This window comes from Chenopodium quinoa, unplaced genomic scaffold (genome assembly GCF_001683475.1).
Source record: "Chenopodium quinoa cultivar QQ74 unplaced genomic scaffold, ASM168347v1, whole genome shotgun sequence".
Lineage (NCBI taxonomy): Eukaryota > Viridiplantae > Streptophyta > Magnoliopsida > Caryophyllales > Amaranthaceae > Chenopodium > Chenopodium quinoa.
In genome coordinates this window covers 5,049,003-5,121,091 of record NW_018745650.1, presented here as the reverse complement: position 1 = coordinate 5,121,091, position 72,089 = coordinate 5,049,003, and the positions used below count along the sequence as shown (strand labels likewise).

General features: G+C 35.3%; 3 protein-coding genes across 7 annotated transcripts; all 3 read right to left on the bottom strand.

Moving 5' to 3' along the window:
- Positions 1-33,280: 33,280 nt before the first annotated feature.
- LOC110716830 (transcription factor bHLH35-like) lies at positions 33,281-39,377 on the bottom strand. The gene is made up of 5 exons (XM_021895475.1): positions 38,875-39,377; positions 38,537-38,705; positions 37,915-38,172; positions 37,365-37,535; positions 33,281-33,503 (listed from the first exon to the last, which is right to left on the bottom strand). The coding sequence occupies exons 1-5, from the start codon at positions 38,955-38,957 to the stop codon at positions 33,435-33,437; spliced, it is 750 nt and encodes a 249-aa protein (XP_021751167.1). The 5' UTR covers positions 38,958-39,377; the 3' UTR covers positions 33,281-33,434.
- Positions 39,378-41,264: 1,887 nt separating this feature from the next.
- LOC110716796 (phosphoribosylaminoimidazole carboxylase, chloroplastic-like) lies at positions 41,265-51,395 on the bottom strand. 5 transcript variants are annotated; one of them, XM_021895427.1, is made up of 18 exons: positions 50,661-51,394; positions 50,286-50,438; positions 49,816-50,023; positions 48,974-49,207; positions 48,770-48,881; positions 48,432-48,494; positions 48,183-48,321; positions 47,202-47,257; positions 46,115-46,188; positions 45,826-45,973; positions 45,499-45,672; positions 45,317-45,404; positions 45,113-45,217; positions 43,154-43,257; positions 42,939-43,056; positions 42,724-42,818; positions 42,229-42,335; positions 41,265-42,031 (listed from the first exon to the last, which is right to left on the bottom strand). In XM_021895427.1, exons 3-18 carry the CDS (start codon positions 49,998-50,000, stop codon positions 41,938-41,940), a joined length of 1,896 nt encoding a protein of 631 aa, XP_021751119.1. In that variant the 5' UTR covers positions 50,001-50,023; positions 50,286-50,438; positions 50,661-51,394; the 3' UTR covers positions 41,265-41,937. The 5 variants fall into 5 exon arrangements, with proteins under 5 accessions (XP_021751119.1, XP_021751120.1, XP_021751121.1 ...); XM_021895428.1 differs by having other exon boundaries at positions 50,286-50,428; XM_021895429.1 differs by having other exon boundaries at positions 43,154-43,251; positions 50,286-51,395.
- Positions 51,396-63,359: 11,964 nt separating this feature from the next.
- On the bottom strand, positions 63,360-66,638 carry LOC110716972 (BTB/POZ domain-containing protein At5g48130-like). Its single transcript, XM_021895621.1, has 4 exons — positions 65,917-66,638; positions 65,727-65,796; positions 64,434-65,624; positions 63,360-64,263 (listed from the first exon to the last, which is right to left on the bottom strand). Exons 1-4 carry the CDS (start codon positions 66,009-66,011, stop codon positions 63,568-63,570), a joined length of 2,052 nt encoding a protein of 683 aa, XP_021751313.1. The 5' UTR covers positions 66,012-66,638; the 3' UTR covers positions 63,360-63,567.
- Positions 66,639-72,089: the final 5,451 nt, after the last annotated feature.

The window sequence follows — 72,089 nt, the reverse complement described above, 5'->3', positions numbered from 1 at the left end:
CTACTTCCTTTACTCATTGATACTCCTCAAACTTATGTGTAGAATTACAAACTTTCTAACAACTTACACAACCTAGGGCATAAAATAACAATACTTACAAACTTACACCAAAATAATGTGTAATGTATCAAACTAACTAACAAATTCGCACCAACTATTAGTGTAAAATTCATCCTTGCTAATAAACTTACTCATCCTAGTGTGTAAGATAATCAAACTTATCAACAAAATCAGTGTAAAATTGATGAAAAAGCACTTAAAATGCCAAAAATTAAGGAAAAAGTGCGTAATTCTACCGCTCTACCCTCCCTTAAAGAAAACGAGTTACACCCCTGTAACTCCACTTAATTCACTCTTGATAAACTTATGGTATATCTCCTTTACTCTATCTTTGGTTAGATCATAAACCTTTCATTATGTCTCTTTCCTTGTTGTGAATACCAAAAGTATTAACAATATCTTACTCATCATACTAAAATAAAATAGTTTCCACTTAAACCATCATTCACCATTCCATTAGTAAAAGTAATAAGCACTTTGCTATTTAAAACCATGATTTGTCTAGCTTTCTCATAGATCAAACTTGATTAAACTCAATAGTTTCATGTTGCAACCCATGACTTTAGTTTAGAATATGTTCTTTCACAATGACTTATGAAAATGTCTTGTTCCTTACCAAGGTCCAATGATAAGGCTAAGTTGTTCATCACTTTACCAATTCTACGCAAACTCATATATTTCTATATACTTTGGCTCATCTTTGCTTTCTTACCAAAAGTCATCCTTTGTTTCATGGGTTACACTTTCAATAATACTTGTCCCTTGTTTAACTTGCACCACTCAAATCCATTCTTGGATACTTTTCACTTGCTTCTCTATAACTTTACTCGTTTAAGTCCTTAAAACGGTCATCTCACTTATGTTCCTCGACATAGTGAATTTTCATGGTTCGTTCTGCACAAAACCTTAAAATGTTGCCATGCCAATGCTGGCTTGTATGGTAACTTTGTGTTTGTTTTCACTCCAAGCTATCTTTACATTCTTTCTAAAATTGAATACACATGCTCTCTACATGACCTCCAATGTCAAATATTCCTTTTTGTTTGTCCATTTACCACTTGGTGGATGTTGTAATTGTCCTCAATGTATTACCAAAGTTCTCCTGTATACCTTCCAAGATCTTGAAAGAAACTAGGAATCTCTAACTTGGAATCTCTACCTAACATGATATTTTTAGGAACTCCATGTAGTCTCATAAAGAATTAATGTAAGCCTTCGCAAGTTGTTCCATCCTCCAAGTCTCCTTCATTGGTTTTTAAACATCATAGATTTAGACAATCTATCCACCACAATCCAAATGATATCACTTTCATTCTAAACCATCAATACACCTTTACCAAATCCTTATACAATTTGTCCTTTCCTGGATAGGGTGTATTATGCCTTTCTTTCATTAGTTTTCCTTTCAACCTTTTACTCTTACAAAGTATATTCAAGCTTTTATCTCTATGAATATTAAAATTATCAATCATCCTCTTACGAATTCGATCAAAATTTGCATTCTTTACTTGATGTTCCTTCATCTCCTCGAATATTGTTGGTCGCAAACTCTAGTTGCACAACATGTTCTGTACTTATCCTTTTCCAACAATTTCGAGGATGTTAACCTCCTTATTTCCCATTCACTTTGTAAAATATCACCAATATATCCATCCTCTACATTGATTCCCTTTCAATAATATTGAATGTCCTATCCATGGTCCTTTATCAACTCTAATTATTTCTTTTATTACATATTCAAATCCTTATGTGTGAGCGTATACTTTAAACTCTACATTTCACTTAACATCATCGTGTTTTCATACAAAATTATTTCACATTTATTACTCCCCCACGAACTTCCAATTACTCTCCGTCAAGGCATTCACTTGTTAATAATCATTGAAAACCTTCACAGACTTTGTACACCACCTTGTCCAACTTAATAACCTCAATAAAAAAATATAACATAGTCCATAACTCACAACTTCTATCCTTGTTACACCAACAATTACCTCTATAGTTTGGCACAAGGTGTCCTGAAATGGTTATTCCTTAACCACAACTCACTCTTAGAAATGGCATATAGTCGCTTCTCTCTCAACATCAACAAGCTTATTCTCCGTTGTCTTTTCCTTCTTGTTCTTAGAATTCACCAAAATAACTTCTGAAACACTCGGCTCTTGTGTCCATAGAAAACATAGGTGCTTTATTAACCCAAAAAGGCAAAATGAAAACTCAAAAGGTCCAAATCTTGTCATACATTCCAATTCTGGAATGCCCTCTTCCGAATGTTCTTACTTAGTAGTTTCTATCTTCAAGTCTAACCTCACAAATATTGTTGCTCCCTATGTTTGATCAAACAAATCATCACTCCAACTCAAAAGATAGTTACTCTTCATTATCACCTTGATCAATCCTCCATAGGCACTTTACAAACACCTTTGTTTTTCCTCTTTAACAATTTACATGCGCTCCCCAAGGCGATGTAACCTTCTTTCAATGACCTTTCAATTGTACCATTTACCACTTTTAAGTAATACAACATTACTCCATTCTACATACACACAATAGTGTCCTTATCTTACCTCAAACTTCACTTAACCTTTATATCCTTCCCTTACCTTTCTCCAGCCTACATTTCTCCTCCAATCAACCAACACCTTTCCTTTAGTATTCCTGAAATAACTCTTTTGTAATTCACGATAAATTTAGTCTCAACTCTATTGATGTAGATAATCCATGCCCAAAATTATATCAAGGTCTCCCAAATCAACTCCATAAATCTTTTCATAAATTCCACTTCTTTATGACATTTTCATATCCATAGCTCAATAATCTCAATACCTTTAAGTATACTATTTCTTCGTAGTTTAAAATCCTTAACTTTTAAGAGTTACTCAAGCTACATTCATACTCCTCCCACTTCCAATAAAATTCCCTCAAAGCATCTTTAGCCATCTTGTTGCCCTTTCACCTACCTTCTTTCTTGTTTTGATTCCTTATCTTCAATTTCAGTCTCCCTATCCTTTCAGCAATATATGAATTGATTACCCTTTCATACAAATCAATCAAAGTCCCAAGGGCTTTGTATGTCTTGACAATTGTCGTTGAAACTCATAGCTCATTACACTTCAAATTACCCTCTTAAACTTCTAAGCAATATCATTTCTTGAAAACTTAGAGCTTACTAACTTGGAGTATTACTCTAGGATAGCCAATACTTCCATTTTAATACTATAAAATCCCACTACCTTTTCCTCCTATTTGTAGAAAGACTAATAAAACTTATCTCGGGTTTGTTATCTCAAACGTCTCTCAAATAAGATTGGGTGTAACTCACTACTTATTTGTTATGTGACATGGTTGTATCAACTTCTCCCTCTACTGGCTAGACAACAAATCATTCACTCAAAATTCTCAAGACACAAATTGCCTTTAAACAACTTGCATAGCTCTTTAACTCAACCCTCGAAAACTTTGGGGATCGATCTCCCTTTGGTATACAGGTGGTTTTCACTTCTTTACACTACCTTGTTACACATTTTCACCACGTGATTATTAGTGATTATATCATTTTTGGCAAACTATTAAGCCTGCTTTACTACCGTATTTAAAGCATTTTCATTATTGGAATTATTCTTGTCCCCATACTTTCTTGATGATAAAACTGGTTTCTATATATAGGTTAGGTCAAAACACTTAGCTTCTTCTTTTTCTATTTAACTAACACCAACCAATAAACTCGATCAAGAAACAATTAATAAATAATTCAAATTAAGGTTTGAGGTAAAATACTTATATCCTCATTATCAATTATTCGAATGCATATAATATTGGTTGATAAACAACCATAGTTCATATTATTAAACAAATCATTAAAAATAAAAATATCCCCATGGATTGCTTCTCGAAAGGAAGGAAGGAAGAAATGAGTAGCAATTTGGAAAAACAATAAGGTTTTTAAACAACTTTAAAGAGTAGGTGAATAAACATAAGAATTCTCCAAGATGGTAGCATTGCTACATATAATGACCCTTGAAGTAAATAATCATTCTCATAGCTCAAGGTTAAATAATCAATACTCATAACTCCAAAATAATATATGTGTCAATATTCTCAAGGTCCAACAGAACAAAAGTCCTTAATATTACAACAAAATCATAAGTTCTCAATAATCCAAACTCATAAAAAAAAATACACTCAATTCTCCATTCAAAATAAATAGCCTTAATCATAGGAAATGATAAGTCACTTAGTTTACAATGTCAAACTCCAATTGATTCGAATTGGTTGTCCCTTAATTCATATAATAACTTTCATCTTTACTCATATTTATACAATTCCTATCCTCATCTCTCACGAGCTCTTGCTCAATCTCGACCTCAACACAACTTGTGCTCAAAAATTAAATATATAACTGAAAAATGGATAAAATCTCAAATTTTCTCATTTACAAGCTCTTTAACCATTAACATTAATCTCTTTATTCTTATACCTTGGTGTCTCAATAGACAAGTGAACAAAACTCAAGTACTCATTCTTAATAACTAGGCAAGGTGTCACAATAGCAAACTATCCCAAAACACAAAACTCACGACTATGTGATGATGGGTATCCCATTATTACCTCCAAAATACACCTCAAATAAGAACAATGAAGCCAACAATCCTAACATAGGCAATTGAATTCTCATGATTCTTAACATTCCTCAAAACACTCATCAAAGAAACTCACTAGGTTTAGCTTTAGAGAATCCTGCAAGAGAACGGGCTTAACCACCAATAGAAAACCCTTCCCGAAACAATATAATACAGTTCTTGCTGAAAATTAAGTTCGGTGTTCAATCATATAATCTTGATAAATCACATAGTTTAAATCACATGTTGCATGCTTTCGTCAATAAACATTTAGTCATACAACATGCTTGAACACCTAAAAAAAAAATATGCACATAGGAAAGAAAATTAAATTCTACCCTATATATATGCTCTTTCTTCTCCTACCCAATCTCACCTCATGCTTTCAAAAGCGATTAACACATATTTACATACCTTAATTTCTTCGCATTCCTGCACAAATAACAACAAATTTTATTTTTTTTTCAAAAAAATCTTTTATTAATCGGTCAAATTAAAATAATTTTCAGACATCTTGAAAAAAAATTTCGAACTCTTTTAAAGAAACTAGATTTTGAAATTCATTAAAATAAAATAGATACTTTCAGTTTCTTAAATTAAAACAAAACAAATGCAAATTCTTTTTAAACAAATAAAATAAATAAAATAAAATATTTTTAACACTTTACAAATAAGATTCGAACTCATGTCCTAATTAAATCGAAAACTTTTCTAAAACCTTTCAAAGTAAATAAAATATACACTTGGCCAAGTTTTAAAACTTAGGTACCTTAAAACAATTTATTTATTTATTTATTTATTTATTTTTTGGCTTTAGTGATAATTAAAATCTAACAAAAGCTCTAATATACCACTTTGTAATACCCTGGAAATTTCCTTCTTTTAAAATACTCTTTTTCTCTATAATAAAACATAAAACTTAGGAAATAACCAAAATATTACCTCCACCGTGATAACGCCTAAGGCTTTTCAAAGTCACACAGCAGAAGACTAACTTGCTCGCCATATAACACAAGTCAACTTACCTTTGACTCATGTCTCTATTTTATTTATTAATAAATAGCTTTGGATTATGCATCGAACGGGTTTCCTTCCAAAAAATAGCCCATTAAAATATTGAGCTTCCAATTATGGAGCTATCCCAATTGGCACCTACTATGTCACACCTGTGACGGAATTCCAGCACCTTAATAATAAATAAAGTACAACGTACTGTACCCCTGTATAAGCTATGATCAAATATAAAATCACATAACTCCCCCCATATGTTCATATTCAAGGTGTATACGTTCCAAAAATTTTGGTGCGTATCATCTTACGCTTTACGTGATTTACCAATTTAACTTGTGATAACTCCAACCAATCAATCAAGAATAAACATAATAATTATTAACACATACTTCCATTTCATTCTTGAATTAATTAGTGAGCACATACTATTTATTTTAATTAAGGTTCCTTACCTAGTTTCGTGCACAAAATTGCACTATTACTACTTTTGCATAAGATGCACTAATAAATTTTCTTGATTCAATCTCAACTTATACGAGTGAGTAAATAAATAAACTAACTTCTTGACTCGACCTCAACTTATGTGGGTGAATAAATAAATAAACTAACTTCTTGACTTGACCTCAACTTATGTGGGTGAATAAATAAATAAACTAACTTTCTTGACTCAACTCCAATAATATATGGGTGAAAATAAAATCATGAATCATGCTCAATAAATATAATTTTAGCTCTTTTCAGTAAACATAAACTCTGCTTATTAAATACATGCCTTCTTGATAATGAATAATAAATAACATAATATGATTCAATTATTTTCAACTTGTATCAAACTCATAATAATTATTCCAACATATTCACATGCTCACATATAAGACATGGATAAATAATCAATCATTCCAAGTATCACAACAACAACTTAACATGATACTAATCTCATACTCGATTACCAATTCAACTTCCTAACATGGTACTACGCATAATTAACACATCATACGCGCATACGTACCTTAAATCGTCTTTCCAACTAGCTACAATGCTAGATATCACTCAAACTTAAAGCCTTCTACAATACCAAGTACATAACTCAATTAATCCCTTGATTACACAAATTTCCAGCAACTTTTAAACACTTTAATTCCTCTCTAATAAGATGAAATTTTGATTTAAAACCTTTAAAACTCTTTTTTTAAGTGGGTAACCAAAACAACAAAGTAAAAACTTATTCATAGTGTTTATATAAAAATTACAGAATACTTTTTAAGATTAAAACCCTTCGAACAACTCTAAAAAAATTCCATTAAACCATTCAAATACTTCTCTTTATATGGGTAATCAAACCCTTTTTATAAAAACCCAAAAGTAGTGCTTAAATAAAAATTTCAGCAATATTATTTAAATAAAAACTTATTAAAATTTCATAAAATTACAATCTTTAGGGCTAATTATTGATTATAAACAATGGGTATACGAAACCCCAATTTGATTTTAAGTTAGAACCCTAAAAATTAAACCTTTGATACTACTCAAATCCTAACTTTTTTGATATGAATTCAAACCCTAACTTTAAAATTATAAAATTAGAAATTAAAACAACATGAAATTTGAAATTTATACTCTTTAGTTGTCAAAACATGAATATACAATTTACTAATCATAATTTGACTATCAAAATCAATACCCAAAATATATATAATTATATAAATAATTTAAGAAAAATTGGCATTATTAATCCCAATTTGGGCCGTTTACTATAATTAATCTCAACTATTGATATTTCTGAATAATCCGAACTTTAGGGGTATTGACTTTTATCAGGCCTAACCGATTACCAAACCTGTTATAACTGGTCATTTGCCACGTGTCAGCACCTCATTAGCTAAAAGAAAGAAAGAAAAAAAAAGAAAAAAGAAATAATCAAAAAATAAACACCCCTCCTTAGCCACCTGACCCTCCCTAGCCCACCACCTCCTTTCTCCCAAAACTACCCGTACCCTACCTAACCTCGCCACTGGTTCGAACCCCCAACTATTCGTACTGTCATTCCATTCCCCACCCAACCAATCTGAAAACTCTATCCACAAAATACCACCATCCAACCCGATCGAACTCCCTCTCACTTACCCAATTCGAAAGAGAAATGGAGGGGTAAGGGTGAGAAAGATGATTTCGGTGGCTAGTGCACTGTTTCGTGAAATTGGGGCAGTGAAATTGTGAAATCGTTGTGGTTCATGGTTGCTGGGTACATGGGTGTGTCGGGCTGGGCGCGCGGTGACGTTTCGTGGTTGTTGATTGGGTGGGTGTGTTAGGCTGGTGGCTCTGTTCTGCGGCTGCCACGATGTGAGTTGAGGGTGTTGTAGTGCTTGGGGAGAGAGGTGATTGGCTGCGTGGGTTTGTGAGGTGGTGCGTTGTTGCTGAATGACAGCGAGTGAGTGGTGGCGATTTGTGGTGGCAAAATGGTGGCAAGGTGAGGTGGGATTGTGTGGTTGTGTGGGCTGGTGTGTGAGAGTGGGGTCGCCGGCAGGTGGTGGGAGGCGGGTGTGGGCTAGGTTCTTTGTCGGTAAAGGGGCTATGCTAGCTGGGAAGGAGGAGGGGAAGGGGAAAGGGTGGTTTCATTTTATTTTTTTTTAATTTATTTTTTTGTTTTACCATTTAATGTGTGACATGTGGCAATTTAAAAAAAAAATTACCTTTCTTTCAGATCACCGGTCATTAATTTAGACCTGATATAAGTCAATACCCCCTAAAATTCATATTATTCAAAAATAATTGATAGTTGGGATTAATTAAAGTAAATGACCCAATGTTGAGATTAATAATACCAATTTTTCCTAAATTAAAACAATTAAAACAATCATATCATATAACTAATATATAAAGCAAAATATTTAGTCAGGCCACGAGACAGCGACACTTGACGTTTTAATTTTTCGCCAAGTGTCACGCCACATAGGCAAAAATTAAATATTATTATGACATGCAATATTATCTATTTTTGTAGAAAATAAAAAAGATGATTTTTCTATAGGATAAAAAATTTGGATAGATTTAGACAGATTATGTAGGATAAAATAGTTAGTTTAGAGTTTTATTTTCAATAAAATTTGGATAGATTTTTAAGATAAAATTGTTGATTTAGAGTTTTATTTTCGATAAAATACCAATATTTTATATGTACAAATTAAATTATCACTTAATCTTAAAAATATTAAATTATTAAGTGACAAGACGTATAGAAAACGCGTTGATGTCGTAAACCTGCCAAAACTACTAATGGTTATATATATATATATATATATATATATATATATATATATATATATATATATAGTTCACGACAATGATTTAATTTTGATACCTATCACAAATTTGCAATCTATATTTTTGCCAAAGAAGAGTCTTCTCGACAACTTTTATATTTATGATATGGTTAAATAATAATTTATCGAACAAACTGAGAAGACTTATATGTATTGTATATTATATAGTGTATAGGTAGTGTATGTATATATGAATGGATAATTTGTGTAACATAGCTCATATTTTAAATAGATAGTTTCAAGCTAAGAGACTAAGTATTTGGCATGCATAGATAGGTCACAATCGATTTCTTCCAATGGCAATGATTTATCAAATAGTATTACAAATCGTCCAAAGATTCTAGAATGACAAATAGGGGAATGTCAACTATATATATATCTTGCTCATATATATATATATATATATATATATATATATATATATATATATATATATATATATATATATATATATATATATATATATATATATATAAATGTGGATATGTACATAGGTTAGGTTTCATGACGCCAAGCTTTTTAACGGAAGAGAGAAGGTTCTCGGCATTACATCATTCACATCAACTCGACATTAGGATTATTTGATAAATTACATCGAACTACTTTACAAATATAATTATCGTGTGATCATTAATTCATGAGTATCAAAATGAAATAACATATATAGAAATATCTTACATAAAAATTACACCATTTTTTTTCTTTCATACAGAGTATAGTTCTATAGCATATACAAAGTATATTGGTTTTATATAAATATAATTGCCTTTTATAGAATATGATGATTTGTACCAATAATTCGTGTTAATATTTAATGCATCCAAAATTAAGGATGATGAGTGTTTAGATGTTCTCAAGCAATTTTTTAAATAAAAAAAATAATAATAATAAAAAAAATTGATCTCAAGAAAACTACTAATGTTAAGCCTCCTATGCACATCTATGTAGTGCACCATTCAATAAACTATCCAGACATCGTACGGGCACAACACTAGTTATACTAAAATTTTAAAACAATTAAAAGAGGAGAGATGGAGAACAACCACCGTAAATAGTGGACGGCGGCTAGGCGGCGGCTGGACGGCATGTGGCTGGTGTGTCGCCGACAGTGACGCAACAGTGAGGGAGGTGGCAGCAAGATGGGGCAAGCATGGAAGGCCTGCCATGCGTGAAGTAGTTTCACGCATGAAACCCCCAAAAAAATACAAGAAAAGGAAAAAATAAGAAAAGGAGAAAAGAAAAGAAAAATTTGGAAAAAGAAAGAAAGAATACTTACTCCAAGAATTCTGATTTTTGAGGCTCTTTGTAAGGGAAAAATTTGGGGTTTTGGGGGATATTTATAGAGTAGAGAATAGAGGGTAAGTTTGGGCTTTGTAATTAGTGGGGCTTTAGTTATGAAATATTTGACCCACAAAGATTCAAATAAAGGAATTGGACTTAGTTAAATAACATAGAGTAAGTCCAATAGGAGTATGTAAAGATTGTTTACATACTATTATTTAAACGAGTCCAGATAATTAATAAACGTTTAGTCCAAAATAAATTTTACTTTTAGAAAACTTTATATTTAAATACTTTAGCCCTTCAAAATATTTAATTAAATAAATGAGGCCTTTAAAAATATATTTTATAATTACTTCAATTTATTTATAAAATACATAAAAATACGGGGTATTACAACTTTACGGGCCGGAGAAATCTCTTCTGACACTTGAAATTCCTCGAAAAACCGTTTCCAACGGAATTTCCTTCGAAAAAGGTCTTTTTTCTGACTAATAGGTTTCCGACAACCGTTTTCGACGGAATTTCCGTCGGAAATGGGTTTTTCGATGGAATACAGGGTATTTTCGTTCCATCGGAAATCGGTTGTTTTCTTGTAGTGTTTGACTCATAATTCAAAATATTAAGTATTACTACATAGCTTTAGATAATGCATTGAATGAGTTTCCTTGTCTTACCTATCCCTTAATAATAAGGGACCATCACTTGGAAGCTAACCAAGTGAGTACCAACTAGTGTCACCTTGTGACAGAATTCCAGTGTATAATAATAATAATAATAAAAAGTACAGCGTCATGTAATCCTGTTAGAAGCCATGGATAAATAAAGGTCATAACTCCCCCTATATGTTCATACTCAAGGTGTATACGTTCCAGAAGTTTTGGTGCGTATCCTTTTACAATTTACGTGATTTACCATTTTAACATATGATGACTCCAAACAAACAATCAAGAATACAACATAACAATCATCAACACATACTTCAATAATTTAACTCTTGCATTAATTAGTGAGCACATACAATTTATTTTAGGAAAATTTGATTCTATTAATCCCACATTTAACCGGTTCGCTGCTAATGATTCCACCTTTTAATTATTATCTAATAATCCCACCTTTGGGGGGTATTCTCTTCAAATGGTCTCTTATGACCGGTAACTTGTTGTTTGGGTAAGTGTTTATTTTTATTTTTATTTCTTTTTTTTTTGTAAAAAATTCCTTGGCCACCAGGAGGTAAGAAAAAATATTAATTTTTATTATTTTTGTTTTCAAAACGATAAGGAAGAAGGAAAGGGAAAAACAATTGCTTTTTAAATTTTTTTTTAAAAGAAATATAAAAAATATTTTTTTAAAAAAAAAAAAAATCCTTGGCCACCAGGTGGTAAGTAAAAAAATTAATTTTTTTATTTTTGTTTTCAAAACGATAAGGAAGAAGGAAAGGGAAAAAAAATTACGTTTTAAATTTTCTTTTTTAGGAAATATAAAAAAATATATTTTTTTAAAAGAAATATAAAAAAATATATTTTTTTTAAACAAAAAAAAATCCTTGACCACCAGCAAGTAAGAAAAAAAAAATTAATTTTTTTATTTTTATTTTTCAAAACGATAAGGAAGAAGGAAAGGGAAAAAAATTACTTTTTAAATTTTTTTAAAAGAAATATAAAAAATATTTCGACGTATCACAAAGTGACACGTGGCATATTAACCCATTACACCGGTCACCAACAGGTTAGGGACCATTAGAAGAGAATACCCCCTAAAAATAATCAAAAGGTGGGATTATTAGCAGCGAACCGGCCAAAGGTGGGATTATTAGAATAAAATTTTCCTTTATTTTATATAAGATTTCTTGCCTAGTTTTGTGCCCCGCTTTGCACGATTACTACCTTGTTGCATAAAATGCACTACTAAACTTCCTTAACTCGATCTCAACTTATGTGAGTAATAAACTAGCTCCCTTGACTCAACTCAAATAATATATAAGTGAGAATAAAAATCATGCATATATCATGCTCAATAAATATAATTTTAGCTCTTTTAAACATATATAAGCCTTGCTTAATAATTTCATGCTTCCTTGATACTTGAAAATTAAACATACTATCATGATTCATACATAATTCAACCTGTATCATGCCTCAAATAACATGTTCACATGCTTGCGTATAAATTCATCATCAATCATCAACAATTTCAAGCATTTAATCAATCAAACATGCATGCTACTAATTCATCACTTGATACATACTTTAAAGTACTAGCATGATACTACGCATACACAATTAGTTTTAAGTGCATACGTACCTTGAATAATGCCTAAACTCGGCGACACTCGCTATAAGTCACCTATCTCGAAACATCCTACAATTAAAAATACATAAACACAATTAATCCACTACTCACACAAATTTCCAGCAACTATTAAATGATTTAAACCTCACTAATTAACCCAATTTAATGGTTTAAAAGCCTTAAAACCTTTTCTTTAAGTGGGTACTTAAAACTCCTTCAAATAGACTTAGTTTTGATGACTTAAATAAAATTCCAACATACTTATTTATATAAAAAGAAATATCACAAATAAACCAGAAAATCATATTTTAAATCATTGAAAACCTTTTCCCTTTTATGGATAATCAAATCCTAACATGATAATTAAAACGTAGTGTGTATAATAAATTTCAAGCATTAATTAAGGGCTAAAACTCATTAAAAACATGTTCCAATCATTAATTTACCAACCACAACAATCTAAGATCAAACCCTAACCAAAAACATCAAATTTCCAAATCTAGGGTTTGTAAATTGGGGGTTTTTACTCAAATCAAAATCTGAAAATTACTACAATAATTTGAGAACATCAATTATCCAAAAACAACATCAAATTATAATTAAAATCATGCTTCATAATTAAATCAACAAGCTTTAAAATTAAAGTAGGAGGAAGAGTTTTTTTTTTTTTTCCTTTGTTACTATAAATCGGAAAAAGTAGAGGAGAGAGAATGGACGGCCGCGGGTGTGGTTGACGGCTGCTGTTGGTTGCCGGTGGTCGACGGTGGCTGCCGGTGGTGGTCGCCAGTGGCGTATGGAAGGGGAGAGAGAGAGGCGTCAGAAAGAGAGGAAAAAAAAAAGATAAAGAGGAGAAAAACCTTGGGGTTTTTATGAAATCTAACAATTTAATTTTGAATGGGAAAACTTTAAGCTTTTGGGGTATTTATATCCTTTTTTAAAATCTAAATCATTTATTTACACAATTGTCATTACTAAATCATATTCCCATACAAAAACTCACTTAGGGCTAGTTTGTTGGGCCTTTAAAATCCTCTTTATTCCTAACCAACTAGTCCATTACTTTAATCCTTTCCAACCCAATTTATAATTCTTAGTTGCCCTAATTAATGGCTTATATTGATTATACACACTTGTTTGATAATTAAATAATTAATTCCATTAAAATAAAATGAATCATTTTAATTTATAAATAAAATATATAATTTATATACATTAAATAATATAAAAATATGGGGTATTATAAGTGTTCACCAATAAACCATTGCGTGAGAAGGAAAAACTTCAAGATAAACCTGCTGATGATCAAAATTTGGTTCATACTAATAATGCGGAACCTGAAACTAGCCCTATGGATGAAGGTGAATGAGTGGCGTTTGGCTAGCAAGGTCACTCGCAAAAGAGCCTAAATTTTGGATGGAAGCGGGAGCTTCGATAGGAGGGTGAGGGGGCAAAAAAATAGAACAAAATTCCTAGAAGCTTGAAAGTAGGGGGAAAGTCAGAGGAGACTGAGGTTCTGGGGTCAAAAAAGGAAAGATCCCAATGTAGAAGGAGAGATTGATGGTGAAGGTAGAGCAAAAAAACTTATTGTTGTGGATAGCGTGGTTGCTTCGGTGGTGGGTATCGTGAACCAACCATGCCAACCCCAATGAGTATATTAAGTCTCAACTATAAAGGGTTGGGCAACCCCTCTGTAGTTTCTTGCCTCCGAGATTTAATACGGAGTGAGGCCCCATTTGTGATTTTTATGTCAAAGACAAAATTGAGTAACTTCGAGTTTATTCATGTTCGTGAGTCTATTAGGGAGTTTGAAGGTCTAGCAATGGATAGGTTAGTTTTGCTGTTTTGGTGAATGTTGCTTCTAGTGATGATTTTGTTCCTATGCAGAGGCTTAGACAGGGAGACCCTATTTCCCCTATTTGTTTATCTTGGTGGTGGAAGCTCTTTCGGGTCTTATGAGAAAGGCTTTGGAGAGCAATGCTATTCATGTGTATGAGAGAGCCTCGGGGCAGTTGGTGAATTTTGACAAAACAAATGTGTCTTTTAGTGGGGGTGTGGAGGTGTCGAGAAGACATGAGGTTGCCTTGGAGCTTGGGGTGAATATTATTGATATCCATTATCATTATTTGGGTTTGTCGATTATTGTGGGGAGGTCAAATAAAGTGTTAACTCAGGGTGTGAAGGAGAAACTATGGAAGAAGTTGCAAGGGTGGAAGGGTATGTGTCTTTCAAAAGCGGGTAGGGAGGTCTTGATAAAGGCGATGTCCCAATGTATCCCTACCTACGTTATGAGTGTTTTTAGACTTCCTTCTTCCTTTTGTGATGAATTTCGCTCTCTAATTTCTTACTTTTGGTGGGGGCAAAAAAAGGGGGAGAGAAAGATTCATTGGCTTACGTGGAGTAAGATTTGTCGATCTAAGGCAAAGGGTGGCTAGGGATTCTGCGACTTAAAAATGTTAAATTGGGCACTCCTTGGCAAACAAGCTTGGCGTCTTGCAACTCAAGTTGACTGTCTTCTTCATAGGGTTCTTAATGCACGGTACTTCCCAAATTGTTCATTCTGAGAAGCAAATTTAGGCTCTAATCCAAGTTATGCTTGGAGAGGCATTTATGATGCTCAATGGGTCTTGAATAGAGGGTCTAAATGGAGGATAGGAGATGGGTGGAAGATTCGTATTCGGGCGGATAGATGGATTCCAAGTACCCAACTCATAAAGTGATCTTTCCATGTGTTGCGGGGTTGGAGGATATGCGAGTGTGTAATTTGCTCTCTAACAATAAGATAGAATGGAATGTGAGTAGAGTAAATGAACTCTTATTGCCTTTTGAGAGCGAGTGAGTCTTAGCTATTCAATTCTACTGAGTGTACATACGAAATCCAAGTGATGCTCTTTGTTGGGATGCTGAGAAGAATGGGCACTACTCACTCAGGTCAGCGTATAGATTAATTCATGGGGATGATTTGAATGAGGGTTATAGTTTATATTATGCTAAAATGCGTAACGTGTGGAATATATTGTGGAGTGAATCTATTTTGCTGAGATTTAAGACCTTCTTTTAGAGAGCGTGCCATGAGACGCTTCCTAAGGTTGAGCAAAACTATCTGAAAATCCGATGATCCGATCCGCATTCGATCTGAAAATTATGGATATCTGATCCGAATTTGATTTTGGATCGGATATCTGATCCGAAAAATCGGATATCGGATATTCAAATTTTGGATTTCGGATATCCGATATCCGAAAAAATCACTTAATTTTTTACGCAATCTTTTTTAGTGAAGACTTACTCTAAATACTCCACAAAGGCCCAAATGGCCCAAATCAACTAACCCTAATCATTCCCTCAAAAACTCCCCCCACCGCCCCCTCTCTCTTATCTAATTCTCTATCTTCTCTCTCCTCTCTTTCCTCTTAGAATCTCAGTGACTATTCTTTTTTAAGATCTCCCTCAGTTCATCTCCATCAACATCTGCAACTAGCCAGCCACCAACGACTTGTTTATTTTCTGATGTGGATTTAAACCCCTTAACTGAATAAAGAATCTAAAATCACACAAGTAACACAAGCCCTTCGAATTTCCTAAGAAAAATCGAACAACTTAAGAACAACGAATCGGATATGACTTTGAAAACGACCACTCCTGGAACGAGTTCAATGCCTAATCAAACTACCTAGCACTACAAGAAAACAGCTTAATTCCGACGGAAATATCCCGTCGGAACCATTGAAAAATCCGTCGGAATCGGCCTTTCCGACGGAATTTCGTCGGAAGCTGTCTGTCGTAATGACCCTTGTCGGAAAATGGACGTTTTCCGATGAAAATTCCGTCGGAAGCCACCTTTCCGACGGAATAATGTCTGTAGGAGCTGATTTTGACTTAAATTGAAAGTCCGTCGCAACATTCCGACAAACTTATTTCCGTCGTAAATGGGAAGGCTTCCGACGGACTTTTCCCTCAGAATATCTTACCTTCCGACGGATTTTGTTCATCAGAAAAGTGGGTCTTCCGACGGAATTGTTTGTCGGAAATTAATTCCTTCCGACGGATTTTTCCATCGGAATTGCTTATGTTCCGACGAAGAAATCCGTCAGAAGGAATTCATTTCTGACAAACAGTTCCGTCGGAAGGATCCTGTTTAATAAGCAATAATTTAATTATTTAATTTGATTTTGCTCACCTATATCCTGCACCTAATTTGTGTTAATTTTGAATTGACGATTTAAATATGAAAATATTTTCATATATATATTAACAATAATATTAATGTATATATTTTAATTTGTGCAACTATACAACATAATTTAAAACTAAATACATGTCCAATTATGTACACAAATTCTAAGCTACAGTACCTATCCCTGCACCGCCGCTACCTGGGTCGTCGTTCGTGGGGTCTCGACGCTGATGTGGAATGTTGGAACATGAGTCGTTGTTGGAGAATCGACGCATAATCTCTTCATACCTCTCTTGGTTTCTCCTTTCTATTTCGGCCAATCGAGTCTCCATCTCGACTTCCATTTCACTCCGCATAGCTTGCACCCTCTCCTCCAACCTCTGCTCCACCCTCTGGTCCATCTGATCTTGCATCTGGGAAAGAAAGGAAGGCGTGTACTGCTGGGAAGACTTGGAACTCTTCCGGCTGCCGTAATACAGCTCCGCACCTTGGCCAAGTCCCTTCACATGACCCTTCTTGTTTCGACCACCTACAGTTTCCCAGTACAACTCATTTGGACTCTTATGAATCCCTTAGGTGCTTGCTTCTTCAACTTTCTTCTGGTAGGCCTCCTACAACATAGACATATGAAAAGTTGCACAAATTAAATATGTAAGTTAAAATCAAAATTCTTTGCCTATTTTCTACATTTCTTAACAAATGAATCATTTCTTTGTCATACCATGTTTATTATAGACAGTTTTAGATGTATATGCCTTGAAATCGCAAAAAAAAACCAAGTCTCTAAGGTTTGGGAGCGAATTGGACCAAAACTAGAACCAATAGACCCCTATATGACCTATACTTTGCCTATTTTCTACATTTCTAACCAAATGAACCATTTCTTTGTCATAGCATGTCTATTATAGGTAGTTTTAGACGTATATGCCTTGAAATCACAAAAAAAGCCAAGTCTCTAAGGTTTGGGAGCGAATACGACCAAAATTCAACCTATTGAGGCCTATATGACCTATCCTTTGCCTATTTTCTACATTTCTTAACAAATGAATCATTTCTTTGTCATAACATGTCTATTATAGGTAGTTGGGGTTGTATATGCCTTGAAATCGCAAAAAAAACCAAGTCTCTAAGTTTTGGGACCCTAAAAGACCAAAATTCAACCAATTCACCCCTAAATGACCATTCCCTTGCCTATTTTCTAAAGTTCTCACCTAATGAACCATTTCTTTCTCATAACATGCATATTATAGGTAATTGGGGTTGTATATGCCTTGACATCGCAAAAAAAACCAAGTCTCTAAGGTTTGGGAGCGAATTAGACCAAAATCCAACCAATAGACCCCTAAATCACCTATCACTTGCCTATTTTCTATATTTCTCACCAAATGAACCATTTCTTTGTCATAACATGCATATTATATGTAGTTTTAGGTGCACATGCCTTGAAATCACAAAAAAAGCCAAGTCTCTAAGGTTTGGGACCCTAAAAGACCGAAATTCAACCAATTCACCCCTAAATGACCATTCCCTTACCTATTTTCTAAAGTTCTCACCTAATGAACCATTTCTTTCTCATAACATGCATATTATAGATAATTTTAGGTGCACATGCGTTCAAATCACAAAAACAACCTATTTTCTAAGTTTTTTCTTATAACATGCATATAACAGTTGTAGGTGTTATTGAACTTAATACCGCAATAAGCTGTGCTTTGGCGTTGGCTGGTACCGTGCCTTTCCCAGGCACTTCCTTAAAGTGTGTCTTCATAAACAGCTCATGAGTTGTTGGGAGCTGCCCTTTATTCTTCGCCGCCTTTGATTATACATGCAGAAAATGATGAACTTTAAATGTTAGAGCACCTGTACAAAAGAATAAACCCGACCCTCCAATTTTAAAGGAATATTCAACAAACTTACCATTCGTTTAGCATGTTGTACAGCTGACATCGAACCTTGATAGTGGGTAGCTTCAACCGGACTTTCCATTGACCCACTCCTTCTGTTCTTCTTGTTTTGGGACGACCTTGCCTTGAAAGTTGGATCGGCGGCAACAATATCCATCATCTTCTTGTGGACGTCCTCAATGAGCCAGGCTGGCCTTGCGCCTCTCAAACGTGTGCTTCACATCCTCGGTCAACTGAGGTGCCCACGTGAATTCCTTCTACAATTGATAAACGTTATGTCATATTTCCAAATTCTGTTCAACATTTTCAAAAAACATGTTTTCAATTAAGCTTATAATAGCTTACGCAGAATAGGTTCAACCAATGTTCCTTGGTTGCTGCATCCACCTCACTGTAATTCCTCCAAGGCTGTCGATAGTACCCGGTTATCGACCCGGATACCGCAGTCCTGACCTTGTTGTCGTCAAACCTACATGCAATGAGGAAACCACAAAGTTAGATGATCATGAACTACAAGTATTGAAAAACTTGTTACAGGTAATAAATAGGTTTTTTTCTTTAAAAAATATTCAAATCCCAATGCACAAAATGTATGTACGTACCAGAGCACAGTAGGGTCTAATACCGGCAACCGTGAATGCTCCTGAGACTGACCTCGTGATGAGCTGGAAGTCGGCTCCTGAGTAGAAGTCGGCTCCTGAGTACTATCCAAATTATAAGCATCCTCCATGTCATCATCGGAATCGTCGGTCTGCATTCTCCGTTTACCTATGTCTTTACCGCCCGCCATGATCACCTGCAATTGTTGATAATAACATTACAGCATATTATAAGTTACAAGGGACTCGGGCAATGCAATAACATTTCAGCGTAAAAGTAATGATCAATTTATTAAAAGACCAATTCATTTGTCTATTTTACAATAATAAGCAAATTCAAAGAAGGAGAGTAACAAATTCCCCAATTCATTTATGTCATCACTACTACTATCACTACTGGAATCATCGCTACTATCATCTAATAATACATCGATATCATCATCCTCGTCACTATCACTGGAGTTGATGCTAGATTCATCATCTTCATCGCTCGAGATAATAAAGCCATCGTCATCTTCCTCATCATCATCATCTTGGATATAGTCTGGAATATCATTCGGTGGGCAAAGTGTTGCATGTAATTGTGGGGATGGTACCTGCAAGAACTCTAAGTCCACCGGAGCATCAACCACTAATCTTGCTTGTGTTTTAAAAACAGCCCACCATTGTATTTGATCTCGTTTCAGGCTTGGGTATGATGCGTAGTACACTTGAGTCACTTGGTAAGACAAAACAAAGGGATCGTACTTGGGGTATTTCTTAGTATGATTCACTTCTACAAGCTTGTACTGTTCATGTATGTTCATTCCCCTACCACAATCCATCCAACTACACTTAAACAAAATAGTCTTGTACTCTTTTTTGGGACCAGTGTAGACCAGTTCTATAATGACGTCTAAAATGTCGTAGTACTCTCCACCATCCTCACTTGATACACACACCCCGTAATTCATCGTAGATTTGTGCTTGCCATGGGCATATGTATGGAAATTAAAGCCACCGACAAAAATCTGCTTCCAAGTTCGAACACGCTTGAAAGGGCGCATGCACAACGCTCGCAGCAAATCCGAGTTTTGTTCCTCCTCAATAACCTATAAACGTTTTAAATATAACCGTCACACTTCCCTAAATGAGTAAATTAAATAGCAACGAATAGTTAATCATAATTATCCTACGTTTAGACAGTGGACATCACCTTGCGATGAAACCAATCAGGGAATTCAGCTTCGCATTTCTCCATTACTTCTTCTCTACACAGATAAGGTCGAGTACTAAGGACATAGTCCTCAAACTTCCTACGAGGCCAAAATTAATGTAAATAAACATTGTAATCATTCTAGATGATCATATCATCCAACTACACTTCATTACTAAACTATGTTATACCTTTCGTATTCACCAAGAATGCCGGTGTTTCGTAACACGAACAGATGAGCACAATCCAGTTCTTTTTCATCCAAAAACTGAGTTTTGCCCTCAGTTGACAAACGACCGCTATCCTCCTTGAACAACTCTGGAATTTCAGCGTCGTCCACTGTGGAGTCCACGTCGGCATTCACATTTCGACCGAGATCTCGTGTTTTAGTGTCAACCGTGGCCTGGAAGTAGTTACTGCAGAAGTTTGCTATCTCTTCAGTGAGATAAGCATTGCAAATAGATCCTTCAACTCGAGCCTTGTTTCCAATTTTTCGTTTCAAATGGTTGAGAAACCTGTAATCATATTTATGTAAATATATAAACACGACATTACATTGAATTTGATGTAAGAAATAGGATGTGCATGGGTCTTTGATTTACCTTTCGAACGGGTACATCCATCTATATTGCACAGGACCACATAACTTCCCTTCATATGGAAAATGAATGGGTAAATGCTCCATAGAGTTAAAGAATGCAGGGGGAAAAACCTTCTCAAGCTTGCACAGTATCTCAGCTATGTTATTCTCCAATCGCTCCATGTCACTAACCGTTGTTGTATAGCAACACAAATCGCGAAAGAATTGGCTGATCTCTGTTATTGCGTTCCAGACATGGCAAGGGAGCAATTCCCGCAGAGCAGTAGGCAACAACCTCTCCATGAACACGTGACAGTCATGGCTTTTCATTCCGTGGAGCTTACATGCTTGCAAATCGACACATCTGCTCAAATTAGAGGTGTAACCATCAGGAAATCGCAGCTGTTTAACCCACTCACACAAAACTTTTCTCTGAGCCTTTTCAAGAGCAAATGGAGCCATTGGCATGAACTCTTTTCCCCTATCATCTTGCTGAAGATGAAGCTGCGGACGTTTACAATATTTGGCAATGTCATTTCGAGCGGATGGCGTGTCACACGTCTTCTTTTTCACAGCCATTACAATGTGAAACAACTGATCAAAGAAGTTCTTTTCAATGTGCATGACATCTAGGTTGTGACGAACAAGCAGATGCTTCCAATATGGAAGCTCCCACAGTATGCTTTGCTTGAACCACCCCTTCTTTTCTTTTTTGAGGCGTTGAAGTGACTCGGGCCCACCTGTAGCCTTTGGAAGGTCTTTTACACATTCCCACAGCTCCTCTCCTGACATAATGTGTGGAGGGGCACCCTTTTCGACTTTGTTTCTGCAGAACGTAGTTCTACTATTCCGAAAAGGGTGATTCGTCGAAAGGAACTGGCGGTGGCAATCAAACCAAGACACCTTACAACCATTTTCTAGCCAAAATGCTTTGCTTTTGTCCATGCAATATGGACAAGCTTTCTTACCAGATGTGGCCCAACCGGACAACATACCGTAAGCCGGGAAGTCACTAACGGTCCATAGGATGGCTGCTCGAAGATTGAAATTTTGTTTCATGGAAATATCGTACGTATGTGCACTAACTTCCCACAACTGTTTCAACTCCTCAATCAACGGTTGTATGTACACATCCAAGTTACCCTTAGGATTTTTAGGACCAGGAACGAGCAACGAAAGGAACATAAATTGTCTTTTCATACACATTGAGGGGGGCAGGTTGTAAGGGGTCAAAATGACAGGCCAACAAGAATATTGTCCCCCAAACTTGCCATGACGAGTGAAACCATCTGTACACAAACCAAGCCGAACATTACGAGGCTCGGAGGCAAACTCTGGAAAGCAGTTGTCCAAGTGTTTCCAAGCTTCACTATCACTAGGGTGTGCCATAGTGCCTTGCACTCGAGGATTTTTCGAATGCCATGTCATTTCCTCCAAAATAGTCTTGGTTGTAAACAGCCTTTGCAGCCTGGGTGTGATCGGGAAATAAAATAAAACGTTCAAAGGCACTAGGCTACCCTTGGAAGTCTGCTTGTAGCGATCGCTGCCACACACCCTACATGTAGACAGCTGGGCATCATCCTTCCAAAACAACATACATCCTTTAGGACAAGCGTGAATCCTTTCATGAGGCATTTCCAAGCCCTTCACAATCTTTTTCACCTCATAGAATGTGTCGAACATTTGATTGTTGTTAGGAATTGCTTCATTGAGAAGTGAAACAAACCCATCGACACATCTGTGCGGAAGATTATACTCGCACTTTAGACTTGTGATTCTAGCGGCCATCTCCAACACAGACAACGAACTACCTTCGTATAATGGCCTTTCAGAAGCCTTCAACAAATCCAGAAAATGCTTAGCTTGGGCATTAGGCTCCTCTTCTGATGAAACACTAGCCTCTTCGGAATGCACATGATCCTGACTTTGACCAAACGCATCGAAAACCATTTCACGATATTCGTTGGACTTTCTTGCAGGAACTGTCGGAAACCCTTCCCCGTGACACATCCACTCATAGTAATTAGGTACAAAACCCGCGCGAAACAAATGAAGTTTAACAGTATCTGGGTCCCAAAGCCGTTTGTTCTTACATTTAGCACATGGACACCTAACTTCATTCGGGTTACTACTTTCGGGATTATCTTTGACATATTGCATGAATTCATCAACCCCTTTCTCGAACTCTGGATTAACATATGGCTCGACCTTCCTTTCATACATCCAGCTACGTTCTGTTCGATTCATGATTACAACTTCTACACAACTCACGCATATTAGTCACAAAGCGTACTTCCTAACCATTATCCATCAATCATTCATGAAAATGCAAATGAGATATAAAATGCTTCCAAAGGGTCCTTATCACTCCAACCTAACCCATCCTTGTACAATTAATCCCACTAGTGAATGTAAGCCAGGTTTTCAATTCTACGGAAAATCCGTCAGCATTTCTCTACAGTTCTCCAAGTACACGATGTAGGCAATTAAACACACCTACATATGTACCCAGAGAACACTGTAGAGAAATGAAAAGACACGATTTTACGTAGAATCAAAAACAAGGCTTACATTCACCACCTAAGTGAGAATAAACGTACAAGGACAGTCCCAACCGGGGACTATTCAAGACATACTCCTATTGTGTACGCCTTGAACGGGTATCTAGGCAAATGATTATGCAAATGATTCATTTATTATATATATATAAAGTGAAGGTCACATGCATTATACTAAATAGAGATTTATTATAATTAAACTAAGCATACACTAACAAACACTACATTAAACTAAATACACTAACAAACACTGCATTAAACTAAACTAATGGTGAAATAAACATAACTAAAATAAAATAAACTAAACTAACACACATTATCATAATGAACTAAACAAAAATATGTTAACATGTTATAATACAACAATTAAAAACTAAACTTAAATAAACTAAATTAAACTAACATGTCATAACATAAACACATTCATTTCAAATATTTCAACATATTAAAATATAAATAGAACTGATTGTATACACTACACAGAAAACAATAATAAACTAACATATATCTAAATACATTTATCAACTAACATGCCAAGTATAAATTAAACTTATAATTTTTGGTTTTATATAGTCTCTAACATGTAGATCTGCAGTAATTATTGCCAAACAACCAAGAAAATCTACAAATCCTAAAAAAAAATGCAAATTAAACAATTAGGAACTAAGTTTGTGCTGCCTATGTATATTAATAAACTTTAAATGCTATAAACATATAATGAAAAAAACAAAAACAAAAACAAAAACAAGAAACACAACCTGCTGCCGGGTGGTTGGGCGTCGCGGTGGTTGCAGACTGGCGGCGGCCTGGTGTCGTGGTTGAGGGGGTGGTGGCTGTTTAATTAGCAAAAAAAAATTATAAACACACCACCAAAAAACCACCAAAAACCCCAAAACAGTAAATTAAGAGAAAGCAAATAATTGGCTAACCACTTACCAAGGCGGCGGTTTGGGTGAATTCCGGTCAAGACTTGGTGTTTATGGTGAAATCCGGCGCACCTATGGTGATTTCCGGCAAACCCTACGATGGTGGTGGTGGTTGATAGGGTTTCCGCGATTTTAAAAATAAAAAAAATATATATATACTGATAAGCCTTACCTGCACCGGCGGCGAACAGGGGCGGCTGGTGGCGGAGCCGGAGGCGACGTCTCCTTCTCTCTTTCTCCTTCTCTCTTTCTCTTTCTCCCTTTCTCTCTCTTCCTCTTTCTCCCTTTCTTTCTCTTGTTTTTTGTTGCTGGTTTCTGTCGCAAATACGCAGAATATTCAAGGTTTTTTTTTTTAATTTGCTGAAGGCTTCCGACGGAATTAATTTCGTCGGAATTAACCTGTTCCGACGGAATATTCCGACGGAAATATTTTTCCGTCAGAACAGGTTAATTCCGACGAAATTAAAATCCGTCAGAAGGATACCTACGAATTTTTCCGTCGGAAAGTTCCAGTTCCGACGGATTTTTCCTACAAATCCAAATTCCGCCGGAAAGTTTGAAATTATCGAGGGGATTGAAGTCCGTCGGAAACATTCCGTCGGAATTTAACCTTTTTCTAGTAGTGTAGACCACTCCTGGAACTAAGTATTTTATGAACAAAACTTAGACTACTCCTAGAACTAAGAATTGAACGTTCTAATTATCAAAACAACTCCTTGAATTGAAAACTAGCAAAAGAATTTGTAAGCAATTAAGCAAAACAAACAATAAGATTGTATTAAATTTTTTGGTTGTGTGTTTTTCTTCAAAACCCACGAAAATAAGCTTTTATAGGCCTCAAAGAGGTCTCCTAGTCCTCCTAAAAGTAGGAGATCTAACCTAGATAGGATTCTAATAATCCTACACAAGATAGAATTTCAATCCCATCAAAGATAAGATTGCTAGGTAGTTTATTCCTAACCAAATTCTAACTAACTAAAAACTTTCCTAATAACCTTAGGAAGTTTATAGCCACTAAATAACTGAAAATAAAACTAAACTAAGTATAAAAAATCATCATTTCATATTGTCGCCGTTCAACCACCACACGCGCCGCCTCTTGCCTCACGTGCCGGCTCAGGTTGTAGCTGGGTTCAAGGCGGTTCCGGGAAGGTGGCGCGTGGCCCTTGGAGTGGCGCGTGTCCTCCGTATTGTCGTTGGAAGTAAATCGCTCCATTTCTTCTTCCTTGATGATCAAGCTTCCTTCTTTCCCAATTGATCTATTGAACCTTTCCTTATTTATTTCCTTGCTTAGGCAGCCTATAATGGAGCTATTTGGACATTCTAAAAGTGTCTTGGACCCTTCAAAGGAATTAGCCTCTTAATTCACATCATCTTCCCCCTCTACCCTCCTCAAGCCACACCGCCATCAACATCCGCAACCACGACAACTTCCCTCAAGTTGCAGCACCAGATCAGCCCATCATCGCATATCACCACCATCGACAGCGCTCGCTCTCAAATCCCACTCCCTCACTCTCACGGCCGCTCCACACCTCCACCAGCGGCGGCTTCTCTTCTCAGTGATAATTATTTTTAAAAAAATTTGTTCTGTAATTTGTGACAATGTGTAAAATTTCTTTGTTTTGAAATTGGTGAAATTAGTTGTTGGATTTTAAAAATTTCTAGTCTATTTGATCTTCTCATTTTAGCTCAATTTCAATATACAAGGGCTCTGTTTATCAATTTTCCTTAACAAAAAGTTAATTTGGCCATTAAATGAATTTTTAAACAATAATTTGAAAAAGTCGGATATTGGATATCCGAGCTATCCAATCTGAAATTTTTGGATTTCCGGATATCCGATATCCGAAGCTTTCGGATCGGATATCGGATATCAGATATCCTAATTTTCGGATACGAATATCCGATTCGAAAGTGGATTTCGGATCCGTGCTAACCCCTAGTGCCGCTTCCTACCAAGAAGGGGCTGCATATTCATATTTCTAGTATTGATGAGAGTTGTGGCATTTGTGGGTATGCGAGTGAAGATGTTGCTCATGCAGTGCTACACTATCCGACAGCTGCTAGTATATGGGAAGCAAGTGGCTTTGGGTGGGTGACTGATGGTACTTGGTGTTCTTTCGCTGACTGGGTTGTGCAGGTGTTCAAATCATTGGATGAGGAGGTCCGCATGTGGGTTACGTTCCTTTGTTCGGCTATTTGGGGAGTACGAAACAAGGGTCTCTTAATGATTGGAGTGTGATCCTTACTGGGATTATAGTGGCTGCAAGAGATGTTACAGGGAAGGCCCTCTGGTGTGCATCTGTGAAGATTCCAAGTATGCTTGATCCTACATGTGCTGAAGCTAAGGCTGTTCTTGTTGGGTTGCAGTTGGCTGCAGAGTTTGGTCTCCCTGACGTGGTGCTAGAAAGTGACTGTGAGCTTGTCATCAAGGCTATCAGTAAAGGAGATATTGGCAGCAGCTCTTTGCATCTGATTTTAGAGGATTTTTCTCATTTTGCTTGTTCTTTTAGTAGTATTAATTGGGGTTAGGTGCGTAGAGGGGGTAGGAAAGTTTAGTTGGATGATTTTCCTACTAATATTTTTGCTTTATTGTCAAATGATCTGGTTTTAAGTAATGAGTAATTTGTTTTCTTTTGGGACTTCCTTTCAGAAAAATAAAAAATAAATAAATAAAAAATAAATAAATAAATAATGATTAATATTTAATAATAATAATAATAACAACAACAACAACAACAACAAATAATAATAATAATAATAATAATAATAATAATCTCATTTTGCTTCTTAGTCTTTTTAATAGGACTGTGGAGACTGACCTTTTGCGTAACCCGAGTGAGATCGTTGTCCCCAAACTCATGAAGAAATTGGAAGATATATATTTCACGAAGGTCACTGCATCTGTAGAATCCACTTTCTCCTTAACTCCGCGTTAAGTTGCACTATATATGGAAGTCCCAACAGGGAGATCACACTTCGGCCTGGTTGCGAGCGGTCGCGATATCAGGTTTGGGTCAGACTATGAGTGGTAGGACTTACCGTTGTGTTCTTTGCTACCGGTTGGGTGTTCCCTTGTTCTCCGTTTCGACACCTTGTTCTGCTTGCTCGAGGGTTTTTGATGGGGATATTTATGGGGATCATGCAGTGTCTTGTGCTGGGATGGTGACGCGGGTATTAAACATCAGCACAACGTTGTTCGTGATACGCTTGTTGATATTTGTTTCCGCTCTGGGATTTCTGCAAGGAAGGAGGTCAACGTTGGATTGACTGGAGGGAACGACGAGGCTCTTCGACCAGCGGATGTGTTGCTTTACTCCTGGGATAGAGGCCTAGATGTATGTGTTGACTTGACGGGGTCTTCTCCATTGACACAATCTGGGTTGTCTGACTTCGTTCCTGGTCGTGCTGTGTCGGCTGCGGCTCAGCGGAAGCGAGACAAGTATGGGGCGCGTTGCAGGGCTATTGGCTATGGTTTTCTTCCTTTCTCCTTTTCTTCATTGGGGGAATTAGAGAAGGATGTTGTTGCGTTGCTGAAGCGGGTTCAGGCGTTCGCTAGGACTCAAGATATTGGTGCTCGTGCGGCTGCTCACATCTTCAATAGGATTGGGTTCGCTATAGCTAGAGGGGTGGGGGCCCAGATTGTATCTCGGCTCCCCAGCACTCCCTCCGTTTTTTTTAAATGCATCATTTGTGATGTGCGGAGTTTTTGGAGAGTAATATAATATTGTGAGTAAATGAATTATTTATTACAGTAAAAGTTAAATGGGGACCATGAAAGAGAAAGTATATGAGAGACAGTAAATATTTTTATTATTTAAGCGGGAACCATGGACAAGGGAGAAATGATAAAATAATTTAAGTGGGGGTGTAAAGTAAGAGAGAAATAATAAAATACCTCCTCTGTTCTTTTTTACTTGACCTGTTTCTTTTATCACGTTTGCCAATGCAAAACTTTAACGATCAATAACTTTAATTCTCTATAAGTAAAAATTATAAAAGTTATATATTATGATAGTATTTATTGAGACGGATTCAAAAAGATCCCACATGAATATGTTTTTCCTTACATATTATTCAGAAAAGATGGTCAAAGAAGGGGTGGTGGATAGTGCAAAAGTCAAAACGGGTCAAGTAAAAAAGAACGGAAGAAGTATAATATAAAGTTACCAAATATAGAAGTGATGCATAAAAAAAAATAAAAAAAAAAAGGGAAGTGATGCATTTAAAAATAAAAAAAAGGAGAAAGTAATAACTACTTTGCTCTGTTTTGTTGAAATATGCTCTGCTCTGCTCTACTAACACCTGCTCTCTGTTGAAATCTGCTCTGCTGTGCCCAGAAGCTCAAAAGAACAAAGCCTAATACTTTCTCCGTTCTAATAATATTGCAACAAGGATGAAATTACCAGGGGTGGAATCAAGGGGGGTTAGGATAGGCCACCACTACCCCCTTAATTCTGTTTTAAAATTAAATTCCTACACTAAATGTTAACGTAATATACTTAGCCTAGTTGGTTTAGTTGAAATAAGGAATTGTCTAATATGTGGTTGTAAGTTCAAATCATATTAGCTACACTCTTAATTATTTTTTTAATTCCTGCATTCTTTGTTTTCTCCATTTTAGTATTTTAAGTAGTCCCAAATTGTATTAAGTTAACATATTTTGCCCATACTTTATTCTTAAGTCATATAACTCTTATGTATTTAGGGTGACATAATAGTGCTTACTTATTAATATATTACTATATGTTACAAAAAAAAAATCATAGTGCTTACTTATTAATATATTACTATATGTTACCAAAATAAAAATAAAAATAAAAATAAAAATAAAAAATCATAGTCTTACAATAAACTCAATCAATCTTGGCCCCCCTAATGCAAATTTTCTGGTTACGCCACTAGAAATTACGCATCTCAAGCACATTTTATATGTTAAATACCTATAATTGTATAAGAGTAAAAATTATAAAAAGTTGATATTGTGAAAGTATATTATGAGACGAATCTAAAAAGATTGCACATGACTATATTGTATATAGCATATTATATGGTCAAACAAGAGTGATGAATAATGCAAACGTCTGATTGTTGCAATAATATTGGAACGGAGGAAGTAGTAATTTTAGTGTTTGTATATTGAGAGTAAAAATGTATGGTATTTATAAAATACCCAAAAGCATGACATGGAGGTGCCACATTACTTATCAAGTGGACGATGAATGTCTACATGGACAAGTGTAGTTTTCCACATGCCTTGTGGTGATGGATCGGTAAGGATATATACTAGCATGATAGAATGCTCAATACTCTTAATCGTGGTCTCAAGGTAGGTTTGGTATAATACTAGTACTAGTAAAAAGCCGTATAACATCTTGTGGAACTAGCTATCAAATGTGGGTGGTGCATCTGCTGCAAAGCTGGTGTGCTCGAAAGTAGGATGGCATGAAAATATCCAATTTTCCCCTAAAAGTGAGCGCATATGCAAAGCTGTACTCAATTGAAATGAAAGTAGGATGTTGATAAGATAGAAACAAAGCAAGTTATGTGAAAAGCGTATAAAGTTAAACTGTGTCATTTATTTTAGAATAGAGGAAGTAATACTCTTACTAATGCATGTCATAAACTACCATAATGTTTTACCTGCTTTGATGCTTTAATCACTCGGTTTTGGTGGGCTAAGAATGGGAATAAAGGGATGCATTGGGTTAGTAGAAATATCATTCAACTCCCTAAGAGTATGGGAGGTCTGGGAATTAGAGGTTGTTCAGATCTTAATGATGCTCTCCTCTTTAAACAAGCAACCAGGATACATCTCAACCCTCAACTTCTACTGGCAAGAGCTCACAATGGCTTTCGACAGGGTGGTGTTTGTTTCATGGCTAATTCCCATATAAGAGGAGGGAACCTTTCGATGGGAAGGTCAAGTCTTCAAAAAGCTACTCAATCGTTCAAGGAGGGTTTTGCTTGGAAGGTTGGAAATGGTAATAGTATTAGGGCCATAAGTATGCCATGGGTAAATGGAGAAATTCCGGTGGTTAAGTCATGTCAAACCCTGACAGCGGCTGCGAGTTGGAAAGTGAGTGATTTTATTGACAGGGATACTAGGTTTTGGAATGCAGGGAGGATTAGGGAATGTTTTGACTGGGAAAGTGCAAAAGCGATTCTATCAATGGAGCTTCCGCACTCAACTAAGGAGGATTTCCTTTATTGGAAATACCACCCGTCAGGGAGGTACACAGTTAAAACATGATACTACTATCTATCAAAGAACTTGGGGTTAGAGAGATCTTCTTTCTTGGAAAGGGATCAGGAATTTGTTAAGTTGATTTGGAGATTGGAGATTCAGCCAAAGTGGAAACTTTTCCTATGGAGGCTGTTTCATGATGGAATTTCAGTCAAAGTTAATCTGGCTAGAAGAGGAATGCAAGTAGATGCTCTCTGTGATCACTGTGGGGTGAACCTGGAGGATAGCCAACACCTCTTTAGGTTATGTAATCTGGCAAAGGCTGTGTAGGAGCACACCCCCTTAGCTATATGCCCTGACTTACCTGAATTCAACTCCTTGAGAAGATGGATTCAGCACTATATCCTGCTCTTCAATAGCGAGGATGGTAAGCAGAGTAACCGTTGTGCTTTGTTCATAGCAACCTTATGGGGGCTATGGAAGACTAGGAATGCTCGACACTTTGAGGAAACTATGGGAACAATAGGTTCAGTGATGGAAGTTATTAACCAAGCCATGCAAGACCATGAAATGTTTAAACTCAAAACGAGCTCTACAAATGAAGGGGATATCTCAGATAGAGGAAACCAGGACATCCCCCCGAGTTTTAACCACGTGCATCTGGGAAAGGAAAAGTGTAGCTACGATGATTTCATTGTGGAAGCTGATGGCTCATGGGATAAGACGTCGAGGAGAGCAGGAATTGGGTGGGCAGTTAAGACTAACCAATTAGGCTACGCCTTGGAGGAAGGTGGTAAACATGGAGCAGCAGCCTCAGCCATTCAGTGCGAGGCTTGGGCTTGTCTCGAAGCAATGAAATGGGCTCGGGCTAAAGGTAGACATGGAATCCTTCTCTTATCTGACTCTACTGGCCTTCTGGACAATTTACGGGTGAGCTCTGGCAATGAAATTTCTATTTCTTGGTTACTTAAAAATTTAAGGGAAGTGGGGGCATCCTTCCAAAGATGCACAATTCTAAAAGTTAAGCGAGATCAGGTTAGGAGAGCGAATGACATTGCCTGGAAATGTCGGGTTAACATGTTTAACTAGTTGCATTTTGTTTTCTTCCTTTGCTATTGTCAAAAAAAAAAGAGAGTTATTACTTTCCAAATCAAGATTATGAATGTTAAATTCTGTAGTTATCTATATGTAAACAATTTTTAGAAAAAAATGGACACTTTCATTTATCACAAATTCTCCAAAAAGGTGGGTGTACGTTAATTATTGTAAGACGAGTTAAAGTTATCTTAAAAGTATTTAAAATTACCATTTATACTAAAAAAATTATTATTTTTTTATTAATAAATTTTATCTTACAAAAAACTTATAATGTATTAGATTAATTATATTAGCTTTTACAGTAGGTAATCATGAATCTATAAGAAATTACACATTCAAATTAAAGTCAAACCAACGACAAATTAAAAGTTATCTGTAAGGGGTTAAAGTTACCATAAAAATAGTTAAAGTCACCACCAAACTGACCGTCTTACAACAAAATTAACGTACATCTGCTTTACACAAGACATATTGTTCATTTAATTTGTTACAATTGTATTTTAGATTTTCATTAAATCGGATATTAAAAAAAAACCCTGATGTTATGGGATAAAATAGGAGATAATTGATGCAACTTCCCAATAACCTTTCTTTCCAAGAAATTAAATAGTAATAGAAGAAGCAGTAGTAGTTGTTGATAATTTTATTATTTTATTAATTATTATTTTATTAATTATTATTATATTTATTATTATTAAAATATTAATTAATAATAATCAATTGATTAATCATCAACAGCAATATAATTTTCAATGCAGTTTAACTCATTTCATTTCAAAACGTTTCTGTTCGGTTTAATTCAATCCAATTCATTTCTATTTAATTTAATTCAAAAAAAAATAAAAAAGTCCTTTGTATTGGTTCATATTATAACTTGTGTAAGTCCAAAAATGTCCACTAATTTTACAAGTGGACATTTTTGTACTTATACAAGGTTTACAAGAACAACTTCAAATTAACTAAATCTTACATTTTTCTCCACCAAAACAAACGATAAAAAATTAAATTTGCAAGAACTCAACCCTCATTTTACATCTATTATTAAAATTCTAAGGTAGATCATTCGCTATGACTTGAATATTATTAATTCAAAGAGCTCTTTATGTAAAAAACAAATTTCTACAATTAGTCTTGTTTATGTATTTTAAAGTTTTTATTGCATTTACACTATCTTTGAAGAAGCATCTTTTCAGGATTTTTTTCTTTTTTACTTCTTGTTTGGGGGTTCAATTTCACTTTAAAGTTGGGGTGCTAATAAACTTAATTTTGGTATCATACCAGGAATATCGTTGAGCATTAGACGGGGGAGTATACTTTTAGTGTCTTAGACAATTAAATTGGCGTACACGTCACGCGCATGTTAATACATATAAATAATTGTTTTATCATGGGATCGTTTAGTCATTAGTCAAAAGCCACGTGTATATATATATATATTCAATTTGTGCTATAAAAACAAATGAACAACCAATCTCGAGAGTGGAAGCATCAAATATTTTTTGTTTCTTTTTTCTCCAGTAATTTCCCAAACTCAAAAGAAAGGAGAAATTTGTTTTGATACAAGCCAAGTATTACAAGAAGAAAAACCAGCCACCTAAACAATAAGATTTAAGAACTGTGACGTGCGCTAGACGTGGGTTGACGATATCACAGTCTCAATCTTTATTCTCAAGTGATCCTTTTCCAGCTCATCTGCCTGAGAGACACAAAATCAATATTAGGTGTAGGTGAACGTAGATATAAGATACTCTTAATCTAACACTCCATTCATTCGATCGGATCTATTTGTCATTAATCATGTTAGTTGACAGTGTAATTTGAAATAGTAATGTGACAAAAATATATAAAGTGCTAATCATTTGAAGGAACGTCTAACTATAATTTCAGTACTAGTGAGGAACTTTCGTGTTAAATGGAGCAAATAAAACGAGACGAATGATGTTACTACTCATAAAGTGCATTGATTATTGATGTAGAAATTTAGTTTGTTAGTTTGTTAGTTTGTTTTATGCATCAAATGCAGCAAACATGCAACGTACTTGTAACGCTCCTAACTTTAAACACCGCATGTGCATTTGTGCATGTAGCATGCACATCTATTTAAGGTATAGGAAGTCCAAAGGACAATAATACGAAGTATATAGACATGATTTGATTTTAGGAAACTTAATAGTATATCTACCAAAAAGTTCACCCGCAACTTCCCAATTTGTCACGATTGGTAGAATGCAAATGCAACTACAAAATATGGAAACTCTTAAAGTCTTAATAATCATTTGTCAATTTCAGGTCCATACATGGTAGAAGTTTCAATATAATTTCCAATTCCAAACCAATACGAAATATATGTTTTCCTGTCCCTATCAAATGCAACACATTTTTCCTGTTCAATTAGTTGTGAACTAGACTGGCCTATTTTCCAGAATTTCAGTCGTATACTTAGTTGTGAAATGTGATCTTTATGTCCAAATCATGTGAAATCGAGAAACAATACATTCAAACTCATAAAGAATCACCGTCCTCCATATGTAGCATGTATGTATTGTATTGCATCTAGATTGTTTATGCCCAAATATTACTCAAGACTTATTGCTGTCAAATTATATCTCCAAGAATCACCTAAATCTTGAATTAATCTTGAATTAATTATTAATTTCATGTCAGTATTTATGTTACAATTAATAAACGCGATGAATTCTATAAACTTATTTAAGATGTTATATATGCAATTACTTGCACAATCTAAATTTTACTCATATATCATAAATTATTATGTACCAAAATAACCGTTGTGTTGTGTGTGACATGCGACAAATACACTGATCTATCTCCAATAACATATAAGTCTCATTTGCATTTTGTACCTATTATTCAATAAAAAAAAAAGAGTCTAGTTCATTAATGTAAATATATTCTACAATGTATATAACTGATTTGATTGATTAAAAGTGACAATAAAAACAGTGAAACTTATTAAGACTTTTACTTGGGAATAAATCTTTCTTCCAGGACACTTGTCATTACCTTGTAAAAAAAAAATTCCTCCTTTTTCGCTTGTTTTTTTTTTTTTCAAAAACTTTAAGTAAACTAATTATAACTTATGATATTTTCTTTCCAATTTGACAATCATATTCATATATATACCCAAATAAAAAAATTTCTGAATATCTTTTATATATTTTATATTACTTCCTCCGTTTCTTTTTAGATGACACAGTTTGACTTTTGCACTATTCACAAACAACACTTTGACTAGCTTTTGTGATTTGTAGCTACGATAAAACATAATCATGTGAGATCTTGTTTGAATCGTCTTAATGTATATTTTATTAATATCCACTTTTTATAATTTTACAATGTTAATAATGGGAGATATAACTCGTGAAAATTGTGTGTTGGCAAACGTGATAAAAGAAACGTGTCATCTATTAAGGAACGGAGGAAGTATGTAATATTATTGTCAAAAACATTTAACAACCGTGTATTGCACGGGATTTTAACCTATTTATACGAATATGAGTGAAAAGGAAAATGATAGAGCATAAAAATGGATCTTGGGCTTTTACCATTAACTTAAGCTGATGGTTGAGATTGTCTTTTGACACGCTATCATAAGCCAGCACCGTGACAAAAAGGTCATGAGTTTAAATCTCATCACCCACTTCTTTCAAGTGGAATATTAAGTGCTAGTATGGGGCCCATATTGCATCAACGCTTCAAGTCTAACATGATCTATTGTGATAGGTCGTAATAAAGGATGAAAACAGATCTTAGACTTCAACTATAAGTTTAAGCCGATGAATGAGATGGTCTTTTAACATAAATAAAAATAAAAATAAAAATAAAATTAAAAAAAGACAGATGAAGTGTATTTGATAAAAAAAAAAAAAAAAAAAAAAAAAAGGTTGTTTGTTGGATGGAGACATGGAAAACGGAGTTGCTTAGTGTCATGTAACTAATTCTACGGTGTATGATTATCTTAATGTGCCCTTTTCTTAATTGCTCTGGTGGGGTTCTATCAAAACCATAACAATAATACTACTTGTATTACTCTAGTGGGGTTCTCTTGTTGAAATCTCAGTCAGTGGTGACTGGATGAGGGGGTTCATTTTTTTTCTTTCTTTATTCTTTGTGTGTGACAATATGGCTTGAGAATTACAAGTATTTCCTCCGTTATATATTAATTACAAGTATTTCCTCCGTCAATGTAAATAAGTTCTATTGATTTAACTTTGTATAATAGGTGTAATTGAGTTGACATACAATAGAGTTGTTGATGAGACAATGAGCTTATATTTTACGCTAAAATCAAAATTATTGTTTGATGCATATTTAGTCTATCTACTACTTTTGATAATGGCTCAAGATTAGTGAGTGATTAAATCATTAGTTTATCAACATTATTGCTTGTATCACGAACAATTATTAGGAGTTATTATCTTTTGTAACAATTACTCCGTATATGAAGTATGAGGATGTCATTTATCAATGAAATTCAATTATACACATCTTATTTATTAATCGTAATAATTTTTGGAAAGATTATCAAAACACATTATTGCAATATACTGAGTACAATATATGAATTATTAAGTATGCTACAGTATCAAATAATTCAATTTATTTAAAAAAAAAAATTAATCGAACATATAACTGTAAAGAGATTATGACCTTTGTATAGTAAGTATTTTATTTATTTAGTGGTGCAAATGTTATTTCAAGCCAGATAAATGATTGAGCAATTGAGCTGGCTTAAACGGATTTCGAAGCTTTAAAATGTCAAAGCCCAGCCGCTTAAACCTGGCCATATGAACGAATTTCAAGACCGTATTTTTTTTCTACGATTATTGTTTATGGGCTCCACCCCCATCAACACTTCAACACTGTTTTAGCCATTTTAATGTTAATGACTAATTGGCTATTATGATTTCCTAAAGCTTTGCAATTTGTTGTCTTATTCATTAATCAGAACAAGTTAACAAGTCATACTTGGAACAAATACAAAACCTGCTCTCAAATAATGCGATAACAACTTTAAAAAAAAAGGGTAACCCTCTTTAACATGTAATTTCGAAATTTGTTGGTTTTAAGTCCGAATTTATTATCCAAGACAAAGTTAACCTAAATCTGACTGAAAAATGAAATTGAAATAAATTAATTCAAAATTGAGTTGATTCCTATCAAATAAACCTAACAAATGCACACCTATCACACAAAAAATGTGTCACCTTGATAGGGTTGGTTCATCATATTATCAAATAATTTATATGTTCTTCATTAGAGTATTTAATAAACAATAAAATAGATGCAATTATTTTTTATTTTTTTTGTTTTTAAGGATATATATATATATGCAATTTAATTCACGAAGGAGTAGTAATTCTAAGTTGTTATTAATCTAGTTGACATCCCGAGATCATCGACACAGTATGATGACACATGAATCTAATAAAGTATCTACCAATTAGAAATCTACGTACTAAATTTAGGCCAAGTGATGGGGAGAGTAAATCAGAACCACATACAGAAATTAATGGGGAGTAAGAAAGAGACTGACCTCAAGAAAAACTGTCTTCAAAAGTCTCCCAGCAAAAGCAGTAATATGAGCTGTTATTATCTTGAGCTTTAAAGATTCAAACATCTCACACAATTTTACCATTGTGCCCTCTCTTTTACTGCAAGTCAAGCTCACTACTATAGTCCTCTCCCCCACGTATGACACCCTCACCTGTATTTAATCAAACAACAATTTAATTAACATCTACCATAATATTATAACAATTTATTAATATTATACAATTTTATCATATCTTTCAGATTTAGTCAGACCATTATTGCACATATTTTTTAAGTGGGTGCATCAATCATTGACAATAAAGCTACAACTACTTAAAATACTTCTAAAATGATTTGTGCATATAAAAATCTAAAAATAAAATATCACTCCGTCGAAGTATTACAAATTAATCAAACACTAATTACACAGATTTATACGTAATTAAATTATATTTCAAATAAAGTGGGTATATCATAATCGAAAATTAATTATTTAACCCTAAGAAATAGGGAAAAAAAATCACCGAATTTGATTTTGAACACCCACTTACTTCTAAGTCATTGATAGACGTTCGACAACAACCATTGAAGTCGTAATGTTGTTTCCGATGATCAGTCCTCTTCTTCTTGGACTTAATTAGTAAACCAGGCAACTCCTGTTCATAATCCATCATTGAACATGTATTGTCAATTCCATTCTTCGATCTCCGGTATTCAAGATCTGATATATCAGATTTGATTCTCCGTTCTTGTTCATGAAGCTCTTTTATATAGTTTATTGCATCCTTGATTATTGATGCTTTGTCCATCTAGTTTTGTAAATACATAAGAAATAAATAAATAAAAAGTTCAGTTGATAACTTGTCAAAATCTGTGGGTTCAACTTGACAGAAAGATTTCAATTACTAGAAATAGTAAATTCAGCACTAAAAAAAGTGTCAAATTCTAGCTAAATGCTAAAATAATGAAAAGATTTTACTCTAAAATGTCAAAAACGGCACAAAAATAGATAAAAACCAATCCATAACTGAAAATTTAAAGCGAATACAACTTAAACAATCAATTGTAGAAATCAATAACTACCAACTTCTTACTACAGTAAGTAGCTATTTCAAAATCATCAGAAAATTAAAAATTATACGCCCCCGGGTGTATGTAAGAATTTCTCAGTACCTTTGAAATGTTGGGAACAACAGCTCGAAGATTGTAAAGGCGCTCGTTAAGTTTTTTGCGACGATTTCTTTCCGAAACGATGTTCTTAGAAGCCATGGAAGAAGCACACCCATCCGGCGAGCTCGAGTCGTAATCATAGTAAGATGATAATGTTTCATCTAATCCCAAACTACCAACAAATATAAACAAAAATATAACTCAATATCATATAAATATAAATCACAATCAAAACCAAAACCAAAACCAAAACACAAAGAAGAAATCAAACTTAAGAGATCAACAACAATAAAAATAAATAAAAGTAATGAAATAAATTTGATTTGTTTTTGTAAACACACCTATCGAATTCTTGATTATCGAAATACATTCCGATGTCAGCCGTTCCCCAACAAAGTGGGTATTCTTCAACAAAACTATCCATTATTTTCAAGTCTAAAAAACTCTACTGTTTTTTTTTTTTTTTCCCCTCAAAATTATTAGCCAACAAATTAAAGGGAAAAAAAAAATAGCACCGGATTCTTTTCTTTATAGTAGAAATAGAGATTAAGAACCAGGCTTTTTTTTTTTTTTTTTTTTTTTTGAGGGAAGAAATTTGTGTACTTCTAAAAGAGTAAGGAATTAGTTGGGAAATATAAATAGTTGTACACATTAAGTGACATGGAAATAATTTTTGGTTAGTAGTGGTGGAGTGAATGAGAAAGGTTAAAATTGATGGAAGACTTGTGGACTACCTATTTTTGTTATATTATTAATTTAAATATTTATTAAACACGTGAGAAGTTTGCTTAAATTTATGATTAGTTGATGTTTGAAATGATCATAACCGTCCATGTGTAGTGTGTATCTTACATGGTCTAATGGACTATGATCCCCGCGTTGAACAAGTTATTAATGACTTCAATGTTTGTGTTTTGATTCACTAATTAATCTTACTGTTAGACAAGTCAAACCAGTCAAGGTCAGATCGATCGATACAATTTGTATGGTCTAAGGTCGTGTTTAGACTGGGGAAATGGATGGAGGTAGAAGTTAAGAGGGTACTCCTTTGTAGTTTTGCGCTTAAGCTCAATGCTTGGATTAAGGGTGTTTAAAAATTAGTCCGATTTGAAAAAATATATTGGAACGAAAATAACCGTCCACAATTTGTCCAAAAATATCGTTTTATTTTTCAATTTAAGATCAGGCTTAGATCAATTAGTTTTAATTCAAACTAATACTTAAGTTTTTTAAAAAAATATTTAATTTTTTTCTTATCTATTATAAGTATGTTGGAAAGACAACCTTATTATATGTTATTTTCTATTTGACTTTTAAATAGCATTAACAATTGTTGTGTAAGTCATATTGATTTTAAAAGCCTAATAATCACTAAATAAGGCAATTTTATCATGAACTAGTTTCTACTTCACATTAGCAAACAATTGTAGGCTCACATTAAAGTAATTGTTCGATATATTATCATGAAGTATTTTCTATTAAGCTTAAAAAAAAGGCATTAGCAATTATTAAATGTTGGCTTAGTCACAATGCAAGTATTTTCATCAAGCAGTGTATTCATTCATACAGCCTAATCACCTATGATCTCACAGAAGTCTACTGATTTTTCCATAGTTAAACGATTCCAATCGATCTAAATTAATGTTCCTACACCCTCAATTCGATCTGCTCCGATTAGTCCTGGTTAGCACAATTAAAACTAGTTATTAGACAAAGCAATCGAATGCTTCTAGATAACCAACTCCCAAGGAAAAACTGCTTAATTACTGCACATTGCACAACATTAGGCTGCCTTCCATCTGGAATGATAAAAAGAACTAACGATTGGCTTCGAATGTTTCGAAAACAGAACATCATATCACATCCGACGTAACACTTTCTCACTAGCTGTCTGATCTCTCCAGAAATCAGATTCCTCATGTAAGTGCTTAAATGTCTTTTCTAGAGACACAGTTTAGTTCCTTCAGAAATTCTTTTTCATGCATCTTCTGATTTTCCTTTCCTTTCTCAATTCTCTCCATTCTTTTTATGATTTTGACTAGAAATAGACAAGATGAAATTAGTTCAGTCAAATAAAGAATGAATATGAAATAGTAACAATTGTTATCTAGACTAGTTATCTTGTTAGTTTAGCTTGTCCTTGGACCTTGTTAATCAAATGATCAAACCCACAAATTGTAGTCTAGCTAATTAATTTGTCTCGAGAAGCAAGGTGAGCTCCAGTTTAGTTGCTTGCAGCATTTCCTAACTACTGCACGCACGACAATACTCCTTTGTCATCTCTTTCCTCAATCCATACATTAATGTTGCCTCGTCGCTAGGCACATTGGCAAATATGCTGAGAGTATCAGCAAAACCAATCCATAAATTCCTGGTGTATGATTGTGCACTTATTTTTGTTATGATGAGCATAAAGGGCTCTGCTGGGCCATCAGCGAGGGCCGAGGAGCTATCAAAACTCTGCGGTCCCCAACTCCCCAAGCACAACACACAGTATGTCTAGGACTAATAATGGGAGCAATGATCTTTTTGTTAATGGTCCATAATTTTATCATTCCATCAGATTTTCATGTCTAGAATCTTCCTGGCCCCTGCAGTACAACAAGCAAAAGAAAACTTTTCTAAAATGTAAGTTTTCACTTAACTTATAATGCACAGGTTTGACTGTTTGAGCGACACAAAATGAAACCACAACACAAGTATGTAGTATTATTACGTGAAAGAAGGCAACTGGAACCACAAGTATGTAGCAAAAAATTAAGTGCGACAATTATTAGAAAACGGATGGAGTAATGTATTACCAGCCAGATCCATTATTGCCCTTACGGGGTTTTTTAGGCATCTTGGGGCTTCTAAGCTTTTTCATTTTTATTACAAAGCACTTTTTCTTTTTTATACCAACACACCTTTAGTCAGAAACAAACAATGTTAGGGGCCAACTAATGATTATTACAGGCCAAAATTGTACATTTTACGCTTACCCTTGATTCGCAATTTGGAAAATAAGATACAGAAGATAGAAAATAGTATTTAGCTTTTTCATGGGGTACCCCCTTTGTCCCTACCTTCTTCTACATGAGCATTGGACCAAGGGTACCTGTGGATTATTCCAAACTACAGGATGACTTTGTATAATGCAATATACCTCTAAAACATCTCTTCAGTGTCCATCTCATGATTTAAGAGTTTCTGAAGTTTTCCGACACATGAGTGATGGCTAGGGCATCATCATACGCATTCTCATCCTTCAATTTTTGTAGCTTGGTATGGGCTGCTTGTGGTGGCTTCCAAGCCTGCTCCTCGCCACAAAAGAATCACACATCTATGTTCATACCATGTTCTTTGGGGATGTAGTTTATTGATGTGCAACAATTTTTCCCCCTTTCACAATGAGAGAACAAATCTCATTTGCTCAAATAAGCTTCCCACCCATCTTTGTGTAGCCTTTCAGCCTTTACCAACACATCATTTTTAGCATCTTCAAGATACTGGGCCATTCTATAGGAACAAAAGTACAGGATGACCTTTAGTATTATGCAAAATACCTCCTTAAACATCTCTTAGTTTCATCATTTCGTTAATAAAAAAAAGTATTCTTTGTCATTTTATATAATACGAAAAATAAATAAAAAAATATATAAAAAAAATAAAAAAATAAAAAAATAAAAAATAAAAGTGGACCAGTTATGACTGACCTAGAGGTCAAATCCGAATCAGCAACACCCAGCATCCTTACTGCGAGAAGCCCAGCATTTGTAGCATTATTTATTGCAACTGTTGCAACAGGAACCCCTCTAGGCATCTAATAAATTGATAAAAGTAAACAGGTTGTATTCAATATATCACCCAAAGACAGACGAATGGCTATACATATACCTAAGACTGTCAAACACAGATTAGACAAGGAATTGTACAATGTACATGAACTGCATACAACAATAACAACACCACCAACAACAATTGGAGCCTTAATCCCGAATATTGGGTTTCCATGTGTAATATAATTTTTTTGTTCTACTAATTTAAGAAATGAGGATATCATGCACAGTACAAGGGACTCCTACGTCCATGCAACATGCAAAGGGAGGGATTGAATTTGAAAACCTTAAGACATCTAGAGCTTCCAACCTTTCCACAATCCAAGTATAGGACGATAAGGGGTAAACAATTAATAAATTTGTAAAGAATACCTGGACAATTGATAAGAGTGAGTCCATTCCATCCAGCGAGGAGCCACGCACAGGGACACCAATTACTGGTACTGGAGTAAGTGCTGCAACCATTCCTGAAAAAAAAAAAAAAAAAAAAAAAAAAAAAAAAAAAAAAAAAAAAAAACCCTAAATTAATCAAGATTGTCGATGTAATGCAGAGATCTAAAGGAATAGGCAAGTTTTGAATGAGTAACCTGGCAAATGAGCTGCACCACCAGCACCAGCAATGATAACTTGGATACCTCGTTCCCAAGCAGATGTAGCATATGAAAACATCATATCTGGAGTCCTATGTGCAGAAACAATTCTGACCTGCAAAACTCAACAAATGCCAGCTGCATTACATGATGATTTATTGTCTGATACGCTGATTGGCATGTATAATTCACAGAAGTTGAGATAAATTCACCTCATGTGCCACTCCAAACATATTTAAGATCCGGGAGGCATCTTTCATGACAGGAAGGTCTGAATCGGATCCCATAATGATTCCAACTCGAGCTGAGACTGCATCTAAAAAAGAAATAGCATGAATTCCCACAACAATCTAACAAGGTTGACACATATTAAAGTCCTCAACTACGACAATGCAGCTCACTTTGTACAACACTTTGAAACGCTAAGCAGCATGGCTTCAAATTGTTGATTTTAATTACATTATCGCTTGCCATACCAGAATAACCAATTAACAACAGTCCACAAATTGCTTTTACTACATTGGTGGAACTTTCAAAGCACAATGTTAGCATATCCTAACAAGTAAAATATAAGAAGACAACAATGAAAAGATAAGCCAGCTAGGTTTCAAATCTTACGATAGCTTCCCAGATCCAGCAATGGGGCACATTTTATGAAGAATAACGGAAGGAACAGACATCACTAAGTAGATCGTGTACCATGTAATGTATAAAAAGGCTCAAGGCTCAATGAGGAGATGAAGGTCCTGCTGTGCCTAGACGCACCTCGCACTATATAAAACAATTAAAAAAATTTGCCTATATCATCTTTAAATGTGCCTCGCCTAGAGCAAAAAAGGCTCTTTACCCTAATCCCCTAGCGCCTAGGCACACCTTTTTATACATTGGTACCATGTCCTCGATCAATAGGGTAAATGCACCCTTTTTTTTTGGTGGTGTTGTATTATTTCATTTGTTGCTAAATTTGCCGAGGGAGGAGACCAAAGGTAAATTGGATTGAGGGTTTCATTATTATATTAAGAGATAGGATTTGCAAGAGCACGTAGGCATGTAGCACTTAATAAAAGGAAATGATGAGAGAGGATCTTTGTCGATGACCAACAGAAATAAAATCTTGGTACATGCTGCTGACCCCATCATATTGGGATTAAAGTTTTAGTTGTTGCTATTTGTGGTTATCTATTGGAAAATTTGATTGGACTATTTAAAACACAGTATGTGATATAGCAACTTTTCTATTTGTTTTTGTGAGTTTGTGATGTACCTTATAAAAGTTTTAGACATTTTTATTCAAGGAAAGTTTTCAAAAAAAAAAAACAAAAAACCTTTTAATTTTTAAAACACCATTTTGCGTAAGAAAACATTTAAATCTTTTTTTGGCAAACAAAAACTACCAACTTACTTTTTTTTTGCAAGATGATACCTTGATGTACTTTTCTCACATTTTCCGGCAATGACTTTTTATTCTCTCTCCTCCCTCACAGCCATCACATTAACCCTCCAACCACCCTCACTCCACCACCACAATTTCTCAGCTCCTCCTTTCAATTTTCTCTCCCCTCAACAAAAACTGTCCCACCATAGTCATACATCCTCTCTCCCCTCCTTACCCCGCTAAAGTTGCTCTCTCCTCCCGCCGCTATTTGTCTCACCGTCCCTTGCCTCGCCACAATTTTGAAATATTATCCCAAATAGATGAAGGAAAGTCAAAAATTAGCGGTGACTCTCAAATGGAGCTCAACATTAGTCAATACTTTAGCTTTAGATTATAATGGACCAAATAAAAATGGTTCATTATATATGTGGGCATATTGATTGTAAAATGGCAAGTGATGGTTACAAGATGAGCATAAAGTATAATGGAAACAACCTCTATCATAGCATAGGTGCGGCAGCAAACAACCAAACCCTACAAACCCCCCTCCCCCTCCCCCACCCTTACCCCCCCCCCAAAAAAAAAAAAAAAAAGAAACAAAAACAGGAGCCTCGCTATTTTTTTTTTTAAAATGCCTTAGGTAATGTGGATGAATAGAGAAGTCAGACATCAATGCACTGTAAATTTAGTTCTCACTTCATGCCACTGCATATATTCAAGAGTTTAAAACTCTCTTTTTGTCATATCAAGCAGGTATCTTCCAGGAGTAAAAACGTTTAAGAAGAAGCTAACTAACCATCTGGGTTGTCTTCTTTCAACAAGGATTTCAGATGTCCCTCCACAATGCCCATAGAAGAGCCAACAATAGTGATGTGACCCATTTTGCGTTGCCTTTTCATTGCTACAATGATAAATCGGCAGCGTTATGATTCATGAAACATGATCATGTAGCCTCTGTAGAAACGATAAAACAAACTCAGAATGGAGTTTTCTCACAAACCTGATTTGTCATACCAATGAACAGACGCCCCTGGCAAAGCTAGAGCTCTTGTCATGAGTTCATGAGCTATACGGAAACCTGGTTCCCCCTACAAGAATAAAGATGAATCTTATAGAAATTGGGGTGGTTATCATCATCAGCTAACTCAAAATGAGATTAACATGCAAGGGAAAAAGAATCACCTCATCTTCTCCTAGTATGTTATACATGATTGCAGCTGGTGTCTTCATAGATGGATCGCCGAGTGGAAGACCAATAACCGCTCGCAAATGCTGCTCATATTGAGAGGTATAACATGATTCAATAGTATGATGTCCACTATTATGCGGTCTGGGAGCTACTTCATTAAGCAAAATCTGCCGCAACCAAATGTAGACTTAGTGTACAGCAAAAGAAACGGAAAGAATGGTTTGTAGACGTATAAACCATAATACATAAAGTGAATTTAAGGATAAGAATAAATAATTAAAAGTAACCTCCAAAATGCTTAACATAAACAAAAAACAAACCTCTCCAGCCTCCGTCAAGAACAATTCTACTGCAAAGACTCCTGCACCTTCCAAAGAACTCACAGCTTTATGTGCAACATCAGTGGCTAGTTTTCTTACTTTCCATGGTACAGCAGCTGGAGCCTTAACAATGTGACAAATATTCTCCCTACCAAAACACCCGCAGCAAGTAAGTATACACATTTTTCAGTTCTTTTTATCGGGGAATGGATTAAAAAACAAGTTCTGATCCATGCAGGTGTGACAAATTAAGCACTTAAAAATGCCGAACAACTTTCTAAACACTTACTTGTGTATAGTTTCAACAACAGGATAGCACAAGACAGAATTGTCTCTTCCTCTTGCAACAATGACTGCCAATTCCTGATCAAGCGTATACGTTATTAGAAATTGCTAGATTAAAGAATATTTTTTTTTTTTTTTCAAAACACTTATATACATCATTGCATATCCAAAAGCTTGATAACAAAAACAGGAATTTAACACTAAATAGGTTTCTCCATATTTTTCATCCCTATTCTCCACTAACAATAGTCTTTTCCCTCTCTATCTCTCTTCTGTAGCTAATTTTCTGCCTTCTACCTAAAGCAACTCCTAACAGAGATATAAAGCAATTCCCACAGTATTCCCTTCCCTTTGGCCTAATGCTTAACATTAAATTCTAAACATTCAAGAAACTCATGATTAAGATGAGGTCTAAGATATCCAATCCGGATTTCCAGCAATAATATAGCAAATTGTTAGGTACATAAATTGGGAGTTTGGGGCCAAAGCTTCCATGCGTGTTCAGAAGTAACAAAAGCATCACTTTTCTTACTCTTACGAAAATCCTTTGGAGAGAGAGGTTAAACATTAGAAGAAAAAAAAAACAAAAAAAAAGGTTACAAAATTATTTATACCACTAGAAAAATGTACAGAACATTCCAAGACCTTACTACAGCCTCTTCTTGTGAAAAAAAAAACTTCCAGCCTAATATACATTCAAATTGGATGTTTTTGCACATATTATATGATTCTGTTGGACAACCAGCCTTGGACTTTTCAAATGTACATAGCGGTAGATCATATTGAACTTGACCCCCAGGTCAAATAGAGTATCTTAGCCTTCTTCTCATGCATAAACGGCAAAAATTAGGCAGATCATGTTGTTCTTTTTTAATGATTTTGGGCATATACATTTTTAATCCAAGACAGAATGCTACACCATAATTGGTTAAATTCTAATAAGAAAGTACAGAGTAATACAGTTCAGACAAATTTAAAATCTTGCCCGTGTTATGAAGATCATTCTGTTAACAACAAAAATAACCATTTATAATATGCACAATAAAGAAATCAAAATAACAACGCATTGCTTCTAATATTATGATGCTAACCTTTATAAATGGAGCCCATTTCTCGACATACAGGCCTCGCTCATATCCCCCAAGAGCTGCAGAATATGAAATGCACATTATAATCGCAGAAAAAGTCAAAAGGTAGAAAAACAAGTAGCAAAGAGAAGGGGAAAAACAGATAGAGAAAGAGAGGGACTATTGTTTATGGAAATGAACAACCTATAAGGCCCCGTTCACTTCACCTTATATTTGCTGAACTGAAATTATTTGCTGAACTGAAATAAATTTTACTGAACTGAACTTGAACTTATTTTTACTGAAATGAAATTATTTTTACTGAAATGAAATTATTTTTACTGATTTTCTATTATATTTCTTCTTTGAATTTACTGATTTTTACAAAGCTGAAATTATTTTCACTGAACTGAACTTATTTTTACTAAACTGAAATTATTTTTGTTGTACAAAACTTATTTTTACTGAACTTGAATTATTTTTACCGAATATTATTATTTTAAGGTGAAGTGAACAGGGCCTAATACTAGACAGTTCAAGTAAAAATATTCATTGGGCCGCTCACCCATAAGTCACGAGTTCATGACTATATCAAAATCAGAGGTAGTAAAAAGAAACCAGCCTGCCATTTACTAGATGCTTAGAATATAATATCAAGCACTTTAAGACATCAAAAGGGAACTTAGATGTCTCCAATCAAAGCACATTCTTCTCTTGTTCTGATAAATATTAGCCAATTAAAAAATCACATGTTCCCTCTATCTTGAAAGAAATTCCAGTTTCAATGTAGTTAGATTTAAGCAGATGAATCCTAGAGCCACAAATGAGCAATATTATCATCCTTTAGATTAATAAAAATTACAAGATATTTAAGGAAAGAAGATTGAACATATAGAACAACAACAAGACAACGGAAGGTTATGATTTTTCTTATCAATTACTGCCAAAAAGTTTCGATGAAAACATTTCTAGTACATTTATAGAGTTTGACATAGAAGATCATACCACTGACTGCAGAAGTGAGATCTTCTTCACACTTAGCAACAGCATTACCACGTCCATCGTAGGCAAGCCTTTTACTCTTGATCATAAGAGGATAACCAAATAGCTTTCCAGCACTCCTTGCACTTTCATCATTATCTATCTGCATTGGACATAATTCAACTATAGGATCCCTAAAGAAGGAATTATAAGCAGCAACAAATGCTTCCTAAAAATTCTAGATTGACTAATACCTCATAGGGCACTACCCACCTCCATAAACTCAGGCAAAGGGATCCCATGTCGAGAAAAATGTAGCTTCTGAAGGTATTTATCCTGCATAAAAAAGTAATGTAGACAAACAAACACAAAATTCATTATTTGATAGTTTAAGTCTTCCCCTAATTGTACATTCACATGTCCCCCACAAACATAGCAAAAAAGCCGCAAATTACATACAGTAGATGTGAGCATTAAATTAAAAGGGGAAAAAAGTAAACATCTGGTATAACAAAAGTAATTGCCAATTTCATGAATAAAAAAGCTAAGATCATCAAATTTTTGTACAGTATAAATATATAATAAAGATACTGTGAGCATAAATTCTATACCTGGATTATCCTAATGGTAGAGGCTTTGGGTTGGCAATCAACTCCTTGTTGTTCAAGCTTGTCAAGTGTGGCAACATCAACATGCTCAATCTCCATTGTCAAAACTCCACATCTAGCCACCAAAAGGACACTTGATCAATATCGTCGAAACATAAATGAACTTCAGAAGAAGGGGATGGAGGGTGAGGGAGGGACTATTTTTACTGAAATTCCAACCTCTTTGCAAATTCCTCAACTGTGGTACTGTCATCAAAGCTACCAACCATATGATAATGTGAGAAAGAAGAAGCTGGGCAGTTCTCAGAGGGGTCCAAAATAGCTACTTTGATAGCCATTTCCGATGCAGCTTGGCATAACATGCGACCGAGCTGCCCACCTCCCAAAACACCCACAATCTTTTCAGACACACCTTGTACAACCAAAGCCCTATTCTCACTCCTGATCAAACACAACAAAGCAACAAATAACCCCAATTCCCAAGTCAGAAACTTTAATACTGATAATTATCAATTCATTAATAAAAAATACTACATACTTCGTATTTCTTAATAATTCAAAAAAAAAAAAAAAAACCACATGCTTCTTTTATCAATTACAGTATTAATGCACATAACTCAAGAGATTCTGAAGACACCACACTTTAACAATTATACAATATTAATGTACATATTCAAGATATAGTGAAGATACCCACATGTTACTATTATCAATTCAGTATATTCCCACATTTCTTTTAATCTTTTAAATTCTGCTAGAGCCTTAAACCCCAGAAAACCCCCAAATGTGCAAATAATCCCACTCCCCACAACCGAACATAAAACACACGGCCGTGCAAGCTTAAGCATATTAATTGATAGCATAGCACTCAAAAACACTGCAAATTGCACAGACAGACTTAGCAAATTGCTAGTTTGACTGAGGGAACTTACGGAAGAGGAAGCAAAATATAAAAAATTCAAAATCAAGAACAAAACTTTACAACTCTAACAAAAATACAATTAAAAAGGTAAAAATATAAAAATAAAAATAAAAATAAATAAACCTACTGGATTGAAGAATTAGGAGCATCAATGGAAGCTTTGCAAGAGACTAAAGGGAGTTTCTTGCTGTTATCTAATTTGAAAGTAACAGATGAAGTAGAAGCCCAACCCCGACCCGGACTCAGAGCAGGAGGGGCAGCCGCCTTAGTTCCAGGGAGGAAAACTCCATTTTCACACATTAGTCCCAACATTAAACAATTTTATCAACAAAATCCTGCAACAAATTAGCAACCAATTTTCACTCAGTTATTATTTTTTTTTAAAAAAAAAAGCTCGCAAATTTATGTTTAATTCTACTCTTAAAAGGGTATGAATAGAAAAAATTTAGCAATGGAATTGATATAAGTTGAGTAATTGTAATTTTTAGTTGAATAATCTACTTCAGAAGAACCCTAAATTTAGTATGCTGACTATTGAATTAATACGTTAATTTAATTGTTATTCGATGATTAAAAAAAGAAGTAAGAATGTATGACCTCAGAAAGTGCTTCAATGGAAGAGAGAAAGCTCAGAACAAGCTTCAATGGAGAGTTGAGAGTATGCTTCAATGAAAGAGATAGAGTGGGAGTGGTGCAGCGAGGCAGCGTAAAACGTGAAAAAGCTCCGGGGAATAATTATCCTGTAAAATTCTATATTTCTAAGGCTAAATTAGAAATTAACATAGAAAAAAATACATGATTTTGATAATAAATCCACAAAAAAAAAAAAAAAAATTATTATAACACCAAAAAAAACCAAAAATTTAATTTCACTAACGCATTCTTGGATAGAAATCATTAGTGGGGCCTATAAAAGACACGTGTCATACATGTATTGGTTTAAAAAAAATTCAATTAAAAAAAAAACAAAACCTTAATTCAGCCCAGCTGCCACCTGCCGGCACTACCTGCCCAGGCGCCGACACTCCCTTCCCCCACCAAATCCGGCGAAACCAGCTAACTACCCCTAACCCCCTTCCCCCTCCCCGAAAATCACCCCTTCCCCCCTTAATCGAGGCAGTAATTGATGATTTGTGGGTTGCTAACCACCGCAAATCACAACCAATTCGAACCCCAAAACTACCACAAATACCAACCACAATCCACTAGATCAGTGCGAATTGGCATTTGCGGTGGTTCGAAGGGTCTGAATTGGTTGTATGATGTGGCGGAGGTGGTTACGGGGATTGCTCCGTGCGAACAAATTCATGGTAGGTGGTGGTTGCGGGGGTTCGAAAGGGTGCGAATTCGTGGATTTGTGAGGCTAGGCGGATCGAGCTGGGGTGGTTTTCGGGGAGGGGGAAGGGAGTATGGGCTGGTTTCACCGGTTTTGGTGGGGTGTCGGCAGCTTAGGTAAGGTTGTCGACGGTTAAAGCGGGTGGTGCCGGTGGTGGAGCTGGCTGGGTTAGGGTTAAGGGTTTTTAAGTTTTTATTTAATTATTTTTTTAATTAATTTATTTTTTTAACCAATAAGCTATTGAACGTGTCTGTTGTGGACCCACTAACGAATTCCATCAAAGAATTTGTTATCTGGTGGTAAAATCATTTTTTTTTTGTGGTGTTATAATAAAAGTTTTTTTTGTGGTGTTATAATCAAAATCGTGTCTTTTTTCTGGTGTTATTTTCTAAAAAAAACCACCACAAAATACATTACTTTAGTAAAAAAACCACCCTTTTTTTACGAAATTAAAAAAAATCACCTACAAAACCCAAAATCAGTAGGAATCACCACCCCTACTCTATTCCAACTTGTTTCCCGACTAAAAGATTCACGTGTCATCACCTTATTGGCCTAAATTAACAAATTAAAATAAAAAAAATTAAAAAAAAATCTGAAATAAAGAATTTTAAAAAAAAATTAACTAAAAACGTTGACTAAGTCAATAAAAAATATAAATAAAAATAAATAAACCTACTGGATTGAAGAAGAATTAGGAGCATCAATGGAAGCTTTGCAAGAAACTAAAGGGAGTTTCTTGCTGTTATCTGATTTCAGGCCCGTCCCTGAGGCAGGGCAGGAGGGGCGGCCACCCTAGGCCCAGGGAAAAGAGATTTGAATTCATATTGAATTATCTCGAAAAATACATAATTTTAGGGATACTTGATTCAATAATCAAATTACGCTCATAATTTTCTTTTCTTTTGGATATGATGTTTCATAATCTAAGAATTTGCGAACCCTAAACTTAAAGCACTGATAATTAAATTAGATTAGATCAAATATAAACCCTAGATTGTGAAATTGATATGATGATAACAACAACAAACAACTTACCTTAGAAGCTGCTTCAATGGGGGATACAAGAATTAGATTCAACGGAGTGCGCTTCAATGGAGAACTTGAGTGCGCTTCAATGAAATAACTCAGAGACTTAGGACATAGGAATGGAGGCTTTTAAAAGCCATGACCCGCCGTAGTTATAATATGGGTTAGACCCGTCTGATAAATAAATGAGGCGGGTCTTTATATGATCGTCTAATTATGAGACAGATGGACTTTATAAAAGTTTTATGTAAATATGTTTAAAATATTTTTTGATATTTCCACATGTCAAAGCTTGTATCAATTCTTTGAAAGTTTTTAAGAGTTTTTTTAAAAAAACAGTTGAAATTACATTAATTAAACTGAGTTTATAACAAACAAAAGGACAGTAAGTAACATAAGTTACTATTGGCATAAGAAGCCCTTACGCAATATCAATTAAGGTCATTAACGACATTTACTATTTAGCTATTACAACGAATAAGGACAACGCATATAAGGCTTACCAATATACATTTAAACATGCGATGAGACTATTGATAGAACGAGGGAAGTTAGTGATGATGTTTCGTATTGTGCAAGATATTTTCTAACATACAATTAAAAGTCTATGAATGTTGCTGAAATGACGGAAACAACCCAAAATTAGTATGTCTTACATTAAGGGACCCCAATAATTCAAATGGATAAAATCCTCTTGAGATATATGCTTCATACATGTCAATCACATTTCTTTGTGATCTGACAAAACCATATCTTATACTCCCTCCGTCCCATAATATAGTTCCTATTTTATTTTTTCACGGTATTTAAGAAATGAGAGGAGAAGTGGAAAAGAATTAGACAAAAGTACAAGGCAAGTGGATAATTTAAGGGGAAAAAAGGTAAAAAGTTCAATTATAGACAAAAGTTAGAGAGAGAAAGTGAAAAAAGTACAATGCAAGTGGATAATTTAAGGGTAAATTAGGAAGTTCAATTAATAAAGTAAAAATTGAGGGTATAATGGTCTTTACATACTATTCAAAAATAGAAATAGGAACAACATTTTGGGTCTCTAAAATAGGAAAACAAAAACTATATTGTGAGACAAAGGGAGTATATATTCTCATACAAGGTCTAGATGTTGTAATGACTTTTACCGATATCACATACAAATGAGTTTAACAACACCTACTACGCGTTTATGTAAATCTGAAATTGAAATTTTGCTACATCTCCCAACAAACATAAGTAACACCACTTCCATTAAAGGAATACATTTTTATTAAAACTAAAGAGATTAAAAACGACAATTTCAAGAGTCAAACGACTCCATTTCATCCTCCAATTTACCCTGAATTCGACTTGTCTTCGCTTTTCGATCTATTATATTGGATGCTTCCAAAATCTAAGTTTTAATTTTTAGAAAAATTCACTATAATTTATTAATCCGAACTTTCAGCAATTTACTCGCAATAATCCCAAATTACGTTAATTAGAGAGCACTATGAACTTTTGGGTTGATTTTCTTCCACTAGATCGATTAACCAGTGACTTAAAGAAACGGTGATTTTCATTTTGTAAAATCAATGTGTGATGTGTCACAACATAATTGGTCCAAATTTTTTTTTGTAAAAAAAAGGAAAAAAAATTAAAAACCCTTCCCAGCCAGCTACCATCTTTCCTCCCCTTAGCCCCAACCCCCAGCCCGACCGAAATTCGACCGCCCGCCTCCCCTAGCAACCGATAACAGCCAGTCGGCCCTTCTCTACCCCTAAAAACACTCTAGCGACCCACCTACACCATCGAAACCACCCCCCTTCCCCCATCCCCCAAATAGCCCTTCTCTTCTCAGGTCGATGAAACTGCCCCTCCTCCCTTCCCTTGTCGTTGAAACGACCGATTTTTTAGCTCTCTCAATTGGAGATTATTGCCAAGAAATTAAATGTAGTTGTGTTACTCAAGGTTTTGTGGTAGATTTTTTTAGATTTTTTTTTTACAAAAAAAATAAATAAATAAATGGTAGTTAGTTGTTCTCAAAGTAGTCATTATAATGATAGTTGTTGGTAAAATTATCTTAAATTTTCACAAAATTACCCTATATGTAAAGTATAATACTCCCTTCTTCACTTTTTATTGGATACGTTTTGACTTTTACACATTTGTCAATACACATATTTGATTATTATTCATTACATACTTTTTAAAATTATAACGATTGAATATTAATAGAGCATTCGTTGAGATGAATCAAACATGATCTCACACGACTCTTTTACTTTCGTGAGTAAATTTAAATATTATCTAATTTCCTCTATCCCAGAATACATGACACAGTCAATATTGCACGCATGTCAATGCATTACTTTGAATTTATTTGTATATAATTAATTATTATGAAAAATATTTTAAAATTATATTTTGAAACTTTATATATACCTATTTAACAACATATTTTATGATAAAATAAGTTTTTATTATGTTAGTAAAAAATTATGATCAAAACTAATACATAAATAGTGAAAAAAGTCCAACGTCTCATATATTTTGGGACGGAATGAGTATTATGAATAACTTTTAAAATCTAAACATAACCATAAAAAGAAACGATTGAAGTATTATGAATAATATTTAAAATCTGATAATAACCAATAAAATACGGAGGGGTACCCTACAAAATTTATCATCCTAAAGTTTTTGTAAAAAAAAAAATCATCCTAAAGTAATTGAAACACTTTAATATACATTTTGTTTATACATAACATTATTTTACCTTTAATAATTTTGATCATATATTTATTATAATTAGTTGACACTATGAAATTTTATACAATGTATCAATTTTTTTGTGCATATTATTTATAGAATTCAAGTCAATCTCCTAACAAATTATGCCGATTAAAGTGATGCGCACTTTAAAAAATGGAGGAATTATTTTTCTTGCATTAAATGTTTGAATTTATTATAAAATGGTTTATTATAATTGTAGTTATATAAAGATATCTTAATGAATGTTATTTTTTTATAGTAATAGTTTATATTAAAGTTATCAAAATCAAGATTCCACTTTGAATTGGAAGAGATTTAGATGTGTATCTGTTACTGATGATAGTAATTGTTTCAGAAGTTTTCTTACAAGTTTTTATTTCTTACATGAGAAGGTTTTTCTTGTTTTAGGCTTAAAATATTTTAATTATGCAATTTTATTTTGACAATAATTATTTTTACGATATAGGAGAATCGAGTGAGATGATTTTTAAGTGGTTGATAATTTTATTTGGTATGTATACATGTATGGATTTTTTAATATTCGCATAGTATCTTATTAGGTATTTTATATACTTTGAAAATTAAAGTGTCATCATTATAAGAAGATTATGATTCTTGGATTGTTTGATAAATTCTATTTAATGACATGTTTACAAGCATGATAAGAAATGATAATTTAATTATGCGATGGTACATTTATGAAACATGATTATTATTGATTTCTCACTCATAATTATAGATTAAAACAAGTAAGTCAATTTAATACTCTTTCATAGAATGAGATGAATCAAAGAAAGATTTCAATGTAGAAGCGTAATTATGCACATTTTGTGTGTGTCATAACCATGTAATAAATTGATTAATCACGAAATAAATTATCACATATAACTATTTAAAAATATAATATTCTAACGATTAAATCACAAAAGAAATTCAAAAGAGGTGTGTGAATAGTGAAAAAGTGTAAATAATGCAATTAAAATAACTGATGAAATAATTAACAAATTACGTAAAATTATTTATTAATTAACAAATTACGTAAATATTTATAATTATAAAAACAAATGATTTATTCAACAAAAGTATTATCATTTTGCCCCGGGCCACTAGAATATTAGAAACGGCTATGTCTGATTTGAAAGTAACAGACGAAGTAGAAGCCCAAGCCCGACCAGGACTCAGAGCAAGAGGGGAAACCGCCTTAGTTCCAGGGAGGAAAACTCCATTTTCACACATTAGTCCCAACATTAAACAATTTTATCAACAAAATCCTGCAACAAAATAGCAACCAATTTTCACTCAATTATTTATTTATTTTTTTAAAAAAAAAGCTCGCAAATTTACGTTTAATTCTACTCTTTAAAGGGTATGAATAGAAAAAATTTAGCAATGGAATTGATATAAGTTAAGTAATTGTAATAAAGTTGAATAATATACTTCAGCAGAACCCTAAATTTAGTATGCTGACTATTGAATTAATGCGTTAATTTAATTGTTATTCGATGATTAAAAAAAGAAGTAAGAATGTATGACCTTAGAAGGTGCTTCAATGGAAGAGATAAAGCTTAGAACAAGCTTCAATGGAGAGTTGAGAGTATGCTTCAATGAAAGAGAGAGAGTGGGAGTGGTGCAGTGAGGCAGCGTAAAACGTGAAAAAGCTCTGGGGAATAATTATCCGGTAAAATTCTATAATTTTAAGGCTAAATTAAAAAATAACATCAGAAAAAAGACATAATTTTGATAAAAAAAAAAAAAAAATTATTATAACACCAAAAAAAAACCAAAAATTTAATTTTACCACCATTTAACGTATTATTGGATGAAATCCATTAGTGGGGCCTACAAAAGACATGTGTCTTACATGTATTGGTTTAGAAAATTTTCAATTAAAAAAACAAAACCTTAACCCAGCCAGCTGCCACCTGCCAGCACTACCTGCCCCAGCCGCCGACACCCCCTTCCCCCACCAAATCCGGCGAAACCAGCCAACTACCCCTACCCTCCTTCCCCATCCCCGAAAATTACCCCGTCCCCCTTTAATCGAGGCAGTAATTGATGATTTGTGGGTTGCTAACCACCGCAAATCACAACCAATTCGAACCCCAAAACCACCACAAATACCAACCACAATCCACCGGATCAGTGCGAATCGGCATTTGCGGTGGTTCGAAGGGTCTGAATTGGTTGTATGTTGTGGCGGAGGTGGATACGGGGATTGCTCGGTGCGAATTCATGGTCTGTGGTTGCGGGGGTTCGAAGGGGTACGAATTCGTTCATCTGAGGCTAGGCGGAGCTGGGGTGGTTTTCGGGGAGGGGGAAGGGAGTATGGGCTGGTTTCACCGGTTTTGGTGGGGTACCGACGGCTTAGGTAAGGTTGTCGACGGCTAAAGCGGGTGGTGCCGGTGGTGGAGCTGGCTGGGTTAGGGTTAGGGGTTTTTAAGTTTTTATTAAAATTTTTTTTTATTAATTTATTTTTTTAACCAATAAGCTATTGACACGTGTCTGTTGTGGGCCCCACTAACGGATTCCATTCAAGAATCCGTTATGTGGTGGTATAATCAAATTTTTGGTTTTTTTTTGTGGTGTTATAATAAAGTTTTTTTTTTTTTTTTTTTTTTTGTGGTGTTATAATCAAAATCGTGTCTTTTTTCTGGTGTTATTTTCTAAAAAAAACCACCCCAAATACATTACTTTTGTAAAAAACCACCCTTTTTTACGAAATTAAAAATAATCACCTACAAAACCCAAAATCAGTAGGAATCACCACCCCTATTCTATTTCAGCTTGTTTCCCGACTAAAAGATTCACGTGTCATCACCTTATTGGCCTAAATTAACAAAATTAAAATAATTTTTTTTTTAAAAAAGAAAGAGTATTGAAACGCTGTCTGAGACAGCGTGTACTGTTCAACAATAAACGCTGTCTGAGACAGCGTTTTTAATTTTTGGCAACACCCGTAAAACAGGCAGCAATAGACAGCGTTTCCTCCCTTCTTCATTCCCAAACTTCTTCATTCCCAAACTCCCTAACTTAATCCCTCTCTCTCTCATACTTGTGCTCCTCCGTTAAGGTCGCCGTCGCCACCTCCAGCGTCGCACTCCGACGACCGAACGCCGGAAGCCTACTAAACCTAGCCTCCCCTCACCCCGAAATTGGTATTTACTCAAGCTCTCTTTGTTTTTTTAAATTCTAGGGTTTATGTTGGTTGTTTCTAATTTTTTGGAATTGTGGTTAAAATCTTGATAATATTGAGTTGTTAGTGTTAATAATGTTGAATTGTTAGTGTTGGTATTGTTGAATTGTTAGTGTTGGTAATTGTTGAATTAGTAGTGTTGATATTGGTAGTGTTGATATTGTTAGTGTTGATAATAATTTGAATAATGTTGAATTGTTGTTGTTGGTTATGTTGAAAATTGTTGATAATGGTTGATAATTATTAGTTTTTGAACAATTGTGATAACCTACATTGTTGTGTAATAATGGTGATTTAGGGGTTCTTAGTAGTTATTTTGTAAAGTATGTAAACATTTTTTGTTTGATTGTGGTGATTTAGGGATGGTTTAACGCCTTTAAGTAAAATGTGTTTTGGTTGTTATGTAGAATATGGCTGGACAAAATATAGTGTTGTTATGCCGGTGGGGAGGTGAAATTCTATGCGATGGATCAAATGTTGAGTATAGTGGAGGAAATATGTAACCACTAATACTTGAACCGAACATGACAATCAATGATTTGATGAACGAGGTTCATAGTAGTATTGGTTCAAACCCAATGAATGTTAAACTGAACATTAAAATGAGGTTTGATACTGGCCATGGGGTTCAAGTGTTACCTGTTTCTACAAACAGACATTTGAAAGCTTTGAGGAGCATTGTTGCAATGAAGGGTGTTCCCAATGAGATATATGTAGAAGCGGTGCCTATATGTACCTAACAAAGTACTCGGCCAGAACATCAAGCTACATATGTCTCTGATTACAACACCGCGTCCTTCCAAGTGCCTTCAAACCACATTCCATTGAATGAATATGGGATGGGATCTTTTAGTCGAATGCTGCAGGACGATCAATTTCACTTGCCGTTAAGTTCTCATATAGCTTCACCAGTACATGCGGGGGGATGTGTGACAATGTTCGGCCAACCCGGTCCTTCGTCATCGAACACCGTGGAATCTTCAACGACGCAATTGCATAGTTATTCGCCTATGCAAGATGATGTTCAAGCATCACCGTCTCGAGAAGAGCCAAATCATTTTGATGATATTGTGAATAATGAATTGTCGGTGAATGATGTGTATGGGGAAACAAATTATGAGGACGAGAATGGAGAAGAGGATGATGAACCTGCACAGATGGAAGTTGGCGAGCCCTTGGTTAGTGCCTGTTTGGTGATGTTGTATCGCCACCTGTGTAGAGCCTCACACAGTGGTGCACTTGAGATTGGTGGACCTCTGATCGTGCTTCAGGTAACCAACCTAATATTTCACAAACTAATTACGTAATTACTAACGTCATATTAACATAGTTTTGTATTTTTCTATTGGCGTTATGGGCTTGGGAGCACATCCACGTAGGAAGACCAGGTAGGCCTGCTGTACATCGTCGGGGGCAGCAGGATCAGGATGACCAGTATGAGCCGTACATCGCTCCACCGCTCCCTGCAGCTGATGAGGCATACGGTTGTAGGTTTGTAACATTTGTCATTCTTTTTTGCCCCCATACGGGTTCATTTTGCTAACAAACAAAACAAAGTTGTTGCCATAGGTGGGTGGTCCCCAGACTCACACAAGCACATGCGGCGACGGGTCTTCCGTACTACTGAGACGCCCTTGATCGACTCACTGAGCATTAGGTGGAAACTTTTAAGATATTTGAAATCAATTTTGTACTGTGTAAATTGTATGTGGACTAACTTATTTATAATATTTATTTTGATGTGTTATTGCAGATCACATGGGATCCATATGTACCGGAGTTGGTAGATGCCATGCCTGCACATCTACTGGATCATCAGGCAGAGTGGCGTGCCAGGATCCCCCTGATCTGTTTCGAGGTTGTGGAGAGTCACCTACTCGACCTCGTCATGAGACAGTTTTGACTACGCCAGTCTATTCCCCAGCATTGTGACACTAGTGCACGCCTTCATGGCATTGACCGGTGGGAAAAGGGGGAGACAAACTGGTCACTAGAGCATTGGCAATTCCTCCAGCTATGGCAGCAATGGTTGGATTATGTCGTTCGAGGTGATCCGATGCAGGGCGTTATGGATCCTCACGATCCGTACATGGTGTGGTACAGGCGTATTACACGCCGTTTCATCAACCCCAGCTACACACCATCGTCCACACATTACCACCAGGCATATGACGTCATTAGCGGATATGCGAGTTTCTTTTATTCTACTTGTCGTCCTCATTTTTTATTTTTTTATATATTATGTAACTGACTGATCGATGATTACTGCAGGCGACGTATTGTGGCGATGTATGATGCAATGTCCCTCGCCCTTGTAGACGGCCCCACCAGAGCCCAGGTCGAGTGGATGCGAGATATGTCTGTGACTTCCTTAAAGAGACATGGCCGCGGTTATCTCGTCCACCAGCAGGACGGTCATGATAGCCACTCCGTCCATTCACAGTTCGACCCCGGCCAGAGTAGCGGTGGAGTTGATCCAACGTCACCCACAAACGCAGAGGAGTATAGTACATTATCCACAGTACTGCGCCCACCGGGACCTAGGAGGACACATCGTCCAACCAGCTCACTCCCCCCGCCCCGAGACCCATTCACCACCATTACTCATTACAGGCGGCGTCGTGTCCGACGGAAGGACGACAATCAGGCTAGGGAACCGTTAGCCCGAATTGATGAGTCAGAATAGTATTGTATGATTTATTTGTTGTAGACAAATATTTTCTAGAATGTTGTATATAACGATTACATTATTAATATAATACATGTTTGTTGAATGAATCGGTGTGTGGTTTGAAGTTTTGTTTCCTTATTTATCCAAATCAGACTTATGTCAGTCAAAATAGATCTTTCTAGGCCGATATATATCAAACAACAGACATTTGGGATCCATAATCTGAAACGGGGGTAGAAGCGATGGCTCGTGATGGTTAATATGGTGGTTCATGGTGGTTTTAGTGTTGTTGGTTGTGGTGGTCGGTGGTCGACGGTGGTGGAAAGGTTGGGGCTGGTAGTGGAGGTGGTTGAAGTGTTGTTGGGGGTGGTTGGACTGTTATGAAGTGCATAAGGGTGGTCAAAAGTGGCGGAAGGTGGTGGTCGACGGTAGGGGTTGGTGGTTGACAGTGGTGGCTTAATCAAGGCAGGGGGTGGTGTGTTGGGGCAGAAATTAGAGAAGAAGGGAAGAAATTAGAGAACAAAGGCTGCTGGTTGCTGGTGTTGCAGACCAGCAGAGAAACGCTGTCTATGATAGCGTTTTATGTTGTACATAAGACACTGTCGCAGTCAGCATTTTATGTGTTTATTATTTTTTTTTTTAAAAAAATCAGAAATTACAAAAAAAAAATTTTAAAAAAAGTTAACAACTAAAAACGATGTCCTAGACAGCGTTTTTAAGATTGAATTTTTTATAAAAAAAAAAAACTAGGGCATAAAACATTGTCCGAGACAGTGACAGGATCTGTCGTATCACCTAATCAAAAGTAATTCCTAAGTCCTCTAACTAAAGTAGATAGGGAAGTAGGGTCGAATCCACAGGGAAACAATGTTCTTTTATTCCTAATCAACAATTATAATCTAAATTATTAAGTAACCAATTTATGTTTGTAGGAATTAATCTAATGATCGAACTAAGCAAATAAAATAATGGAATAATCAATACTAAATGATGTAGGGTATAGGTTCACCAATAAATAATACTCCAGGGTAAAACATACGATCAATAATCAATGCATAAATTAACCAGATTATAAAGGGCTGTCGCTACGTATTATAATCACATAATTAATCTACTGGTATTAAATCTCATCTCTCGAATCTCGACCTAACCATTAATAGACTAACATGCCTATTGAAACTAAGCCTAAACATCAATTCTCATCTGTCGAATCTCGAATCAATATTGCAAAACTCATACAATTAAACCTGGCCAAATCAAATTGCATAGTATTAAATCAATCAATAGGAAATTAATCAATCATCAATAATTAACAATAATAAATTACCCTTTCGTATTATTCATGGATCCCCACAAACCCTAGAATAAAATCTACTCACACATAATTAAATCTAAGCTAAACATAATAATTAAACAAGACATGAATAAACAAATTAATTAAATTGCGGAAAATAAAAACAAGAAAGAAATCGTACCCAAAATTAACGGAAGTATGAATTGAATTAATGGAGAAAGTGTAAAGAGAAAATATTGTAAAACAATGGGAAAATCTCCAAGATTCAATCTTTTAAATCTAACAAAACGTAATTAAGATAATGAAAGTGTAAGTGTACGAAAATAATTACAAAGAGTATTTATACTCTCCTAATTAAAATAAAGATAAAATAAAACAAAAGCTAAGAAAATATCTGAAGAAACACGCGCCCGGTCGGGCAAGGGCACCGCCCGGCCGGGCGCGCCTTTTCCCTCTCAAGTGCGAAGCTCGCGCCCGGTCAGGCGCGCATCCGGGCGAAGCAATGCCCGGGCCTTCCTCCTCGCCCGGGCGCGCCTTTGCCCGGTCGGGCGAACGCTTGGTCTGATCATTTTCGTTCTCTTGGGCTTTGTTGTCTTGGCCCAAATCATCATCCTTCTTAGATCCAATTGCCCAAGCTCCAAATCTCTACACCGAGCCCTTAATCACTGATCGATTTCTCAAACACGGTCCTAGGCTTCAAAACACGATCATAGAAACGCGTCTCGTCTCCATTGCTCGCGGTGGCTCCACTAAGGGCCAGAAAATGCACCAAAACTGCAATTTCCTGTAAAATAACACCACAACTACGAAAACACTAGAAAACGCATATTAGTAATAAAATTGGCTCTAAAGAGCCAAAAATACTCCTAACTATGATTACGGGACGGGGATGAAATACTATATAAAATGGACACATCAGACAGCGTTTTCCCTAAAAACTTAGTTTCGTAAATACTTTTGCTACACAACCATTTTGGTAATTATTTTGCCAATTGAGCTTAGTTTGGAGAAAAGTCCTATATATTTGGTTTCATCTAAAATTGTTTGGTTATTTATCATGCTGTCATCTTATTTTTTATTTAAGTTACTATAATGCTAATATTTAACCACCTATATTGACCTCGTTCTTAAGATATGAGTGTCAACAAATAAAGTGCATGCAAATTAAAATTCTTACTCGTAATTAATATTTTTAAAATAAGTGTAAATTGTGTTTGAAAGACATATACAAAGTACTTGAGTAAAAGATAACCATTAATATGTAAATTCCTTTAGCCTAACATGTAAGCATTAAAAGCAAAGGAAAATTGCCAAATTGAGCTACCATATGTCCATATTCATTATAGAAATATTATGCCTACCATGCAAGATCTCCTCAACCTTTAATTTTTCAAGTAAAATTATACATAAGAAAAAATTATCACATATAGATGTTCTATACAAAGTATATAACTAATTCTAAGCCACAAGATTGCATTTTTATGCCTCTTAAACTTTCTTTGCAAATAATTATCTCCTTCCATGAATTATTTATTTGCAAGCACTTATTTCTTTAATCATCATTCAACTTACAATTACATTAATACTAATTATTCATACTTGCTTGTTTCTTTATGAACCTGAAACACTAGGTTTTCTCTTTAGTTTTGCTCTTCCAAACAAAGTCACCCTTCTAAAGATCTTTAATAATCTGCCAGCATATTTCCTCTGAGAAGAAAAATTTACTGAACCAATGCAACTAGTAACTTGTCCAAGTGAATTATTCCTCCTTTTACTACTATGTGATCTTCCTTCTAACCCAAAGTTAATCATTTTGGGAGGGTCTTCTTCTGTTTCTTTCGTGTTCTTCTTCAACCGAAGACTCTTCTTAAGAGATACAAGCTCTTGTTCAAGATTCTGAATTCTGAAACTCGTGGACTCGTACTCCTTTTTTGCTGCTGCAAGTATCTCAGACTTTTTTTGCATCACTACATGATCACTCTCTAGTAGGCAACTTAATGGTTTGTTCATGATCATTATTTCACCCTCGTGATCACTCTCTCCTAGATTTTGGCTTTTAGAATTTTGATATCTTGAACTCGAAAGACTTCCTGAGAGTTCCCTTGAATATGCAAACCTGAATGACTCTGAACATTCCTTGAAGGCATGCTGTGTGTTGAGTTGCTGAATAAAGAGTGCTTGAACTATTAATCGAAGTGGCATGAACTCGTTCTGCACTGCCTCAACGCATAATTCTTGGGACAATTTTTGACAATTCAAGTACTTGCAGACCGTGTTTTTATCTTCTTGTGACAGATGTGGATGTGCCTGAAAACAGTTTACAGATCACACTGTTAAACACATTCAATTACTTCACATGTATTCATAGGTTTCATACAAGGTTCTATTTTTAGTCTTTTTTTTTTTTTTTAATTCTAACATGCTTCACCAATAGGACTGCAATACTGAATAATTTTCGAGTATAGATATATGCTTACCTGGATGTATGTGTTCATTGCTGCATAAAGATGATCATGATTATTTCTGTAGGATATAGGCACTATTTCAACAAGATTCATGAACTTCTTTGGTGTCATATTTGGATCATGGGCAATCAAAGAGAGGTATGAATCCCACAATTCTGCCACAATACTGTTTCCCATAGGAGGGCTTTGCTTCATTTCAATATTAGACAAAACATATGAGGAAAATATACTCTCCATCACACCCACTTCCATACTTGATGTAAAGGACTCTGTCAGTTGTTTTGGAAGAAGAAAATCTTCAACGTGTGCCAAAGGTAAAAGAAACACGATTTGCTGTTGTAGCCTTTCCTTTCCTTCAGTCATGCTTGATCCACCAAGCTCGAGAGATCTAGCTAATAAGGCGAAATAGAACCCAACAGGAATTATTTTACTCACCTTCGATCCTACATGCAACAAGTCTAGTATTCCTTTTAATGTTTCCAATACCTTATCACTCGTATCATCATCACGAGTGTTACTATTGTTGTTGTCATCATCATTGTCACATAAACACTCCCAAAATTGTCGCGTTTTCTTAGAGATCACCCATTTGTTGGCATAAAAAACAATGATGGGACTTACATATTTCTCCTTCATACCTTGCCTTCTTAATGACCCTATAACCCTTTTGAAAAACCCAAATGGAAGAGCAACTAAATCTTTTATCCAAAGATGATCTTGATCACTTAGAATTTCCTTTACGAGTTTGCTTTTCCATGGCTGGGATGCAAGAGCTTCTAGTGACACAATTCCCTTCTTCCTTTTCCTCTCGGGATCAAGAATCTCCATACAAGCCATAAAGGCCAACGATTCTATACACCGACTCACAATTAGAAGCTCCTCTGCACAAGGGAGCAACGCTTGGCATTTTTGCAGCACAATTAGGGTATCATCCCAACTTTGCAGTATCACCTGAGTTAAGTACAGGTCAGTTCTTTCACATAAGTTGCCAGGGCCACCCAAAGCTTCTGTCATCTCTAGAAATTCGGCTGCACAACGAAGGGATGCAACATTGAAAGGATCAATAAATGTGGAAGAACCATAGATGAAGAGCGCGATCATCTCAAATGTTTCTGAACCTCCAGGAAAATTCGATGGCAGATCAACTTCTTGCCATTCATTTAACTGCCTCTTGAAATATCCACTCTTAGATATCAATGGAGACTAAAAAACATTTAAAACAGGACAAACATTAGCCTTAAGAAAAATTTCAAACTTTTGAATTTCATACATGACTAAATTTAGCTTTGTTTGCTAGCTTATTACCTTGTGCAAGTTGAAAGATCTATTAGCAACACGAACACGAACTGTTACAGGCAATCCAGTCTCTTGACTCCTGAATTACACATATAAATCATTATGTAACATATATAAATGGATTCATGTCCTATAACTTGGGTACCTAAATCAACATATATGAACTGTTGGAAGAGCTTAAAAAGGGTTAAATAATTACCATGATATGACTTTAATCTTCAGTAAGGCACTAAGATTTTGTGATGAGTAAGGACTTGATAGAATAGACGAATCTTTCGGGCTAAATGCTTCCATTGCTGCTAACAAATCTTCATTCAGAGCGAGTCATTAAAGAGAAATACTCTGTATTAGTTATTAGTTAAGCATTATTTTTTTGAGTACAATAACAGAACCAGCCCATTAACATAATGTTAAAAGCTCTAAAATAGTTAGTCTATGTAGAACAAATGCTTGAATCTGAGAACGTTGACAAATCAGAAAAGTGAGAAATGAGTAAACTAAAGTAGGCAATTAGGTAAATGATGTACTCTCTTAATTTATCATGCCTTGTTTTTCAAAAAGTGGTTAAGTTGAAAATTTTCTATTATTTTGTCCCTTGTTTATGAAATAATATTTGTTCTCCTATAATAAAAACTCTTAGGCCTTAGTATACGTGTGATATCTTGTACATATACTAAATCAGTACAAGCTACAAGATGGCCACATATATTATACAAAGTTCCTAGAGGTATGGGGTTCGAATCCTATCAAGTGAAGATACTTGAGGGTAGGGATTCCCTTACCCTCCTCTCTACTCCCAAGTGCCTGACCCGTAAATACTAGACCAAAATACCCATGAGGGTTGAGGTCTAGTCAGGGTCCTCCTTACCAATTAAAAAAAAAAAAACAAAAACACATATATTATACAAAGTATTCCATATAACCTTTTCGAATAAATTATAATTGAAATTAATGATCATAAGTTATTAATTTTGACCATGTCGTGTCAAAAACAAACCTTGGTCGATATTGGTGCCTTTTGTTTTAATATGAGGAGTCGAATGTTTCTATTTGCTCTACGAGAACATTCCGTTTTTAGTATTTTCTAAATTAATCATAAGAGAACTTGTTAAGACTACCCTTATATTGCAAATGGGCTAATACTCAGTAGTTATTGCTATAAACAAATGCTTAACAAAAAGAACAAAATTACCAAACCCATTCACAATCTACATATCACAATAATGTTCTTCGAAACAACAACAAAAAACAGGAATCACATAAAATCGAAGTATCGACTTATCCTAAAACAGTAACGATTTAAATACTAACCAATCCCTGGCTGCCGAATCCTATGAAGATGAAGGACAACTTAAATAGATGATAAACACAGCACCATTAATTTTCTCTCCTCTGCTTCTTGGCCAGCTACTTTTACTTGTGCTCAATTATTGACTAGTACCATAAAATTTACCCATTTGAAACAATACACTAGTATTAATGTTAACTAAGACAAAACAACCTGTACTTTAAGTTTAAAAGTTTTGAATTTGGTAAAAAAGAGGAGTAATTTCTGAGGAAAAAAGTAAATCATGAATTACGGAAGAAGTCATATAAATTTGTATGAATTTGTGTTACGCCCAAGACGGCACGGCTACTGAATACTAATAATAATCTAGCATGTTATAATACTATGTAGTATTAAATTTGTTTTATTTACATTTATTTCATCAATTATTTTTTCAATCCCAAAAAATTGAATCATGGTTGTTATTTATGTGTTATATAGTATGATTATTAATTTGCATTTTCTAAGATTATCGATGTTCAAAGCATGGATATTTGTTATGTGCGTAAAATAATGCATGTAATTTGGGTGAAGGAGGTGGAAAATATTATAGGTTTAGCTGATTAAGAGGTTATTGATTTGCTTGTAACTCAAGCAACACATTCTTTTATAAGGTCAGAAATTGTGTGCCAAGAATTGGTTCAAGTATTATATATACATATAGGGGATACTTTGTACGGTTGTACACGTATGGATTTGTAGACAAATGAAGGCAGGAGTTCAATTAATGCAAATAAAATACTTCTATTAGTCGACAATTTTCATATATATGAGCGTATGTACCATATGTATGAGACTAAATGTTTGCCATTTGCTCGTTTGGAAGAGCTTCCAATGAGCAAAAACAGTGTAGATGTATTGTGCACATGATTAGACCTGTTAAACAGGCCGGATTTGGGCTGGGCTGGACCTTTAATTAAATGGACTGGACTGGGTCGGATTACAGTTAATCTATAATAGGCCGTGCTAGATCAAGGGTCGTTATGTCCTGTCCAGCCCAACCCAACCCTTTTAAACTTTATAATCAAAGTTATAACAACCCACTAAGTTAGGTAAAATAAAATCTGAACCCATTATTAGAAACAATAGGATAACCAAAAAAAAAAAGATTAAAAGTTGAAAATGAAGGAAGCAGCACCACCTAAACATTATGCATTTACGACGTCGTCTCGGAAGACATCGTGGCAGTAGTTGCCTACCACCAGACTTTAGCGGGAGAACTCCATTAGTTTGGGTTTTGTTTAGTTTTATTGGGGAATTATTAGAGAAGTTGTTCCAAAGAATTTGATTTTAAACATGGATTTGAGTATTTCTATATATGCATCTGAGTTTTGTAATTAGTGTCTGTTGATATTTTCTGAAATTTTGCGCGTACATGGATTCTGAGAAAGAGTATCAAAATCAATTCAGGAGCGCAATAAAACTCACTTTCTGTCAAAGATGATGATTGTAGAAAAAACGAATTTAGTACGAGGAGAAATTTTGGGAATTCTTTATAGGGTTTGTAATTTGGAAATTTGGGTATTTTATTTTTTAGGGTTTATAATTTGACTAAAAAGGGAGAGTTATGAGAATCAGAATGAGTTGATAACCCTTAAAAGCCCATGAATTGATAACCCTTTAAAAGCCCTTTTAAAACTTGACCCAACCCTTTACAGGCTCATGATTTGATAACCCATTAAAAGCCTGACCCATTTACATGTTGGACGGGCATAATCCTTTATTAAACTGGCTGGGTCAGGGCTTTGAATGGGCCGCTAACCCATTGAACAGGTTTACACATGATACACTCAAATAATGTCTAGGATTAATAATCAAAAAGGGTTTTTTAAAATAAGTTCTCACTGTTCTTACCATAGAAATTTATTTGATTTTCAGGGAAAGGTGAAATTTAAAACTGACAACACTTATAATTAATTTTACCCAATAAAATCATGACATTTGAAATTAGAGTTAGAACATTATGACACAAGTAACAATGTTACGAGGGAATTCATTACTATACCCTTGATTTTGAATATGAGTAATGTAATTGAGAAATAGTAGTGATAACCATCCCTTATTTACTTTCAAATTTGACAAAATTTGGAGACAACATAGTTGATAGTTACATAATATACATGCTAAATATAAAATATGCTTAATAAATGTGGCATATAATATATATTAAATTTAAAATATGCCTAATAATTGTGGCATATTAAAATATCCTATTTTTGAACGGTTAGACAGAGCTTATGGTACCTCTTCTTGGTTTACGGATTACTCGGACACAACGGTCCTCCACCAGCCTATCTTGTTCTCAGATCATGCTGCTATTATTCTTTCGGATATACATGATTCAGAGCTTGTGAAGCGTCCTTACAGAATTGAGAACTGGTGTTTGTCCGCCTCAGAAGTTCGCGATATTATTCAGTACGTTTTCTCCTTGGTTTTCCCGGGCTCACCTATGTTAACTTTGTCTTGAAAACTATCAATTTCCCGGGAGCGTTTGCTAGCTTGGTGTATTTCTCATAAGAAGGCATGGGGATTAACTGGAAAAATTTGGTGTTTCGAATGAAAACAATGGGGCCTTTGGCAGGCCCTTTTAAGGTGGAGAAAATTTGTCTCGGTCCAAAGAATGTCGGAGCCGAGGCTTATTCCTGCACAGCAAAGAACACGTAAAACTGGCCTCGGGGGTTGTGCCAAGGAAGGCCCCTCCGATGCCGAAGTCAGTACGGTGTTTAAAAGAGAGAGAGAATGAGCTATGCAAGAGATTTAGTGCTTGAGGCTGATTGTGGATGAATGTGAAGTGGGATGAAGGCTAGCTTTTATACCTTTGCTTAATAAAGCGGCTTGGGGCCTTGGAGCTAAGTGGGCTTGCCACTTAGACCGAACCTTTGACTGACTTGACATTAGGCTGGAGAGTTGAACCTTGCTTTTGGGCTTTGAATTGCATCATTTGTGGACTAGGCCCAATTGAGGATAAATTGGACCCAAACAACTTGCCCCCCAGACCCGGTTTGGAAGAATAACGAATCGGGTTTTGACTTGCAAAGTTGGAGGGAAGCAAATGATGACAACTTTTAATTAGGAGAAGTTTGAGAGGTTACTGATACTAATAACCGTTAACTTGGAGATGATTGGAAGAAATGGGGAAGTGGAGAAGACTAGTGGGTCATTAATTGGAGGAGAACACGAACAATTTATTAAGTAAAGTGGGATTAATGGGGTTATTAGTGGCGTGAATTCCAAAAATCTTGCTTCTAGAAGATATTTAAGCCACTTGCACCTTAATCCTTGATCACCTTACTCATTTTCGCATGAACAACCCAGCATTTCACTAAGTTTTCCTCTTTACCCGAATTTGCTTCTCGCACATACCCAACAATCCGAGGCTTTTAGGTGAAATTCGTTGCTCCGAACTCAAAGATCGGCGAATTCCGCACCTGATTGAGGTAATTTTTTCTGAAATTTCCTCAGCTTTCTTTGATTTTTGAACATATTTCTTTTTCTGCTCTTTCGAACTTCCGTTCAATTAAAAATGGCCGGCGACCAGGAAAGGAACCAGTTAGGTCTGAATCAAACGCCGAGGAAGATGAAGAGGAAGTGCCGCAGCTAATTCTGAGGCGGAATCACCCTTTGGCGATGATGCCTTTTCTTAGTGGCCAGAACCCTAATGCTAGGGCTGGGTCAGCTACTGTTTCGAGTGGCGCTGCGCTGAGTGCAGTGCCTTTAACGAGCATGCCCCCTGCAGACTCAGCCGAAGCCAGTACCTCTGACCGAAGTGAGGCTTCTGCATCAAGACCGTTGACTCCCGAGGAACGGGAGTGGACCGAGTTTGGAGAAAATGAAGGCATAATGAATGCTGCGCCTTACTTTGGTGGATTAAGAATGACGCCAAGTACCATTTTGCCGAACAACTTGAGATCTATTACGACATCATGGAAGAGGACGGTTATTGGTGCCGAATGCCCAATGCCACTAATAGGATTCACCGATCTCCACCTGGGTACATTGGGGTTTATACTCGGCAATTACAGTATGGGTTTCGGTTTCCCGCTCACTCCTTTGTCATAACATTGTTGAATGGATACAACATATCCTTGTCCCAGCTGACCCTAGTGAGTGTCCGAAGGATTATGACCTATCTCTGGGTCTGTTTGTTTTATGGGTTTGAGCCGAGCGTTCACTGTTTTCGCTGCATTCACAAACTCATGCCAAACACCCAATCAAACAAATGGCATGGTCCTGGGTGGTGGCAGATAGAGGATGAAAAGGGATTTCTTTCATCTTATCCAAACGACACTTCGGATAAGGATTGGAGGGGGCAATGGATGTGGATCCGAGCACCCTCAGACGAAGCTCATCCGAACTATTTTGGCAGTCCCCAATATCTAAGGAAATCAGATCCCAAAATGTCTAGCATCGGCCCTGATGAATTCACCGATGTTGATCATCGCCAAATGGAGTTATTTGGCCGAAACCGAATGCCTTGAACTACTGGGCGAATGGCAAATGTACCGAGTACCTGGTTTCCTTGTTTCCATTACATTTTCCAAGAGAAGATGCTCGTTGTTGTCGGCCTCAGCCGAAGATACCAAAGCGGTAAGGGATTCGGTTGGGGCCGAAGTCTTTTTAATTCTTTGTTGCTCTTTGATTCGTGAACTTAACTCTTTCAGCTGAACTAATTCTTGTTCTTTTTTATTTTCTAGAGCTGTACGAAGAGAACTCAGGCATTGACTACGAAGTGCTTGGGATTAGCCAGGAAAGGAATCCGATCACCAACACGCCAAAGATAACAGAGTCCAAAGATCGACCCCTTTCCCTACATCCTAGAAAACTTCAAGTTGTCAACGCCCTTGAGTACCAGAGGCAGAAGCCTTAGTATAGGAAGATCGATCCCTTCTTCCTTCATTCAGCCAAAAAAGCCGTTGCTGCTACTATTGCTGCTGCAGCCCCTCGAGACGAAGCAGAGCCTTCTATCTCAGCTGCTGGGCCGAGAGAAGAAGTAGCCGAAGAAGGAGAGGATTCCGAAGACAAGCGTCTTTTGGCGACTTCGGTGA

Coding starts and splice junctions, on each gene's coding strand:
- LOC110716830 (XM_021895475.1), bottom strand. CDS start 38,957: ATGGATAGTTTTGTTGAAGAATACCCACTTTGTTGGGGAACGGCTGAC. Junction 38,173..38,536: donor TTGTTCCCAACATTTCAAAG/GTACTGAGAAAT, acceptor TTACAAAACTAG/ATGGACAAAGCATCAATAAT. Junction 37,536..37,914: donor CGTCTATCAATGACTTAGAA/GTAAGTGGGTGT, acceptor GATTAAATACAG/GTGAGGGTGTCATACGTGGG.
- LOC110716796 (XM_021895427.1), bottom strand. CDS start 50,000: ATGTTGGGACTAATGTGTGAAAATGGAGTTTTCCTCCCTGGAACTAAG. Junction 49,208..49,815: donor GCTCCTAATTCTTCAATCCA/GTAGGTTTATTT, acceptor GTGTTTGATCAG/GAGTGAGAATAGGGCTTTGG. Junction 43,258..45,112: donor GAAAGAAGACAACCCAGATG/GTTAGTTAGCTT, acceptor TTTCTTTTTTAG/ATGCAGTCTCAGCTCGAGTT.
- LOC110716972 (XM_021895621.1), bottom strand. CDS start 66,011: ATGGAAGCATTTAGCCCGAAAGATTCGTCTATTCTATCAAGTCCTTAC. Junction 65,797..65,916: donor AAGATTAAAGTCATATCATG/GTAATTATTTAA, acceptor TGTGTAATTCAG/GAGTCAAGAGACTGGATTGC. Junction 65,625..65,726: donor GATCTTTCAACTTGCACAAG/GTAATAAGCTAG, acceptor AATGTTTTTTAG/TCTCCATTGATATCTAAGAG.